This window comes from Primulina huaijiensis, chromosome 14 (genome assembly GCF_012295235.1).
Source record: "Primulina huaijiensis isolate GDHJ02 chromosome 14, ASM1229523v2, whole genome shotgun sequence".
In the NCBI taxonomy this organism is placed as follows: Eukaryota; Viridiplantae; Streptophyta; class Magnoliopsida; order Lamiales; family Gesneriaceae; genus Primulina; species Primulina huaijiensis.
Window position 1 is genome coordinate 5,531,492 of NC_133319.1, and position 70,464 is coordinate 5,601,955.

General features: G+C 36.3%; 8 protein-coding genes, 1 long non-coding RNA gene and 1 pseudogene across 11 annotated transcripts; 3 read left to right on the forward strand and 7 right to left on the reverse strand.

Moving 5' to 3' along the window:
- Positions 1-1,556: 1,556 nt before the first annotated feature.
- LOC140957215 (uncharacterized) lies at positions 1,557-2,375 on the reverse strand. Its single transcript, XM_073414350.1, has one exon. The coding sequence runs from the start codon at positions 2,373-2,375 to the stop codon at positions 1,557-1,559; it is 819 nt and encodes a 272-aa protein (XP_073270451.1).
- A 1,328-nt stretch (positions 2,376-3,703) lies between these two features.
- Positions 3,704-4,255, reverse strand: LOC140957216 (uncharacterized). The gene has a single exon (XM_073414351.1). It carries the CDS (start codon positions 4,253-4,255, stop codon positions 3,704-3,706), a length of 552 nt encoding a protein of 183 aa, XP_073270452.1.
- A 14,178-nt stretch (positions 4,256-18,433) lies between these two features.
- LOC140957703 (dnaJ protein homolog ANJ1-like) lies at positions 18,434-21,454 on the reverse strand. Its single transcript, XM_073415054.1, has 6 exons — positions 21,246-21,454; positions 20,065-20,230; positions 19,826-19,967; positions 19,432-19,708; positions 19,132-19,330; positions 18,434-19,032 (listed from the first exon to the last, which is right to left on the reverse strand). The coding sequence occupies exons 1-6, from the start codon at positions 21,393-21,395 to the stop codon at positions 18,713-18,715; spliced, it is 1,254 nt and encodes a 417-aa protein (XP_073271155.1). The 5' UTR covers positions 21,396-21,454; the 3' UTR covers positions 18,434-18,712.
- Positions 21,455-22,438: 984 nt separating this feature from the next.
- On the reverse strand, positions 22,439-25,016 carry LOC140957583 (dnaJ protein homolog; annotated as a pseudogene).
- A 5,245-nt stretch (positions 25,017-30,261) lies between these two features.
- Positions 30,262-32,770, forward strand: LOC140957721 (glycosyltransferase BC10-like). Its single transcript, XM_073415078.1, has 2 exons — positions 30,262-31,558; positions 32,256-32,770. Exon 1 carries the CDS (start codon positions 30,464-30,466, stop codon positions 31,544-31,546), a length of 1,083 nt encoding a protein of 360 aa, XP_073271179.1. The 5' UTR covers positions 30,262-30,463; the 3' UTR covers positions 31,547-31,558; positions 32,256-32,770.
- Positions 32,771-34,862: 2,092 nt separating this feature from the next.
- LOC140957638 (outer envelope protein 39, chloroplastic-like) lies at positions 34,863-35,978 on the reverse strand. 2 transcript variants are annotated; one of them, XM_073414973.1, is made up of 4 exons: positions 35,791-35,978; positions 35,644-35,710; positions 35,485-35,526; positions 34,863-35,329 (listed from the first exon to the last, which is right to left on the reverse strand). In XM_073414973.1, exons 1-4 carry the CDS (start codon positions 35,822-35,824, stop codon positions 35,062-35,064), a joined length of 411 nt encoding a protein of 136 aa, XP_073271074.1. In that variant the 5' UTR covers positions 35,825-35,978; the 3' UTR covers positions 34,863-35,061. The 2 variants fall into 2 exon arrangements, with proteins under 2 accessions (XP_073271074.1, XP_073271073.1); XM_073414972.1 differs by having other exon boundaries at positions 35,644-35,705; positions 35,791-35,938.
- A 623-nt stretch (positions 35,979-36,601) lies between these two features.
- On the forward strand, positions 36,602-41,749 carry LOC140957251 (GTPase LSG1-2-like). The gene is made up of 7 exons (XM_073414401.1): positions 36,602-37,027; positions 37,999-38,103; positions 38,187-38,273; positions 38,709-38,802; positions 40,013-40,069; positions 40,349-40,428; positions 40,512-41,749. The coding sequence occupies exons 1-7, from the start codon at positions 36,804-36,806 to the stop codon at positions 41,665-41,667; spliced, it is 1,803 nt and encodes a 600-aa protein (XP_073270502.1). The 5' UTR covers positions 36,602-36,803; the 3' UTR covers positions 41,668-41,749.
- Positions 41,562-41,907, reverse strand: LOC140957252 (uncharacterized). The gene is made up of 2 exons (XR_012171601.1): positions 41,746-41,907; positions 41,562-41,692 (listed from the first exon to the last, which is right to left on the reverse strand). It is a non-coding gene; the product is annotated as an uncharacterized lncRNA (long non-coding RNA).
- Positions 41,908-44,875: 2,968 nt separating this feature from the next.
- Positions 44,876-60,151, forward strand: LOC140957776 (serine/threonine-protein phosphatase BSL3). Of its 2 annotated transcripts, XM_073415157.1 has the most exons (22): positions 44,877-45,658; positions 46,379-46,439; positions 46,567-46,645; positions 46,724-46,803; positions 46,927-47,021; positions 47,105-47,204; positions 49,601-49,670; positions 50,743-50,844; positions 51,550-51,631; positions 51,755-51,934; positions 52,570-52,843; positions 52,947-53,184; positions 53,289-53,459; positions 53,864-54,102; positions 55,423-55,507; positions 55,588-55,686; positions 55,766-55,965; positions 56,056-56,131; positions 59,051-59,186; positions 59,306-59,445; positions 59,550-59,613; positions 59,708-60,151. In XM_073415157.1, exons 1-22 carry the CDS (start codon positions 45,250-45,252, stop codon positions 59,719-59,721), a joined length of 2,994 nt encoding a protein of 997 aa, XP_073271258.1. In that variant the 5' UTR covers positions 44,877-45,249; the 3' UTR covers positions 59,722-60,151. The 2 variants fall into 2 exon arrangements, with proteins under 2 accessions (XP_073271257.1, XP_073271258.1); XM_073415156.1 differs by having other exon boundaries at positions 44,876-45,658; positions 59,550-60,151.
- Positions 60,152-60,939: 788 nt separating this feature from the next.
- On the reverse strand, positions 60,940-62,971 carry LOC140957986 (protein FAF-like, chloroplastic). Its single transcript, XM_073415393.1, has 2 exons — positions 62,778-62,971; positions 60,940-62,685 (listed from the first exon to the last, which is right to left on the reverse strand). Exon 2 carries the CDS (start codon positions 62,642-62,644, stop codon positions 61,187-61,189), a length of 1,458 nt encoding a protein of 485 aa, XP_073271494.1. The 5' UTR covers positions 62,645-62,685; positions 62,778-62,971; the 3' UTR covers positions 60,940-61,186.
- Between the last annotated feature and the right edge of the window lie 7,493 nt (positions 62,972-70,464).

Below are 70,464 nucleotides of genomic sequence, written 5' to 3' on the forward strand. Positions count from 1 at the left end.
TTCTTATTTATTTACCGATCGTGGACAATAAAACTTTGGATTGAATTACAAATTGAATCTTTCTGTGTTTAACGACTTAAACACTCAATTTATAATAATACAACAATCCAATGGACATATGCATTGCTCAAAATAAATTTATTTAAACAAATAAATGAATATTATTTTAATTTTAAAATGTCATCAACATATAACAAAAGTACTTGATGGGCATCATACTATCGAACATTATTTCATTATCCTCCCACTTGCCCTAGAGTAAATGAGTCATGTCTCGTACACCCATATTTTGAATATGTTCCTCAAAAGCTCTAGCAGTTAAGCTTTTGGTGAAAGGATCAGCAAGATTTTCAGCAGATGCTATCTTGCACACTGTCACGTCTCCTCGTTGAACAATATCCCTCACTAGGTTATATTTTCATTCAATGTGTTTTCCACGCTGATGGTTTCTTGGTTCTTTTGCATTTGCCACTGCACCACTGTTAACACAATATAAAGTAATGGCATTTGATGCAGCAGGAACAACCTCAAGGCTTAGCAAAAACTTTTTCAGCCAAACGGCTTCTTTTGCTGCTTCACAAGCCGCTACATACTCCGCTTCCATTGTGGAATCAGCAATACATGATTGCTTGATACTTCTCCAAACAACGGCACCACCACCCAATGTGAACACAGATCCTGATGTGGATTTACGAGAATCTCTATCAGCTTGAAAAACAGAATCAGTATAACCCACAGGTGCCAACTCTGAAGCCGAATAAACCAACATATACCTTCTAGTTCTGCGAAGATACTTGAGAATATGCTTTACAGCAATCCAGTGCTCTGGTCCTGGGTTTGACTGATATCTACTAACAATCCCAACAGCATAACAAATATCTGGTCGAGTGCATAGCATAGCATACATAAGACTTCCTACAGCCGAAGCATAAGGAACTCTTTTCATGTATTCCACTTCACTTGGATTCTTGGGATTGTGGTCCTTTGACAAGTGAATTCCATGTCTAAAAGGTATTTGACCTTTCTTGGAATTTTTCATTGCATACCTCACCAATATTTTATCAATATATGAAGATTGAGATAAAGCAATCCGTTTATTCTTCCTATCCCGCAGGATTTGGATACCTAGAACATAACTTGCTTCTCCCAAGTCTTTCATGTCAAACTGTTGAGACAACAAATTTTTGGCAGATGTCATCACCCCTACATTATTCCCAATAAGTAGGATGTCATCTACATATAGCACAAGAAAAATCACCTTGTCATCCAAAATTTTCTTATAGACACAAGGCTCATCAAGATTTTGATCGAAACCATAATCGTTCACAGATTGATCAAATCTGATGTTCCAAGACCTAAACGTCTGCTTAAGTCCATAAATAGACTTTTTCAGTTTGCATACTTTATGCTCTTGACCGTTGTGAATAAAACCGTCTGGTTGTACCATATAAATGGTTTCGTCAAGATTTCCATTAAGAAATGCTGTCTTGACATCCATTGCCACACCTCATAATCAAAATGATCTGCAATGGATAAGAGGATCCGAATAGACTTTATCATAGCCACAGGTGAGAAGGTTTCATCGTAATCGATTCCTTCTCTTTGGCTACCAATCTAGCCTTAAAGGTCTCTATTTTTCCGTTTATTCCTCTCTTTCTCTTGTAGACACAGACGGAGTTAGTGTACATGGATCTCATTTCTGATTCCATGGCACTCCTCCATTGGTCAGCGTCAACATCCTCCATAGCTTCTTTGTACGTGATGGGATCCTCCTCTTGTTCAATGGAAACCGCATCAAACAATTCTCCATAGATCAAGTATCTGGAAGGTGGTCGAATGACCCTCCCACTACGTCTAAGTTGTGGAGGTTCTTGGTTGATTGGTATTGATTGTCGTTGTCTTAAGTTCTGTTCTTGATCATTTCCTTCATTCTGCATTTGGATATGATGGGGTGACCGATCATTGGAACCAATGTCTTCTAACACTTCATTTGTTTGGAAACCAGTGGTTAATGGTGGTAGAAATGTGAATTCAAACTGAGTAGGTTCAGTGCGGATCTCTGGAGTAGATGATTTAGCAATCTCTTCCAAAAGAACCTTACTCTTTGATTCACTTTCTTCTATGTGCTTGTCCTCTAAGAAGGTTGTATTTGTACTTACAAATATTTTCTTGTCTTGAGGACTATAGAAGTAATATCCCCTTGTTCCCTTAGAATATCCAACAAACATGCATAATTCTGATCTAGGTTCCATTTTATCCATCTTTCTCTCTAGCACATAAGCATGACATCCCCATATCCGAATATGTCTTAGATTAGGCACGAACCCATTCCATAATTCAAGAGGTGTCTTAGAGACAGATTTAGAAGGAACCATGTTCAATAAGTATATTGCAGTTTGGATAGCATATCCCCAAAAAGATGTACTGAGCTTAGAGAAACTTAGCATGGACCTAACCATGTCCAACAAAGTCCTATTTCTCCTTTCAGAGACACCATTCTGCTGAGGTGTAGCAGGTGCACTCAATTAGGATATTATCCCATTATCTGATAACTATGTTCTAAAGTCATTGGATATATACTCGCCACCTCTGTCTGATCGAAATGTTTTTATGCTCTTACCTAATTGTTTTTCCACTTCATTTCTGAACTCCTTGAACTTTTCAAAAGATTCAGATTTGTGGGACATTAGGTAAACATAACCGTATCTAGAGTAATCATCAGTGAAGGTGATGAAATACTCAAATCCTCCTCTAGCTTGTACATTAATTGGTCCACATACATCAGTGTGCACTAATTCCAATACTTCATTGGCTCTATGTCCTTTAGATTTAAAAGATCTCTTAGTCCTCTTACCTTCCAAACAGGATTCACATACAGGCAAGGATTCCACCTTTAAATTACTTAAAGGACCATCCTTTACCAACTGTTGAATTCTATTAAGGTTGATATGACCAAGTCTCAAGTGCCACAAATAAGTTTCATTAGTGGGAGACAATTTAATTCGCTTGTTGGATTCAATGTGATGCAAAGAGCTGTCATAATGTTTTAAGACATACAAATCGTTATTCAAATGTCCCTTGCAAATAAGGGCTTTATTCAAGGTAATATCAACCACCATTTGTGAAAAATGGACATAATATCCTTGTCTAAACAATAAAGCAACAGAAATCAAATTTCTAGTAATCTCCGGAACATAATAACAATGTCTTAAAACCAAATGTTTATTATTCGAAAAATAAAGATAAACATTTCCAACAGCTTTTACAGACACCACAGCCCATGTGCCAACTCTTAGATTATGTTCCCCTTCATTGAGGCTTCTGGTTACTTGGAACCCCTGCAAAGTATTGCATATATGGTTAGTGGCTCCAGAATCTACAATCCAAGTATCAGTAGAATCAACCACTAAATAAGACTCAATAAAAGATAATTCACCACTAGCTTGCTTCTTGGAAGCTAGATACTCTTGGCAGTTTCTCTTCCAATGATCCTTTTCTCCACAGTGGAAAAATTTTCCCTTAGGCTTGCCATCTACTTTGACCTTCTTTTCTTTTGTTGTGTCCCTTCTTGTTGGGCTTCTTTCTTTTATTCCCATTTTTACCTTTCTGCTTGGAATAAGACGGCCCAGCAGAAGCAACAACAAATGCATCACCAGTTTTAGTCTTAAGAACACTTTCAGCATTTTGAAGTTCCTTCATCAGCTCAGTCAAGGACATTTAGCTTATTCATGTTATAGCTAACTTTAAACTGTGAGAACATCTCAGGGAGAGTCTCAAGTGCCATGTCAACCTGAGTCTCTGATTTGATTTCAGCCCCTAACACCTCAGCCACGTTAAACTGAGCGATCAATGCAAGCATATGATCTCTCACGGGCGTCTCAGGTTTCATGCGCATGTTCATAATGGTTCTAATGGCTGCTTGTCGTGCCTGACGTCCCTGATGCTCAAACATTTCTTGGAGGCTATCCATGATTTTTGTAGCAGTTTCCATGTTCTGATGTTTCTGTTGTAGCACATTTGAGATGGATCCCAAAATGTAGCAACTGGCCATCTGATCAGAACCGATCCACTTATCATAAGGCTGCCTTTGAGCTGTTGTGGACTCCGTCGTAGGCACCGATGGACAGGGTTCATTGAGCACAAACTTGTGTTTCTCCGCAGTTAAGACAATCAACAAATTACGTTTCCAATCAATGTAATTTTCTCCAACTAGTTGGTTGTTGGTTAATATCATAGACAGTGAATTTTCAGTCATTTTTCTGAAATTAAAATAAATTTAAATGAGCAATGCAATAAATAAAATTATGTGTTATGAATGAAATGCATTTGTAGATCCCAAAAACTACTACAACACTGCAATTTACCTAAAACTCCAAAATATATAATATTTTCTTTAGGAAAAAACATGTTATTTATAGCTAGGCTGGGACCCTCCCACTAAATTCAATATATCTAGCAACTCATGCAATATTAATTTAGTATTGCTTGATTTTGGCCATCAAAAGATATTGTAAAAATATTCTATAGGAAATTCTCACAATATCATTGACTTAAGTGTATACCCTTAAATTAATTATTTATCAAGTACCAAATTAATTATGTCACCTATAGGGTGGTCACAATTAATTTTACTATAAAATAATAGGTCCAATCAAGTAACCAAAACAATGTAGCCCTCCTATAGGGAGACCAATAAAATTGGCACAAGGCATACATATATTCTTACTAATGGACTAATAAGGGAGACCGTGGGCTTATTTAAAATATACCCTCTCACACTTAATATTTAAATTTAATTTTGGGTTTTATCCGATCAATAAAATCATGACTATTTTAACTCTTAAAATAGTTCAATTATTAATCAAAATATTTATTCTCTAAAATAGAATAAATAAAATTTTATGCATGACAATATGGTACCTAAAGCGGTGTTTATGCAATCTATATGGCATGATACATGAATGACAAATATAAGCAAGAACAAATTTATGGCCCAACCTAGACACAAAAAAATTAAAGATCTAATTGAACCCAATTTGGCCCAATACTTCAATTTTTTTTTAAAAAAAAATTTCCAGGCCAAGTAATCAATCCAGCACCCTGGTCCGGCCCATGAATAATTTTCCAGATCCGACCCGAATCCGCGACCCGAACCCGCGACTCGTCTTCTGCAACCCTAAAAAAATTTCCGCCGCTGGAGTCGCCGGAAACGTGCGAAATTGAAGATCTCCACCGCGCCGGTTACTGGGAAATCACCGAGACACCATATCCATTTCGAAACCGAAAATAGATGCCCGATGGCGATTTTCACATCTCAATCGCGCCCGCTCCACCGTGAAGAACGACGCATGAGATGGACCGTAAACCACCTTCGCATACACTCCCCATCCTCGCGGCCACGTGATTCCGATTTTCCCATCCAGATTTGCTTTTTCATGGAAGTTTTCGGAATTTGCAGAACAGGTCCCTGACTATTTGAAGAAGATGCACTCTGGTCCCTGGAATCTTTTGGACGAAATTTCCATGGCACTCCTTGTAGTTTTAATTGAATTGCATCCAGCCCTCCCGTCCTTCAATCAGAAACAGAAAAGCCCAAATCCGAAAAAATACAACAAAATTGCACGAAAAATAACAAGGGGAAACATAGAGTCGTAATCCACCCCCTTGGTTATAGACTCGAAAATACGAAATACAATTTCACCAAAAACTAAGGCCATAAACTGTTCAAAAATTAAATAAATCAATACATTCAAACCACAATCACATAAATCTAACACCGCTTTAAACTAAAACATGCATAAATAATTAATTAATTCGAAATACGCAAAACAATATCAAAACCCCTGCCTCTGATACCATATGTTAGCCAAGATCGAGAAGATCATATCACAAAAATTAATTTCTTGTGATTTCAATCATCTCTTCTTTCACAGGATCGATTGTTCTACGTATTTAACACGAATTAATTAATTACAACACACAAAAATTAGAGATTACCTTTGAAGCGTGTATTCGATCTTTCTCTGCACTAGATCTACGCTCCAAACCTCCAAGCATTCTCCGGTGTTCTCTCAAACTCTAAACGTAGGATTGTGTGTGGTCACTTGTTACAATATCACACACACACACACACACACACACANCCACTAAAAGCATAAGATTGCACTCTCAAATTAATTGATATTACTGAAGCACAAAATCAATAATAATATCCTCTGATTTATCGACCCAACAGGGATGATATCTCGAGACACATTCCACCCAAATATTCAAACCTTAGGTGGAAGGGCGAGACTCCAAAGGAAGGACCACCAACAATGAAGTGCGTGCTCCACTAATTTTCAGGGGGTGAGAATAACCCTCTTTGTAGCCGATACCCATCTCGTACAGAATATTGTCCCTTACTATCAAAGCGCCAAAAACTAGTATCACATGAATGTTGGACATATATAGTTATCTTAAGTATTTATCCGGCCACATAAGGATTGAAATTGTTCAAAACAAGTTCATGGTTCCAGCCATGAGCTCACCTTTGAATCCCTCTGCCATACCCTAGTGGGCTCCCACTCTCGAAAACAATCTAGGTATCCATTTATCCTCAAAAATATGTATGGATTTGCTATTCCCAACTCGCCAAATCAAACCTTTTCCAAGAATGGGTCTGCTCCAAAGGAGTGACCTCTAAATATAAGATGGATTGCTGCACAATCCTGCATTCATGACATTCCCAAATTTAAAGTAACGGCCCTTGAGAACTCGAGTTGCTAATGAATCCGGATATAAGATGATACGTCAAATTTGTTTCGCGAGGAGTGCTCGATTCAATTCGTCCATCTTCCGGAAACCCAAACCCCCTCAATTTAGGCTTCCAAAGGGAATCCCAAGAGTGCCGATGCGTTTCCCGTTTACACTTTAATGAAACTGTCAGCAGTCTTAAATACAGCTCACGACCTTGAATCATTGGGATGGTAACTATTGATTTGAATGTCTCAATTGACAATGGATTTGTGTTTGGGCTAAAAGAGAGGGCTGGTTTTCTCATAATTAATAAGTTGACCGGAAGCACACTCATAGAGATATAAACATTCTTTGACTCACACCCCCTCTTCCATAGTTGTCCTGAAGAAAACCAGGTTACCCTCGAATCAGCCCCTTATTTCATACGAAGTTATTAGTGCAAATAAGTTGTGAGCACAAAGTACAAACAGATAGGATGACAAGTCGTCAAATTCAACTCTTTGATTTTGACCATCTCACGGGAACACAGAATCCAACGCTTGTGTGAGCCTCAATAGTTCAAGGATATAGCTAGTCGTGTGTTCACAACTTCATGTGATTTAAAGCAACATTTGTTCCTATTTGGGCTTACCCTAATTAGTCTCATTCTTTTAATCAAATCTTTGATCAAGAATGTTAGAACTCAAGTCTGATTACATCCTTCGGATCATTGTAAGAGCGTCTAGCAGCATCGTTGTCACGCTCCGAAACCTAGACATGTCATTGGCGTTGTTTAACAATTTAAAATCGTATAACAACAAGCTACGTAGTACATCAAATAGCCAAAAATCGATCTATTATATAAATCAATAATCGTCTTTACAATACGATTGAAACGAAATGCGGAAGCGTAAAACACGATAATACAACTAAAAGGCATAATGACAAGACTGGAATTGAATTGGATTAGCTTAATCACCATCCCCAAAAATATTCTTGTTCTTTATCTTCGATTTGTTCATCGTTCTTCTCTGGGTGGGAATGTAAGGGGTGAGTATTTGGGAAATACTCAGTAAATGGGGGAGGATCGTGCATAACAAATATAAAGGTTATAATTATACAAATACATTATCATAATTTCAATCATAAGCATGTTGAAGCAAATACGAATAAATTACAAACATAGCACTGAAAATCATCTCATTTTCATGGTTTACTTATCAGTCCCATATATATTTCTCCTCTAAGGGGTGAAGCCAGATGAACGGTTATTATATTCCACCACATCCAGGTCAAAACATATAAAATATCGGAATTTCCTTGTCATTTCTAATTCGAATCATTACAGTGCATTTCAAATATTTCAAACATACTTTCAAATATTATAGCTAATAGCCAACAACAAATTGTTCAAGGATATTCATAACAAATAGGAACGAATATAAAATGCCGATCGAATTTCAAGAAATATACATAATGTATTTTTAAGCAAATGTGGACATACTTACGAAGAATAAGTATGTCGATATTATATCGAGTAGTACACTTATGAAATGCAAGTGTACGTAAGAGTATAGCAAAAACCCACTTACTTTTCTATTCTTTGGATTAAAACCTGAGGAACTTGTGGTAGGAATTCCGCTCGAACTCGTACAAGACTTGGTTGCTGCAAATCCGAGGCACGTTGCTGGAATTTCGATTTCAGATAGTGTAGCACTTGAGCAGCAACTTCAGCTCAAAATTTGGGACAAAATGTGGGTAGGACGGAGGTAAACCGACGCTCGAGAATAGCAGCTGGGGAGCTCGAAAATGGACAGCTTTGTGCCTTGTTTTGGTGTGGTTTCCTTCAACTCTTGGGGGTATTTATAGGTTAGAAAAGGAGGGGATTACACACAATTTTCAGCCATGTTTATGGCCTCTTTAATGGCCTTAAATAGTGCATGCAAAAACTTTAAGTTATGGTTAAGGTTCAATATTGTCCTTTCAAATCATATATCACGATCGAATTTGCATCCTTTGGTATATCGAGATTTACAAATGAATTCGACAACGATGTGATGCATCTTTGAGTAATAATAGAGACATGGTATATGAAACTGATAAAACGTCTTTTCAAAATGTACATGTCTTACTCTGACTAGATATTTTTTTGTACTATTCACTCATTAAATCACATAAGATATCTTCATTCGTAAGCAAGTGGTGAATCCCAGACTATAATACATTGTCTCCTATGTATTTCGAAATTACACCCAACTTCATCACCTGATGACCCTCAATCAAGTCAGTAAACAGATCAAATTGCATACTCGTACGTAGAGTCTTCACGTTCTCCTGGGTCAAATGACTAATGTTATACAATCATAACAACGGACTATTAAATTTGATAAGTCTTAACCACTTGGAAAAACCGAGAAATGTTTGTTGAGTGTATCATCAAATGATCACTTATATGTATGAATGGATATCTCTGTGCCCCTACAAATAAAACGTGACGTTTACATCACAGATGTTAGAATCGCGAACAGTTTTTATCCTTATTTTAGAAAGCTGAATCGACTAGGAACCAGTTTAGAATATATAATATGTTTCCTAATAAGTTCCGAAATCTTACTTATATCTGTTGTATATGCAATTACTTTATCTATGCAGCTTGCATGAGTACAGATAAAGTAAATGTTAAAATTAGATAAAATTATAAAATATTATAAAAATAAATATTGTTTTTATATAAGAATCTGAAAGGAATATTTTGTTCTTTATTTATTTTTGCTAAATTGAAAATATCAATTTAAGATTTTGTCTTTCTAGATGATAATATCTTGCTTGATTTATCTCTAGATATTATAAGATTTGTTTTTAATATGATTTTTATCTCTAAGATATTTTATCCTTTTTTAAAAGATTTTTATCCCTAATGAAAATCTTATTTCCAAATTTTCTAGGACTCTTTTAGGAAATTGTTTTTAGGTCAAGCATTGGATATAAATATGGAGGGGCTCACGGCCGCGAAGAGAGAGTTGGAAAGAAGATTTTTCAGAGAGACTGTGAGCTTTTTGTGTGAATCTCTTTGGGAAGGTCGGCAGAGAAGTTCTTGCATAGATAAAAATACGAGAGTCGGGCCTATTTTGATGACAAGCTTTCGTGTGATCGGTTGATCATTTTGCGCAGCTGCTGGAGTTTTTCTGAACATACACAAGTTCAGTATTGAAGATTTTCGTATGAAGGATTTGAGTGATTGATTCGTGTTTATGCTTGTTGTTGATTGGTGTTGAAAACACTTGAAGAACAAGACTGACGCAGAGTGTTGATCGAAGAGTGTTCTTTTATTTGTTTTAAGCAACTTCGGTTTATGCATCTAGTTTTGAGTTTGGTTGATTTTGATGCATTTTAATTACTTGGAGTGTCAAGTAATTTAGTTTTGTTATTTTCACTAGTGTTGTTTTGTGTAAACAAATTACATATTTTTCTATTGAATTTTTTTGACATGAGGCATTTCACAAGTTTTTATAATTGTGCATAATTTAAATCTGGTGTTTATTTATTAAAGTTTAAGTTTGTGTTTAATAATTAATTTCTGATGCATGTTGTGTGCTGGTGTTGACAACATCCGAGCACAACACTAACTTCTAATACACACAATATATTAATTCATGTAACTTTATGATCACCAGTCCTTTCAGAATCAATAAAACCAAAGCACAAGTTAGCTCGTTGAACATGTAAGCTAACAGCTTAATTTGTCGCCACATAGTTGCGCTTAGTGGGTGTTCTTGAAATTTTAAAGTAAATTTAAAGATTTAATAAAAATTATGTCTCATGAATGTGGGAGTGTCTTTTGGCTCTCCACATTCTTGAGTTAATTGAAGAGTTTTGACTCTTCATATTCTTGAGTTAATGAGAAGATTAATTGAGTTAATTAATCGTGCATAACTCTTGGTGTGCATTTTGGGGCTTATAAATAGTGGGGTTCATTTCCTCATTTCACATACATGAAAATTTTATCTTTTTCAAGCACTCTTTTACATTACATATTGTTATATTTTCATTTGGCCTCCGTTCAATATCGGTAATAAAGTAAAGGTACGTTTTCAGTTCGTCGTAGTAGTGCTTCGTGCGAAGTCACTGCTGGTTGTTCCGTTGTAACTTGGGAAACAGACGTCCAAGACGATCTTCAAAGCACATACTGGAGGGGACAAATCTGTTTTAAGGAAACTGTACACGCTACATGCCTCGGTTTGATTTTGTTTTCTTTTGCACAATAATCATACTGTAAACAACATACTTGTTTCGGTTATTGCTTTATCTCTACAAGTTCGTTTCTACGCTATTGTTGTTAGCAATTTTTTTAACAAACTTAAAACAGATTCACTCATTACGTGGTTTGTTTCGATATGGCTACTAAAACCAGCGTGCAAAGGAAAACTGGTCATGTTGTCCCTACTGTGCCGACTCAAGTTTTCCCTCATGTTACCCCACGTGCTGCTACGGTTGCTGTCCCAGCCAGTTACGATGAAAAACCTTAAAAGTTCACCGATGTGGACTTCAAAAGGTGGCAGCAGGAGATGCTGTTCTACTTGACGATGCTGAACCTGGCCAGATTCCTGTCTGAAGATGCTCCTAAACTTAATGAGGGTGAGGGAGATGTTGAATCTGTTAGTGCGGTGGAGGCATGAAATCATTCTGATTTCTTATGCCGAAATTATGTACTAAACAGATTGGCCGATTCTCTCTACAACGTGTTTTGCGAAAAGAAAACGGCTAAAGAGCTATGGGAATCCCTTGACAGAAAGTACAAAACCGAGGATGCAGGGGCCAAGAAGTTTCTTGTTGGTCGCTTTCTGGACTTTAAAATGGTGGATTCAAAGCCGGTTATCAGCCAAGTTCAAGAACTCCAAGTGATTCTTCACGAGATTCACGGAGAGAGGATGACTTTGAGCGAATCATTCCAAGTGGCTGCTATTGTTGAGAAGCTACCACCAGCTTGGAAGGATTTTAAAAATTATTTGAAGCACAAGCGCAAGGAGATGAATGTTGAAGAGCTCATTATTCGACTTCGCATCGAAGAAGACAACAAGAGTTCGGAAAGACGATTGTTTTCTCCTGTTGCTGCTAAAGTAAATGTTGTCGAGCATGGTCAAAACTCGAAAAAGAGAACCTTTTCCACCTCCAACAAAAAGTTGAGCATGGGACTCAAGGGAGGCATTTCGAAGAAAAAATTCTCTGGAAAGTGCTACAACTGTGATGGTATGGGTCACAAGGCCTCTGAATGTAAGAAGCCGAAAAGAAACCGAGAGGCAAATGTGGTAGAGAACATTTCTCAGGAGGTTCCGAACATGAATCTCTATGTTGTAATATCATAAGTTAATCTGGTGGGTTCAAACCCAAGAGAGTGGTGGATTGACACTGGTGCCACTCGCCATGTTTGCTCGGACAAGGAGATATTTGCTACTCTTGAAGAATCTGAGAATGGTGAAAAACTATTCATGGGAAATTCCGCTACTTCTAAAATCAAGGGTCGAGGGAAAGTTGTTCCAAAGATGACATCTGGAAAAAACTGACTCTGAACAATGTGTTGTATGTACCTGACATCCTCAAGAACTTGGTGCCCGGGTCGCTTCTTAACAAGCATGGTTTCCGCATTGTCTTTGAGTCAGATAAGGTTGTTTTGTCGAAAAGTGGAATGTTTGTTGGCAAAGGTTATGTTTGTAATGTGTTATTCAAACTCAATGTAATGGCTATTAAGCCCATGATGAATAAAGTTAATAATTTTGCTTACTTGCTTGAGTCTTCTTGTCTGTGACATGGTAGACTTGGACACGTTAATTATGATACAATTCGTAGACTAATTAACATGAAAAGTATTTCTGCATTCCAAATTGATAAACAACACAAATTTGAAACTTGTGTTGAGGCAAAACTAACGAGATCATCTTTTCAAACAATTGAAAGAAATAGTGAACCATTTAATCTAATTCACAGTGATATATGTGATTTAAAAGGTGTACAAACTCGTGGTGGAAATAAATATTTCATTACTTTTGTTGAGGATAGCACAAAATATTGTTATGTGTATCTTCTTAAAAGTAAGGATGAAGCTATTGACAAATTTGTCCAATATAAGAGTGAAGTTGAAAACCAACTTAGCAAGAAAATTAAGGTACTAAGAAGTGATCGTGGAGGTGCATATGAATCACCATTTGTTGAGTTTTGTGCTCAACACGGTATCAAACATGAAAGAACTGCACTTTATTCTCCTCAGCAAAATGGCATTGCAGAGAGAAAGAATCACACCTTAAAAGAAATGATGAATGCGTTGTTATTAAGTTCTGGTTTACCACAGAACATGTGGGGGGAACCTGTTTTAACAGCAAATTACCTTTTAAATAAGGTGCCCCGGAAGAAACAAGATAAAAGTCCATACGAGTTATGGAAAGGTAGAAGTCCTTCCTACCAATACTTGCGATTGTGGGGGTGTCTTGCCAAGGTAGCAGTACACACTCCAAAGAAAGTAAAATAGGATCAAAAACTGTTGATTGCATTTTCATTGGATATGCTCAAAACAGTAGCGCATATCTTTTTCTTGTACACGAATCTCAAATACCTGATATTCACAAGAGTACGATAATGGAATCAAGAAATGCTTCGTTCTTTGAACACATGTTTCAATACAAATCTAAGGAAGAACCAAGTTCATCCAAAAGATTATATGAGACAATTGATAAAGAACAAGAGCTTGATCAAGATATTGAACCTAGACATAGCAAAAGAGCTAGGACTGAGAAATCCTTTGGTCCGGATTTCATTACTTTCATGATGGAAAGTGAACCTCAAAGCCTCAAGAAAGCAATGAGTTCATCTGAGGGACCTCTATGAAAAGAGGCCATCAATTCCTAAATAGAATCCATTTTACAAAATCATACGTGGGAATTAGTAAATCTTCCTCCAAGAAGCAAACCACTAGACTGTAAATGGGTTTTCAAAAGGAAAATTAAATCAGATGGAACCATAGATAAGTATATAGCCAGATTGGTAATTAAAGGTCACCATCAACGTGAAGGGCTTGATTACTTTGACGCATATTCTCCTGTATCGAGAATAACCTCTTTTCGTGTGATACTTGCGATTGTCGCCTTGCGGAATCTTGAAGTACACCAAATGGACGTAAAGAAAGTTTTTCTAAATGGAGATTTAGAAGATAAAATTTACATGGAACAACCTGATGTATTTTCTGCGACTGGGCAAGAAAACAATGCTTGTAAACTGGTGAAGTCTCTATATGGCTTAAAACAAGCACCAAAGCAATGTCACAAAAAATTTGATAAAGCCATGATGGAAAGTGGATTTAAATTTAGTTAATGTAACAAATGTGTATACATAAAAAAAACCATTGAAAATTGATATGTCATTTTATGTTTTTACGTAGATGACATACTTATCATTGGTAATAATGATAAGATGATCAAATCCACCAAGAAGTTATTGAACTCAAGATTTGACATGAAAGATTTGGGCTTAGCCGATGTAATCCTTGGAATTAAAATTCATAGAACATCAGAAGGGCTAGTTCTAAGTCAGTCACATTATGTTGACAAAATACATGATAAATTCAATAAGGATGACTCTGCATTGGTTAGAACCCCGATAGATACCAGTCAACATCTATCAAAGAATCGAGGTGAGAGTATGTCTCAATTAGAATACTCTCATGTCATTGGAAGTCTGATGTACTTAATGAGTTGTACAAGACCAGACATAGTATATGCAGTAAGCAAATTGAGTAGATTCACGAATAATCCAGGAGTTGAACACTAGAAAGAAATTATCAGATTGTTAAGATACTTAAGATCCACTCGTGATCATGGGCTGTACTATACCAGATACCCTGTTGTTATTAAAGGATACAGTGATGCAAATTGGATATCTGAAATGAAAGACTCAAAATCTACAAGTGGATTTGTATTCACTTTAGGAGGTGCAGTCATTGCGTGGAAATCTTCTAAACAAACTATAATAGCTAGATCAACGATGGAATCTGAGTTTATAGCTCTTGACAAGTGTGCTGAAGAGGCTGAATGGCTGCGTCAATTCTTAGAAGATGTTCCAAGATGGGAAAAACTAGTGCCGGCTATATGTATACATTGTGATAGCAAATCTGCGATTGGAAGGGGACAAAATAATATGTATAATGATAAGTCTAGGCATATACGTCGTAGACATAATATCATTAGATAACTACTCTCAACTGGAGTTATCTCTGTTGACTTTGTAAAGTCAAAGGATAATATAACGGATCCACTGACCAAGGGGTTAAACAGAGAGTTAGTTGCGAAATCGTCAAAGGGGAATGGGGCTCAAGCCTATAGAATAAATTGGTGTGAAAGAAAACCCAACCTACGCTGACTGGAGATCCCAATAACTAGGTTCAATGGGACAACTTAATCGCACTGATTTGGTATATCACCGTGGGGGTTATCCCTAGTCCATTCCTATTATAAAACAGTGAATGTTGAGGATAAGCTTACGGCTTTTAATGATTCTGATGAGAAGCAATATAGAATCACCTATGTGAGAGATAAGTGGGACTGCTTCGAAGGAATTGCAGGGCTCAATTCTAGACCCTCTCGTTGAACCAGGCGTGTGTTCATGGCCAAAATGAACACGATCATGAGAACTGAATATTATCAGGGAGAGTCTTATGTGAAATATATCTTAATTTACATAAACAGTAGAACAGTTCAAGGACAACATGTCTACTGGTCAGCTAGTAAAGCAAATATATTTCATAAGGGAAGGTTCAAAGGGTAACACCTAACTATCCTATGCAGGATTCAACTGTAGAACTTTGTCACTAAGATTTGTATCTCTTTTCATTCATGTGGGGGATTATTGGAAATTTAAAGTAAATTTAAAGATTGAATAAAAATTATATCTTATGAATGTGGGAGTGTCTTTTGGCTCTCCACATTCTTGCGTTATCGAAGAGTTTTGACTCTTCATATTCTTGAGTTATTGAGAAGATTAATTGAGTTAATTAATCTTGCATGACTCTTGGTGTGCATTTTGGAGCTTATAAATAGTGGGGTTCATTTCCTAATTTCACATACATGAAAATTTTATATCTTTCAAGCACTCTCTTGCATTAGTTATTGTTATCTTTTCATTTGGCCTACGTTAAATCTCGGTGATAAAGTAAATGTATGTTTTCAGTTCGCCGTAGTAGTGTCTCTTGCTAAGTCACTGCTGGTTGTTCCGTTGTATCCTGGGAAACAGACGTTCAAGACGATCTTCAAAACACATACTGGAAGGGACGAATCTGTTTTAAGGAAACTGTACACGCTATAGGTCTCGGTTTGGTTTTGTTTTCTTTTGCACAATAATCATACTGTAAACAACATATTTGTTTCGGTTATTGCTTTATCTCTACAAGTTCGTTTCTACACTATTGTTAGCAATTTTTTAAACAGGTGTTCCACCGGTTATAAGAGGTATTAATTTGGCTAAGGTTTATTTCTTAATATTTCTTGAGTTTTGATTTTCTAAATAATGGGATAAGTCATAATCAATTACATCCTTTCTCATAAGAATATTCTGAATCGGGTCTTTGTCTTTGAGCTTTTATCTCCATGTTTAGAACATCTGTAAGTGTCTGAGCTCACTGTTTCAATAGCCACAAAATAAGAGGACACACTCAAACAATAGTGCTGTAATATATGATATTGTATTGATTTAAATAAAATGAAGTATTTCCCCGAGATGAATCTCTGTACAAGCAATGAAATTGGTCCCCTAGCCACTGCTAGTATTCTCAACAAAAGAGATGAAAAATGACAAAATGCATAACTATTCTTTCCCTCATATTTAAATCCCCTCAAGACTCCGTTAAATTGGCGAACAAGGCTGCAGATAACCATTGGTTAGTTCTTAAAGTTTATCCGCCCCTTGTATGTAACCTTCTACTGCAATAATCAACCATACGATTTACACTTGCATTGTTTTCTTCACTTACATTTCAAACGATTGATCTTTGTCTATATAAAGTTGAGGTTAACACTTAGGATCTGATGAACCATATCATGATGTAGGAATATTTGCATTTCTTCTGTGATCCACCAGGTTATCTAGTCTCCTTGAGTTCAAGAACCATTTTTTTGAGGCCCGGGGCCGAAGAGGGGGGGTGATCGCCGGTGCATCAGTTGCACGGACAATGAGCGGCTCCTGGCAGGCTTCTAGGTGGAGGGAACATGAATGAACCGATCCCACACGGGAATGAGAGGGATTCCGAGACTGTTCAATGTAATGGACTGTACAGTTGAAGAGGGCTTAAAAGATTTGATTTGTACTACTCATATCACGAAGGTGCATCTTCTTTTCGGAAGCTCATCACATAAGAACTCCAAAGTTAAGCGTGGTTGACTTGGGGCAATTTTGGGATGGGTGACCTCCTGGGAAGTTTCCCAGGGTGCGTGTGAGTGAGGACATAAGCACGCTGGAAAGACTCGTCTTGGTACAGTGAGGACAGTCGTCGAATCTGGGGCGTTTACAATTTTGTTGGATGAAAACTTGATTCCAAAGATAGTTTTTAAAAGATTCTAAGTGAACGATCGTTATAGAACTGTCCAAAAGAGACAATCAGAATAATTATACGACCCCTTAAATACAGATTTCTGATGTTGGCTTTCTTGGTTCTGCTGGAAATCATGATACGTACACTGCCAACCTCTTCTTGCTGTTCAAAAGATATCACTTTAACTTACCTCATCTTGATGCGAATTTAAGGCTCTACCGGTTTATAATTCGTCTATTGCTAGCGCTATATGATGTACAAAGCAAGAATGTAAACACATTATCTTTCAACTAGGGTTGGTCATTCTTGAGCTGATTACTGGTCAATCCTCAGAGGCGGGTGGCGTTGATTTAGTCCAATGGATTCAAGAAACCAATTTTCCCAGATCGATGCATAAGATGGCAGATCCGATCTTGGTAACAATTATGATCCAGGAGAACTTATTGTTCTTCTAAAAGTTTCGATCGGTGGATAAAGCTAGGATCCATACAGCTCAGATACTATGGTATTTGCAGAAGAAGGTTGGAATTGTCAAAAAAAACTTGTGAAACTGCATGGTTTTCTGCAACACTCCAGGACTTACATGATACATTACCGTGCTCGGAGATGGACTCGATCGGCATCTTGTATCTCATATCGAAGAGCGAAGGTCCCAATACCCAATTATACTCGGAACAGTTGCAAAGCATAATGAGCAGTAGAAGTATATTCTACACGGGCTGAGTGACATTTAGTTTTGCAAATTTTGAAAAACGGACATTTATGATCTTGATCATTTGTGTGGTTGTATTCTTCAGAGATTTAACCAGGATGTGATCATGCTCTTCGTTTTGTTAAATATTTGTTTATTTTATTAGTTCAATTTTGCCATTAATTAGATCCATTGAATTTTATCAAATTTCTAATTTCTTTACAAGGGGTCAACTAAATACTAATTCGATCATTTCCTAAAATGGCGCTCTCCCTCTCGCAAGTTAACAGTCCTTTAACCTACAATGATGTGGCATTCATCCTTCTGCCACTAAATGTTTTGGAACACGCAACCATTTAACATGTTGGTAGACAAAGAGCCGCAGTTTCTACGCATGTTTTTACGCCTGATGTCTTAAATCCATATTAAAGTTGAGTTCAAATGATAAAACATTGGAGTACCCGAGCAAACCACTCAAGAAATTTACGTAACGATGTCAGTCCCAGTAAACATGGTTCTCCATACTCGCCAAACAAATCCACAGAAGGGGCAACGTGCCATATTGTACACTGCGAAAAGCCAAAACTAGAACACCAGGCACTCATAGAGAAAATGATAGAATTATGTAGTCATAAAAGGTCACAATCCTCAGGGTCGGACATAGTTTCAAGAAGCAAAAACTTCTGCGATAACATTCTTCTAATTCAGAAGATCATCTCTGTATCCCCACTGAATCATTACTGCTGAGCACATTGCACTCTTTGGGCTCCTCCATGCGTATCATCATCTTCATCATGAGCTTCCTGCTGCTGAACCTGCTTCCTTCTCATTTCTTCCTCAATGTTGACATCATGCAGAGTTGTCTCCTCGCATTCATCGATTTCCATGTCTGTCAGCTGTGAAAGAGGTTTGGGAGGAAGAATTTTCTCCAAGGCCTGAACTTGATCTGGAATTAGTGTATCTGGGAACTCAACGTCGAAATGAATATACAGTTTACCCTTCATGAATGGCCTTTGATACATTGGCATTCCTTCATCATTGATGGCCTTGTAAGAACCTGCAAGAATATCATGCACAAAGAGAAGCGTGTGAGTAGTGCTATTAAACTAGTACGCTGATTGTTCGTGAACCAGAGCTTATAATAAAATATGTTTACCTGGCTTCGTGACCTCCCCAGGTTGTGATTTAATAAGTAGCTGTCTACTGTCCAAGTGAGTTAATACAAATTGGAATCCACACAATGCCTCAGTCAGGGAAAGCGTATGATCCACAAAAAGGTCATCACTCTTTCTCTTGAATTTAGGATGCTCTTTCTGTTGGAGTACAAACACTATGTCTCCAGTGACCGTGTCAGGCTGCAAAGAAATCACAAATTTGAGAACATGTTAATTCTGCAAAATTCAGCAAGCATATTAACTCATACTACTAAAGAACACAGAAGGATATGCCAACGTACCGCCTCATCAGCTTCTCCTGGGAATGTCACTTTCTGTCCGTTCTGCATGCCCTTTTCAACATGGACTTCCAAGACCTTCTTCTCCTGAACAACCTTCTCACCTTTGCACTGTGGGCAACGATCTCTATCATTAATAGACTCTCCAGTGCCTTTGCATTCATTGCAAGGATGCTGCATTTGCTGAATCATTCCAGGCCCAAGCTGCCTAATTGTGACCTTCATACCAGATCCTTGACACCCTGTGCACTTCATTGAAGCTCCTGATTTTGATCCTTTCCTGCAGAATTTGAAAATTAACAGGTAAGTTTAAAAACAAGATAGAAAGAAGTAAATTATGCAACCAACAAAATTCCACAGCAACACACTCAGCACAAAAAAGAGGGTGAATCCATACCCATTACATTTCGAGCATAGTACATTACGGGATAGTGAAAGCTTCTTAGTTGTTCCAGCATACAGCTCCTCAAGAGACACCTTCAACGGATGTACTACATCCTCACCCCTCCTTTGCCTTCGACCTCTGGTGCTACCACCCCCTGGTACCAACACCACAAGCATTTAGAAAAAAGATAAGCAACCAAATAAAGCAAAAACGCAAGTGTGAAATCAATGTGTACTGAAAATGTACCAGACCTCCAAACGGGCTCCCACCAAAGAAGGATGAGAAGATATCAAATGGGTCATGCATGCCACCACCGCCTCCCATTCCTTCTTTAAGCGCATCCTCACCATACTGATCGTATATATCACGTTTTTCAGGATCACTGAGCACCTCATAAGCATGGGCAAGCTCCTTGAACTGCATCGTAAAACCCATTTCAGTAGGATTCAATTCTGAGCGAATAATAACGATAATAAAAAACAGCTCCCAAACAAAATTATAACTACAATACAACATGCCAACCAAGAGAAAGCTCTATCACAATATTTCCCACAATAACAAGCTAAATACCGATCAGCTAATAGATATAATACACAGCCTGTCAATGCAAAGGCAAAAACTCAAAAAGAAAAACACTTTTAGGCCAACAATCACATTCGCTAGTCCTGATGTGAAGATGCATTGTGTGTTACAGTTGCGATAACTGCAAACAAACTGTTCGTACTTAATAGCCAATTCAATTGGAAAGATTTCGATATATAAATCTCACGACAACCCCAGGTATTCAAGTAGGACTTCAGCATTAATAGAGGTATGAATGAAATTCATTGATTTTGTGTCATTTTCGTTCAAATATTGTTCTTGGATAAGATTTTATATAATCCAAAACACACCATGTTGTAGTTTAAAAACATTCAATTAATGCTTCTATACACGTACAATAATCTGATGAAATGTATTTCTTGAAATTCAACTTCACCCAATTTGAATATTTTTTAGTCGTGCGCAGTCGTCCAAGGGTCCCAAAACCGATATTGAGATTAATGGGATGTTGAAAGTGCCTTTATATGCTAATAAATTTGTATGTACTTCGATGGTTACGAATGTCAGATATTGAATTCGAAAAAGAAAAATTGTCAAACAAATCGCTCAATATCTACCATTCTTCACAAACAATCTTAAGTTTGAATAGGCATTAAATAACAACTTCCAAATCTGTAAACTACAATATTTAAGATCCAAAGCCCATCAACGCCAAAAAAAAAAAAACATTCATCGCTCAGAGATCAGTCTGCCCATTAAGAATCGGCACTAATCAATAAAGTACAACAATCGCGTACATATTGAAATCATACATGAATCCAACGTGTAAAGTTTTAACAAAATTTACCAGAAAAAATCTAGATCAACGAAAGGAATTCAGTGTAATTACCTTCTCGGGATCACCTCCCTTATCAGGATGATTTTTAATAGCTGCTTTTTTATACGCCTTCTTCAAATCATCAGGCGACGCGGTTTTGGGCACCCCGAGAATCTCATAATACCTCGAATTGTCACTTTTCTTCGGCGCCCTCCCAAACATCCTTGATCAATTCAGTTAGCAGCCTCTTTGTTTCCGAAGAACTGATTTCTGAATAGGGTAAGTGTATGTGGCTTTATGAATATATATAGTGCTTTCCCACGGTGGAGATTGAGAAACAAACGGATCCTGGCCGTTAAACTTTAAACTGGCGGGTTGCTTTCGTAGAAGGATCTAGAATTCTCCATCTCTTTCTTTCCGCTTTCCCTTTTAATTAATTTTATTTTTTTTAGTACAATTTACAAGTACCGAGTGGGGTGGTGAGATCTAGTTTCGAATCATGTGTGATTAGAACTTACGTCTCTGTATTGTAAGTGAGATGTTTTGCCACGTAATCTATATTACGCTTGGATGGAAATATTTAAAATTTACAAATTTCGATTATATTTGATGATTAACAATAAACTAATAGGTCTCATATATTACATATTAGTTATATAAATTATAATAAATTTCAAATGATACTATGGTCGACTGTGAAATCTATCTTATGAAGAGCTTTGCTGTGAATAATTGCGTGCATTTAAGGAAGTAATTCTCATTTACTGATCGATTTCGTGCTCGATTTGCTATTATTACATGGATTGTTTCTACTCGGACTGGTATTTCGAACCATTTGAATGTGAATGGTAATTGACAGAGAGTGTGGAAGATTTGAACACGTGTGTCTGAAAATTGGCCCCAAAAGCAACCCATGTGGAACGTTCACTATTCTTGTAAATAACTTTTATTTAGAAAATTAAGGCGTGAAAATAATATAAATAGATTTAACCTTTAAAGCTACTTGACAAATAAAAATTAAATCATTCATTCACCCATCAAAATTTCTATGTCAAATTTAGTTAAAATGTGTATTATCATTTGCAAGATTAACATTAATAATAATAATAAAAACACAATTGAATTAGAAGATATAAGAGTAAAATATCAACATAATATACATCCATCTGATTTTTGTCATATTTTTTAATAGTAAAATTTAGCCAACAAAAAAAAATCCCCCCCTTGGTAACACGAGGCTTAGTGGAAGTAATATGTCAATCACATTAAATATGGTTCTCCGTACATGCAAAACAAATCCACAGTACGGGATTATTATGTAGACAATGACAGAATTATGCAGTCATAAAGATCACAATCCTAGGGGCCAGACATAGTTTCAAGAAATAAAAACTACTCCGATAACATTTGTAACACCTCTAATTCAGACGATCATCTCTCTGCCTCCTCTGAATCATTACTGCTGAGCACATTGCACTCTTTGGGCTCCTCCATGCATATCATCATCTTCATCGTAAGCTTCTTGCTGCTGAGCCTGTTTCCTTCTCATTTCTTCCTCAATGTTGACATCAAGCAGAGTAGTCTCCTCACACTCATCGATTTCCATGTCTGTCAGCTGTGAAACAGGCTTGGGAGGAAGAATTTTCTCCAAGGCCTGAACTTGATCTGGAATTAGTGTATCTGGGAACTCGACGTTGAAAAGAATATACAGTTTACCCTTCATGAATGGTCTTTGATACATTGGCATTCCTTCATCATTAATGGCCTTGTAAGAACCTGCAAGAAGATTATGCACAAAGAGAAACATGTGAGTAATGCGTATAAACTAGTACATTGATTGTTCGTGATCCAGAGCTTAAAACTAAACGTGTTACCTGGCTTCAAGACCTCCCCAGGTTGTGATTTGATAAGAAGCTGTCTACTGTCTAAGTGAGTTAATACAAACTGGAATCCACACAATGCCTCAGTCAGGGAAAGTGTATGATCCACAAAAAGGTCGTCACTCTTCCTCTTGAATTTAGGATGTTCTTTCTGCTGAAGTACAAATACTATGTCTCCAGTGACTCTGTCAGGCTGCAATAGAATCACAAATTTGAGAACATGTTAATTCTGCAAAATTCAGCAAGCATATTAATTAATCTTACTAAAGAACACAGAAGGATAAGCCAACATACCGCCTCATCAGCTTCTCCTGGGAATGTCACTTTCTGTCCGTTCTGCATGCCCTTTTCAACATGGACTTCCAAGACCTTCTTCTCCTGAACAACCTTCTCACCTTTGCACTGTGGGCAACGATCTCTATCATTAATAGACTCTCCAGTGCCTTTGCATTCATTGCAAGGATGCTGCATTTGCTGAATCATTCCAGGCCCAAGCTGCCTAATTGTGACCTTCATACCAGATCCTTGACACCCTGTGCACTTCATTGAAGCTCCTGATTTTGATCCTTTCCTGCAGAATTTGAAGATTAACAGGTAAGTTTAAAAACAAGATAGAAAGAAGTAAAGTGTGCAACCAACAAAATTCCACAGCAACACACTCAGCACAAAAAAGAGGGTGAATCCATACCCATTACATTTCGAGCATAGTACATTACGGGATAGTGAAAGCTTTTTAGTTGTTCCAGCATACAGCTCCTCGAGAGACACCTTCAACGGATGCACTACATCCTCACCCCTCCTTTGTCTTCGACCTCTGCTGCTACCACCCCCTGGTACCACCAACACAAGCATTTAAAAAAGATTAGCAACCAAATAAAGTAAAAACGCAAGTGTGAAATCAATGTGTACTGAAAATGTCCCAGACCTCCAAACGGGCTCCCACCAAAGAAGGATGAGAAGATATCAAATGGGTCATGCATGCCACCACCGCCTCCCATTCCTTCTTTAAGCGCATCCTCACCATACTGATCGTATATATCACGTTTTTCAGGATCACTGAGCACCTCATAAGCATGGGCAAGCTCCTTGAACTGCATCATAAATCCCATTTCGTTAGGATTCAATTATGAGTGAATAATAACAATAATAAAAAACAGCTCGCAGACAAAGTTACGAGTCTTACGACAGAAACACACAGCATATTAACCAAGATAAAGCTCTATCACAAAAATTTCTCACAATCACAAGCTAAATACCACACAGCTAATAGATCCATTACACTACCTGTCAATGCAAAGGCAAAAACCCAAAAAGAAAAACACTTATTGGTCGACAATCACATTAACTAGTCCTGATGTGAAGATGCATTGTGCATCACAGTTGCGATATAACAAATCGCTCAATATCAATCATTATTCACAAATCTTAAGTTATACTAGGCATTAAACAACTGCCAAACTTGTAAACTACTATGTTTGAGATCCAAAGCCCATCAACGCCAAATATAAAAAATAAAAAACTTTCATCACTCAGAGATCACGTCTGCCCACTAAGAATCAGCAAATAATCAATAAAGTACAACAATCGCGAACATATTGAAATCATATATCAATCCACCGTGTCAATTTTTAACCCAATTTACCAGCAAAAATCTAAATCAACGAAAGGAATTCAGTGTAATTACCTTCTCGGGATCACCTCCCTTATCAGGATGATTTTTAATAGCTGCTTTTTTATACGCCTTCTTCAAATCATCAGGCGACGCGGTTTTGGGCACCCCGAGAATCTCATAATACCTCGAATTGTCACTTTTCTTCGGCGCCCTCCCAAACATCCTTGATCCCGATCAAACAAACCTAGTATCGAATCAATTAACCTAATAAGCAACCAAAACGAGAAACAGAATTGATTTCTTCGAGGTAGGAAAGAAAGAGGCTGCCAACTGAATTTTTCGAAGTAGGGCAGATGCTTATGGCTTTATATATAGTTCTTTTTCCACGGTGGATATTGAGAAACAAACAGATCCTAACCGTTGAATTTAGACTGGCGGGTTGCTCATATAGTCATATTGTATTTGGTCTCTCTTTTTGCGCTCTCTCATTTAAATTAAAAATTTAATTTTTGTTTAGTGTGAAAGTAGGATGTCGGTCGATTAAAATCAACGGTGTAGATGTTTCAACGGATGATTTTTTGATAAATTTATCGAAGTGACCACGTTTTTAACGACTTTTATTATTTCTAGAAAACGTGTGGCATGTACACACGACACTAGGTTGCTTCTAAAGTTGAAATCAAAGTTATCTGAGGTCATCTGGTCTACATGTAAGCAACAGTATAATGTAATTTAAACTTTGTATGTGTTACTTTTAAATTGTTCCAGTGTGATCACATGTACATGAATTCTTAAAAAACATATTTGATTTATTTGAGTAGTGTTGTTTGTTAGTATCTACAAGTTTTATATGTTAAAAATTAAAAGTTATCGCAAATTTCATTGTAAAATACACTTGATCATTTTCTTAAAAAAATAGTTGATCTGATTGTTTGAAGATCATGGAACAATATATGCAACCTCGTTCCCTCAGGTAAATTTAGTTCATTTGCTATTGCCCCAATTTTCTATAACACCTGAAAGTGTCCCAAAAAAAGCTATGCTAGCCACTCTCAACAATAGCAAAAACTTGTGTGAGACGGTCTCACGGATCGTATTTTGTGAGACGGATATCTTATTTGGGTGATCCATGAAAAAGTATTACTTTTTATGTTAAGAGTATTACTTTTTATTGTGAATATCGGTAGGGTTGACCCGTCTCACATATAAAGATTCGTGAGACCGTATCACAAGAGACTTCCTCCTCAACAAAATACAATACACCCCAAATTTATTCCTCTGTTGTCCGATGATGTATTCCATTTGCCCATGCATAACAGATTGTCCGACTCTTCCATAATAATAGACTTTGTAACTTGTTGGGCTTCTCTCCTTGGCCTTTGTTGTTGGATCCATAACTCCTTGATTTAGGCTTTAAGTTGGATCAGCAATTCACTGTTTGGGCTAGAAATGTAACTCTCTAATGGATTGGACTTGGGAATGTAATAATCTGCACTCTAATATTTTTTATTTGCAAGATAAAGGCATACTTAGAATAACTTTGACTAGAATTTTGGCTATAAAACATGTTTAGAATTCACTTTAAAATATTTTGAAGGGGCATTATGTTTTTAATACCATTATTTAAGCTGTGATGGAGTTTCCTCTATGATCGTGTGATGCGAAAATGAAGATAAGTGCATAAGACATATGATGACAACATATAATTATGCATGGTAGCTACTGCTAGTCCCAGTTTGGTGGTATGTGATGTAATTGTGTTTTCATGTTGTCTAATGCATCGTGTCATATGAAACAATGATGTGGTTCTCATTATAACCATTAGGTTAGGTCTATCCTTAAAGACAATACTTTAAGGATAGGGTCGAGTCGAAGATACAGATGATGCAGTCAAAAGGACTCATTGATCCTGAAATGAGAAAAAAAATATGAATCATTCGTGTCAAACCTTCAAAATCATGGTTACCTTTTTGAGCCGTTCGTTGTTCCTCTCTCTTTGTCCCTTCCGATCTCTCTTCTTCCCTTATTCTTTTCCCTAAGTATCGTGGTTCGATGACATCTTCAATGCGTATATGTTTTTCTGCTCTTTCTAACAATTCCTCCAGAGTGTTTGGGGGCTTTCCAGCTATAGATTCCTTGAATTTTCGATGGCGGAGGTTTTGCTGCATTATTCCGGCTAACAGGTCATGGTTAACATGGGAAATTTCATGTACAGCTTGTGTGAACCGTTGTACATATTCTCTCAGGCTTTCCCTTTCTTTATGAATTATAGTAAATAAATAAGTCGTTGTTTTTGGGTATTTCTTGTTGATAGAGAACTGATGGAGAAAACACTGAGTTAGTTGCTCCAAGCTACCTATTGTTCCTGGAGGGAGCTTGTTGAACCAAGTAAGCGCACGACCAGATAGCGTAGTTTGGAAGATTTTGCAGTAAGCGGCCTCACTAATATCATAAAAATCTGCCTTCGCATACAATTTGTCGAGATGATCTTGCGGGTCGCCCATTCCCTCATATTCTGGCAAGTTGGGTATTTTCACTCCCACTGGTACCGACTCAACTAAGATGGAAGTGGTAAAAGGGCTACGCCGTGCAGGTAAAATGGCCAACTGACTGTCTTGTTCATTAAAAGTGCGAGATCCTTGTGCGTAAATATGGAGCGAGATACTTTCTCTCCGCGGAAGGGGGCGATGTGTACGGCCATCTGATTCATCTTCCTTGCATGTTTCATCATTGCGCCTTGTCGTATTGCTGGGGTTATGGGAAGTCGAACGGTCGTTGGTAGTTGTTTCACTAGCATCAGTGCGTGGATGATGTGCGAGTATCCGTGCCATTGCTTCAGCTGCTGCGCGAGTGGCTGTCTCTTCCATCATGGCTTTCAGCGCTTCTTGGGTGATGAGCATCTCTGACTGCGAATGATTAATAGACGGGTGTCCTTCACCCCGAATGTGGCGAGAGGTGTGCAAACGAGTGTGAATCCTCGAGTGACAAAGTGATTGTTTTCCCACAGACGGCGCCAAGCTGATGCAGCTAAAATTAATGAGTTGTGTAGACTACGGACGCGAGATCCGATTGGTTAGTAAACTGGTCCACTTGGCCGGTACATGAGCTCACTTGGCTAGTAAACGGATCCACGTAGGCAATAAAAAGTTAATTTACGGGGTGTCACCTGCGTCACGAACACTCATTAAGTGGGCGCCGGGAGCTGAGAGTTCTCGGCGTAGACTGTCTGATGCTCAAGTTAGTAAATAATTCAAAGAAAACTCAGAGAACTATAAAACTTATATAAAAATGATAGCATACCTTGATTTGTCCGGAAATTCATCTATTTATAGATTTTTAAGAGCGTCTGATGGGCTTGGGCTTCTGCAAGCATAATCAATATTTTGGACGTCAATAGTACTATAAACCCACTTGATTTTATTAACTCGACAAATAATTGGTCTTATATCCATCAGTAATCATAGAATTAAATATTTTGGTGTCCTCTAAGGTAGTCATTCTAATGGTCTCATACTTAATAATATAGTATAAATAGTATCGATATTAACAAAGTGCTAAAATTTTAAATATAAAGTTATTAGAAAAATCATAAAATTTAATGATAAAAGAGTTTAAATTGTATGATGTAAATTATTAAAAATCCGTTGGATTTGGAGTTAGTTTCTTCTACATGGGCTAGCTAAAGTGAATGATTCAGGTAATGAACTTTGGGGCAAGTCATTTTATTTGAATGAGGAGATGACAAATAAGTCCATTGATCTGTAGTGCGGGCCTTGGCCCAAGCATGAACTCTCAATACCTTATCATTCCGTATTCGTTTCTCTCTCGGTTTCTTCGTGTATGTTTTAAAAACATTATATTTTATGACTTTTTTTTTTTTTTTTATCATTTTCGATTTACGTATATTTTCGTTGTATGATCATTGCTTCTTTCTTACTAACCTGCTTGGATCCTACCAGACACATATGAGGTCTCATGACATGATTAACATTAATTTTGTAATTATGAGTCATAGCTCAACTCATAATACAATCATAATTACAACTGAAATTTTAAAATTAGGAAAACATGGAATTTTGAGGGATACATGGTATGGACCCATGTACAAAGTAATCAAATATATTTAAAAATAAAATAAAATAAAATAAAACACTCATAGACAACAAAATAAAAAAAATGTTGTCGAATATGGTGTTGTTAAAGACACGTTTTACGACAACGGATTTTAACATCAAACATGATGATTTTACAACGATGTGAAACTTGTTGTATTTTATAGTCAAATACAACGGTTTTTAACTGTTGTGAAATAATACTAAAAATGTTGTATCTAGTCACACAAAAAAAAAAAAACCCTACAAATTAGACATATATCCTCATGTTAAGCTGCCATAATCTGTCTCTTCCTGCATTATGCCAAAAGGCGCAACATCAGAAGTTTGTGTGTGCGTAAGCGAAAGGCAAGGAACTAAAAATCCCACATGAACTCAGATTAGATAACCGTGCTCCAACAAAGAAACTTTACTCATATGGATCTCAACTTTAAACCAAAATTTGTTAATTAAATACTACTCCAGAAAAGAAACATATGGAGTCAATAATCTGCCAAAGATATTCATAATCCAAAAGCAGAACAAAAATAATCTTATTCTAATTAATTTTGAAAAAAACCAGAAATAATAAGAAATATTTCAAAACATGCATATTTAAGCACCAGATTATGCAGAAAAATTATAAAATGACAATTATGTAATTAAAAGGGAAAAGTTAGTTATATTCATCCATTTAAATCCTCGTGTAGTTGAATTCATGTTGTATTGTAAATTTAAGGATAAAAATGATGGCGGTTACCCGAGCACGTTTCAAAGATTTGAGTTGTTCGTGTGTTTATTTGGTTTCGGTAATGTGTAACATGTTTCATGTTGTGATTTGTTTCGACAAGATTTTATATCGGATTATTCTCGATACTAATCATAGTTGTCATATTTTGGGTGATTGTAAAAGAAAATTTTTAACTCGTGTTTCTAATGTGATTAAATAACTCTAATTAAATTACATGTTAATTATGACTAGGATTTATGTGTCCCACAATGCAAAATATTTATCCATTTTTATTTATTTATCTTAATTTACTGTACTAAATTAATTTGTCATTCTTTCTCAATTTACGTTCCCACAATGTATATATTTCATATAAAAAAAATATTTTTCAAATAATTTTTAATTTTCATGTATTTTTTAGGATTTTATTCTAAAAACTTTTACCCATGAAAATGTTAACTTATATGCGCTTATAGCTGATGCAAATAAATTGGTGAAGTGTATAAATATTTATTTAATAATTATGAGTTCGATTTCTTCTATTAATATTTCAGACGAATATATACACATTACTTATTCAGTGTATTTTATCTAAAAAATATAGTTTGCACTAATCTAAAAGTTTTATATGTAATAATTGCTTACATTTTATATTTTTATTATCATCTTCTTTTTTTATGATAACATTTTATATTATTAGATTGTAATAATTTGGAGTGGAGTGACACGCGGACTATATTTATCAATATGATATTAAACAAAATAAAGCGACGCCATTAACGCCGTCAACTCCAACATCCAATTCTCCCTCGTATATCTGAACTTCTGCGCTCACTTCTCTTTCCCACAAATTTTCGCCTCTTCCCTTCTTCACCTCTACTGCAACAATCCGCCAATCTACCACCGCCGCTTCAGATCTCGTCTGCTTCTTCCCCAAAACCCGCAAAGGTTTGTACCCAGTTCAATCAAGAAAAACCATGGTTTCCGCTACATCTTCCTCTTCCCCGGTAATTCCAACCCTTGTACTCCTGCTCTCTTTACCCGTTCTGTTCTTCTTAGCCCCTCATTTCCTCCTCACTCGACAAACTGTCTCCCTTCCTCGTGATGAGATGGAAGACTTGTTTCTCTTTAAGAAATCTGTAGCCATGGACACTGCAAACTACTTCCGTGGTCTCACCCGCCTCCCGGCTGCCAAATACCGCCTTTCCTCCACTATTCGTCGCCCCAAAATTGCCTTTCTCTTCCTTACTAACTCTGATCTCCAGTTTGCTCCCCTTTGGGAGCGCTTCTTCTCCAATGCCAGCGTCAATCAGTACAATATTTACATCCACGCAGACCCTTTTGTCAAAATCAGTCCTTTGGAGGGAGTGTTCAAGGACAGAATAATCCCTTCCAAGAGAACTGAAAGATCGTCGCCTAGTCTCATCTCGGCGGCTCGTCGACTCCTCGCCACCGCGATGCTGGACGACCCCGCTAACACGTACTTCGCGGTAATCTCGCAGCACTGCATCCCACTTCACTCATTCAGTTATTTTTACAGCTTTCTTTTCGACCTTGGGAGATTGTCGAGGAATTTGAGGTTTTCTAGTTACATTGAGATTCTTGACAAGGAGCCTACTTTATGGGATAGGTATAATGCCAGGGGAGAGAATGCGATGCTCCCTGAAGTGAATTTCGAAGAGTTCCGAGTGGGTTCGCAGTTTTTCGTGCTTACGCGAAAGCACGCTCTGATGGTGATAAAGGATAGGAAGTTATGGAGGAAGTTCAAGTTGCCCTGTTTGAATGTACATTCTTGTTATCCGGAAGAGCATTATTTCCCTACCATGTTGTCTATGCAAGATCCGAGTGGTTGTACGCATTACACATTGACGAGGGTGAACTGGACTAGTAGTGTGGATGGACATCCGCATACATACTACCCTCCTGAAGTGTCCCCTGAACTGATTCACACGCTTAGGAAATCGAGTTCGAGTTACTCTTACATGTTTGCACGTAAATTCTCCCCTGATTGCTTGAACCCTTTGATGGAAATTGCAGAATCCGTCATCTTCAAGGACTAATCTTTGTCTCTGGTGAGTAAAGATAGTTTTGTTTTGTGCCTCGTGTTTTTACATAGAACATAGTTTGTGAAGTGAGTTGATTCAGTATCGTTTTAGACGAGTTATCAGTAAAATCAGTGACTTGTGGTTGATGTTTGGTAAGTAATCTGATGGTTAACATATTGATCTGGTGATGATTTTTATTTTGGTTTATTAGTTTTAGATAGCTGGACTAGCTTGCCAATTTTAAAGTTTTATGAGATTTGGAAAATCTGTGGTGGTGAAAAGGAGTTGAAAATTTTGTCACTTTTTGTTCTTTGATGATTGCTTCTGGTCGAGTGGCAAGAATCCAAGGGCGAGACCATTTGGATCAAATTTGGCAGAAGTGGTCATACCTCAAGTATGTGCAGGATGCTCTTGGGATTTGGTTTTTGAAAGGGTTAAGAGTTTCAAAGCTTTATTATTTTTCAAAGTTCTAGAGGATGCTTTATAAAGAATATCTCTTTTAAGATGTTGATTGTATTTCTTTCAATCAATATGCTCCTTATAGCTGGTGCATTGATTTTATTTGTTCTTTTGGCTTGAGGTTAGCTTTAGATAGTCACAAGTTTTATTCATAATATGCAAAAGTTGTCATATAATGTGTTTGTTAGTCTCTAAGGATTGGCTTAGAATAAAAATGTAATTAGTTGTGATCTAAATTTGGTTTCTACCCTATATTTTGTTGCAGAAATGGGAAAGGCAAAGACAAAAGAGTAGTTTGAGGCTTTTGAATTCAAGAAAGTTGGTGTGCCCGTATGGGATTAGGCTTTTGAGTGGCTGTTAACGATATAATTCCCTCAACCTAAGGTAACCCGAAGGTATCCGGCTTCAGCAACGAATTCAGTGGTCAAACACCCACTCAAAATAATGGTTGTTTAGTAATGATGGGGACTTTTGGTCCCATTTTGTTGCTATCTGTATATGTGTGAATTGAATGGATGTGATAACGATGGTCACTAGTTCATACATTTTGATCGAACCATAATTTATCCATTCAATACACGTATCATACATAGATTGAACAAGACATTGTACATGTGAATGACATTAATATAACCATGTTTGAGAATGAACAGTTATGGGCTTAGTATGTGGGGGAATCAAGAAATGGGAACCCTACTGCCCTGATTTCTGAGGTAAAAATATATGTGTGCTAGCTTCATTTTGTATTTTAAATTCAAAGCTGTGAATGCCTTTTTTGACCACTTGGTGCTACTACTTTATTAAAAAGCGTCTGACAATCGCTTGCTTTGTCTTGCTTTTGGGTTATTGCTTATTCCATGTCCTAATCCATCAATTCTTTTATTTATTTATTTAATCATCATGTTTTAAAATGTACATGCGTCATATAGAAAAATATATATTTAAAATTGGATTTGGAAAGAGTGAAACGAATATTGATTAAGAGCATCACTTCTCTAAATGAAATAATAACTTTTAGTTCATTTTCTCTCGGGAAGAAGTAATGTTCTAAATCTTAATCCAAGAGTCACATGTTAAATATGTTTATTTTTTTCATTTAATGAGGATCAATGTGAAAGTTACGAAACGTAATTAATTTTTTTTAGAAAAAAGTATATAAAAGGAAATTATGAAATTATTTAATCAAACTACAAAAATAAAAACATAACTTGAAAAATGGAAGTTTAGGGATTTTAATGAGGGAAAAAACTATATTACGGTTTGTAAGAGTAAGTAGAAAAATTGGACAATTTTACTATTTTATCATCTGAATATGTGATGATTTTAGGGATATTTATGTATAATTATATTGGTGTATCTAGATTTGATTTAAAAAAAATTAGTAAAAGATCATTTTGCTTTATATAATAATATGATATTATTATTGTTATTATTATTATTATTAAAAATAGAAAAACGAGGTGTCATCTTTTATAATAACTCTACTTTCTTTATTCCTTCTTCTGATGTTCTACAAATTTTTTTTAAAAAAAAAAAGCTAAAAAATGGAATAAAGTGAATTGACAAAATCCATAATAAAAAAAGCTAAAAAAATGGGAATAAAGTGAATTGACAAAATCCGTAATTAATTTGCATTCTGTATCGATGCGGAAAATATTTTGTGATCTCTTGTCACAATCTCAATTATGANAATAACGATAATACAGATGATGATGTAGCGACTGGTGAATTGTCCTTGTTAGTGTTACGTGTGAGCCTATATATTCTTCTTGAAGTGTTCAATGAATTGATGATAATAATAATAATTCATTAAAGTTGCCACTTCTTTTTTCTACTAATAAACTCATCCAATCATTTTTAAATTGGCAATAAGTTCTAGAAATAATCTATCAAATACTACAATTCATAAGCTCCCAAAAGGAATAAAGTTTATATATTATCATTATAACAAAGTCTCATCTAATAAATAAAACTTGGATCCACACCAAGGGTTTTTAAAAATTATTATATTATTTACGCATACATATAAAAATTGAAATCTTGATATTATATCTTTAATTTTAGTAATTTATGTTATCAAATTTCAATTTTAATGTGTTATTTTTTTTTTGGTAAAACGTGCATGAGAGAAATTAGTTTTGAGATGGATGATCTTTTGAAAAGTTCTCGTGTGTCAAGCTGCTTAATTTGCGCAGTTTGATCTGTTTGTTAGGGTATGTCGTAAAAAATATCGTCAGATCTTATTGAGTAATATTGTCTCTGCTGGAGATATAACTGATGGTAGGAAAATGATAAAACTGGTCTATAAATAATATGAGACATCGCCAACAGATTGACACGCACATCCTCAGATTCATGAGCCTAATATTCATATCAATTAGCACTCAAGTAGGTGCACTCTGCGTTGCCACAATTATAAAGAAATTAAATTACGTATTGGCTAACAACTATAGTTTTTAACATAATGATAAGAGTTTGATCCTAACAATTGATATCAGAGCGAGGTCATTAGTTCAAGTCTCTTAAAAAGTATATTTCTATACTTCTTGAGGAGAAATGTTGGGTTAAGCGTACATAAGTGAAAATAGTTATGAGATATGTGCCTCCCGGGAATTTCTTGTGTGTAAAGCTGACGTTGTGGCGCTTGCTCTGGTTGGGTAGGTAAGTCATAAAAGAACGACATTCAGATCTTAACAGATAATATTGTCTCTGTTGGGGACTTGGCCGACAGTAAGAAAATGATAAGACTAATCTATAAAAGATATGAGACAACAATAGATAGCTACACATCTTCTCAGACTCATTGGCTTAGTAGCCCGATCCATTAACACCCAAGTAGGTGTGTTGTCATAAATATAATATATTTGTTATGTTGGACACCCATCGTCACCTCCGTGCCCATCAACGAAGTGTCAATCAATTTGATGTGATTAAGCATACACAAATTGTACATCTGATAAATGAGCAACGCTTCATTAGAAAACTTGAAGGTGTGTACGGTGGGTGGACAATATATCAAAATTATATATATATATAACCTTGAATTATTTAATATAAATATAAACTATCATTTAATACATATATAAACTAAAGTATGAAACTTTGTATAATGTGGTTTCGAATATCAGGCGTCCACCAACCTGTCTCGTTATCATTAGCGGAAAAGTGTATAAACAACTCATAAAAGAAGAAACCTGAAGGACCAATGCGTGTTGTGGAAGCCATTCTGGTCTTGGCTTCCTGTAAGTAACCAAGATATTGGAATCACAGAGGCCTTTATCCCACAAGACATCAAGCTTCTCACTCTTTCCAAACAAATTTGGGTGCTTCACGCAGAGGCTGCAAACGGATGCAAATACAACAACAAAAACAAATACATTTCAATAAATAAATAACAACAGTACAAACCCATCCCGTCTTCACCCCACCTCAATAGTCCAAAAACACAGAAAAATCTACATGCATTCAGAAAAACAGAAAAAGGGCGGGGTGACATTCCAATAACAAGTGAAAGAGGACTCCCCACACCAGCATCCCTGTTGACATTAATCAAACGAGGGGCGTTTCAACATACAGAAAAGGCAAAGAAAATGGAACCTGGCCCAATGTACACACTTCCCTTGAATCTTGATATACGTCTAAAAATAAATCACCTCAAAGGATGGAACATCAAGGCGGCGCATAGTTTGTGGGTGAAATCTACATTGAAGTCTATCTTCGCTACAAACATATTTAAAAAAGAAACGATAAGCAAACAATTCGCAAGAAAAATCTTGAAATTTTCTAAATTTGGTCCCAACCATTGCCAGCGTGAATGCTTGTCTGGGCTCCCATCCCATTACAAATTCACGAACCATTCCACCATTTGACGTAATCCCAATTCCCTTTATTTCACCTTTGGAAACCAAATTTAAGGAATATTGAGCTGGGATTTGCCTAAATATTCCCTCTCGGACACACACTGCGCAGAATCTTTGCCAATTGTCAAGTTCTCTCTTTTTCCGTACATGCGAACCTTTGGGCTTTTTACATTTTTTTTCATCAATTGGGCCGGCCTTCATTTCTCCATGGGTTGGGTCGATGAGATTGATCACCAATTGTGTCTGATTATCTTCTCTAATGTAATTAGAAAAAGAAATTAGTTCTTTGGTTTTTAAAATTGAAGTAAATATCATAATTTTGATCTTATCTCCATTGACAACTATACCCTCTTTAATTTTTAATAATCTATCATTTATGTCAAATTTAAGTAATATCTTTAACAAATTTCAGTCATTTTTCAACTTAACACACATGTAGCATCGATGCGGATGTGATGTTTCATTTATATAATACTGATATGCACGATGCCGCATCACACTCCCAAAGAAAAAAGTTACCAAAATAAAAATGAAAAATACAATATTAAAATTAAAATTTGATAATATAAGACTAAAATCGTAAAATCAATTTTTTCAAAACCAACTGGTTCAAAATAAAAACTGTCTTCCTCGAGAAATAAAAAATAATAACTTTGTGGGCCGTGTGACCGGTTATATAACGTACAATGGGCCTTGCATTGATATGAACAGAAAATTGGGCTTCAATCAGGCCTAACCAAATCGTAAAATAGCCCACTCCCATCCTCGCGATTACTGCTGCAGCTCCGCTCCCGGAACACCGCCCTTCCCTTGCTCGTCCACACACATATATATAAGCAAATCCAGCAGGAGTTTCCGGCGAGGGTTTTCATTTCTGCGTTCATCTTTAGCTGATTGAATTGCAGAGAAAGGGTAGAAGAAAGGAAAAGGCGGGTGGAGGGAGTATTTTCGTGATGGTGAAGGGAGAAAAGACCGGGCTGGGGCGCCTTCTGGTGAAGCACCATAATCAGATGATACAGCAGTCGAAGGAGAAGGGGAATTATTACAGGAGCCAGCAGAAGAAAGTGTTGGAATCGGTGACGGAGGTTAATGATATCGATGCAGTTATTGAGCAGGCCGACGAGGCACACCAACTCTTTTCCTCTATCAACAGCCCCGCCAACCTCGCTATCAACCTGTAAGCTTTGTGCTTTATCCAATTACTTGTTTTCATTATTTCGCTACTGTCTTTATTTTCAGTTACTATTACCATTGGGGCCTGAAATTCAGTAGTTGTTACTCTTTGAAATCCTAACCCCCCCCCCCCCCCCGGGTCCGGGGTGGAGGCCTGGGTGGATCCACGAATTTGGCGGGGTATATTTGGAGCTTGTGTGCTCAAATTAAGAGTGATGGTTATCTAAGTTGTTGCCTGATTGAATTTAAGAGAAAAATAATAGGCAATCCCAAGGATGCCTGCAGCCCCTGATAACTGGAAAAGAAACAGAGCAGACGACCAAAATTTTCATATCTGTTTCCTTCTATAGTTCCATATACTAGTGGGCTATGTAACCACTAACCACTATATAACTTAGTTACATACATGCTAACAATAATACTTGTAATATGCTGCCAAGTGTCTCTGCAAGAGTTGTTTGAAATTCCTTTCCCAAGCAGGTGGATTTCTTTGCCTCTTCGGACATCTGTATCGTGTATTCATCTTAGCACCTGCATCAATTTCCTTTCCCCATTGAAATAAGGCCGTCCTCAAGGTCAATTCTAGGAAAATCTTAGAGATCCAAGTTGAATCTTTTAGGTGATAAATGCTTCAACTGTAGTTTGTATAGCAGCTGTGTGTCAAATATAGCAAGTTGCTATATTTATCCACTTGAATGATGCTGCCAGGTTCTCTCTGTATGAGTCGTTATAAATACCTTTCTGCAAGCAGGTTGATTTCTTTACCTCTTTGGATTCCCTTATGTTGTATTCACGATAGTACCATATCAAAGAATCAATTTATAACAATCGATTTTTTGTTTGGCCTTCAGCTAAAGATTGTAACAACCACATTAGTCTTTATTATCTCTACATTATATCAATAAACTATGGACGTTATATAATTTCTTTGGTTCTCTTTTGCACTAACCCTCAATTGTTTTGTTGATGGCTCAGGGACTTAGCTTCTAGCGCCGGCAGTGAGATGACGCCGGAGGAAAGAAGGGAGCAGCAAAAGAAAGAGGAAGCTTCGCATGCTAGTAGCCTAAGAATTCCACGCAGGCATAATTATTTTTCTTATCTAGATATGCAGTGGATCATCTGCTGTTACATGTTGAGTCTAATGATTATATTTGTGTTTCTAGGCCGCGGTGGAATGCAAAAATGTCTGTAGAAGAGCTTGATGCTAATGAAAAGCGAGTTTTTCTAGAGTGGCGTCGCAGTCTTGCAAGGTCAGTTGTGCTAGACATAATAAAAGGAGGTTTGATTACATTAGTGATTAATCTATGCCTTTTGTGCCTTGAATATATTTGTGTAGCTGAGTGTGTTTGTGGTTTCCCCTTACCTTTATATATTTTAAGATACTCGTATTTTTGTTGCCATTGTCTTGTTTTATGATATATGGACTTTTCCAGGTTAAGTGATGTTTGTTTTCAATTTTCATCTTTATAGATTTGTCATTACTTGTTATTGGATTAGCAGAATTATGTGCATATTCTTTGGATATCAGTGCCTTGTGCTTCTACAGAAATTGATTTTAAAATTTTGTGGCCATGTGCATGGATCCCAGGATTTTGGGAAATCTAAAAATCATGTTTGTTTTGTGTTTGTGTGTTAATTTTTTCCCCCTTCATTTACTAAGAATGCATTGTCTACTGCCCCTTCAGGCTTGAAGAAAATGAGAAGCTAGTTTTGACTCCATTTGAGAAGAACCTTGATATCTGGAGGCAACTTTGGAGGGTGCTTGAACGTAGTGATTTGGTGAGTGCACTACTCCAAAAAAAAAAAATTTGTGACACTTTTAGAAGCTTGGTTTACATATTTTTGTATATTGACATGGTGTGAAGTCTAAACTTACTGGTTTGTTGTTGATTTAGTCATGCATTTTAGTTGTGAAGTGAATTGCAAAATTATTAAGATTCTAGCGTTGAAGGTTAAGAGCCTCTTTTCCGGTTGGTTCTTCAACATATATGGTCTCATATTACTGCTTGTCTACTGCCATTTGTTGGGTCAAGTTTAACCGTTTTATGGGATTAGATTTTAGAGATTTCTTTTATCTTTGGCATGTTTGTTTGTCCGGATGCTAATGGTCATCATCTTATTAGTGGCCTATATTAGTATTGAAATGTAGATGTTTTTGTACTTATCTTTTTTCTTTTTGTCTTTTTTTTGGGAGTAAGGAATAAAAAGAACTAGTTTTTTATGGATTTTTTTAATTGATGGTATAATATCAATGGCAAGATTAATTTTTTTCTCTTTCGTGGTTGGTAACCTTTGGTGCCAATATAAGTTAGTTTTAATTTGCTATTCATAATTTTTGTTCCATTTATTCTTTGTTTGAAGATCTTATTTTTAGTTATTCTCGTTTTTTGAACTAATGGCCCTGGCCATGTTTGATCATTTTCACTTTTATGTGTTGTGCCTTCTAACATGCCAACTCCTTCGAGCTCAAGAGGAATGTGTGATATTCGTTTTAGGCTGCCCTCCTATTCCCTTACATATCCGTTAACTTTTCCTCTGTCACCCGTGAAAATCAAACTCTGCCTTGAGTAAAAGTTGCCAAAGTATGACTGACCTCTGGATTTGAATTTTGAAATCACTGCTATAAATAATCAGTATTGGCTATAATTCACAAGAACATTCTTCTTAGTAAGAGAGGAGGAAGGGTTAAGTTTTGCCAATGCACTTTACATGAGTTGAATTCCTCTAGAAGCGAGTGGCCTGAATGTGTTTTATAATCTTTCTTGCCTAAAACTAATGTTTATACAAGTTTCAGGAGTGGCCCTTGTTGGCGATCAGAGTCTGCAGCCTCAATGAAAGTGTCCTTTGTACTCTGTATACTTCGTTTTTTGAGCAGCATAATTATTTTTCTTTTTCCCTTTGTTCTTTCGACAATCTGGTCTGCATTGTTTTTCTGTGACATTTGGTTTAAGTAAATACTGATCTGTATTTACATCTCCTCTTCTTGAAGATGGTAATGGTTGTTGATGCCAGGGACCCGCTCTTTTACCGCTGCCCTGACCTTGAGGTGATACTGAGAATTGAATATTTCTTTTGGTAATTTTATTATAACAGTAATATGAAGAAATATGGAAAATGATTTAATAGCTCAGTATTGAATAATAGCTGTGCATCATGTTTTCACTAATGCAGAGTCCATTTCAGGTTTAGTGCATGATCGGAATGGAATGACCAAAAAATTATGTTCAAAGAAGAAAAAATATCTACCGCGATGCCGAAAATAGTTAATTGCCTAAATTGTATTGGCTAGGCCTACTGGTAGAATGAGAATTTTACAAATTTGCAGGCATATGCACGAGAAATAGATGAACACAAAAGGACATTGCTTCTCATCAACAAGGCAGATCTTCTACCATTTTCAGTTAGGTTAGCATTTTTTAACACTCTAATGCTGTTCCTTGACTTGTTTCCTCATTTGATACTTATATACCTAATCTGAATCATGACAGAGAAAAATGGGCTAGATACTTTCATGAGAATGGGATTCTCTTTCTTTTTTGGTCAGCTAAGGCTGCTTCTGCAGCTTTAGAGGGAAAAATGCTGAGTCTCTCATCTGGTATGCAAAATACTCAGCAAGAGTTGGCCTGTGCGGATGTTATAGTATATGGCAGGAACGAGCTACTTTCTCGTCTGCAATCTGAAGCCGAGGATATAGTGTCGATGCGGAACAGAACAAGGTTGAATTCTACAGGCCCATCTCAAATTCGTGTAGACAATGAGAATTTTATTGGAGGTGTGTCCCCTGGCGGAGTAGTTGTAGGATTTGTTGGGTATCCTAATGTAGGAAAGAGTTCCACAATCAACGCTTTGGTTGGAGAGAAGAAGACAGGTGTAACCTCGACTCCTGGAAAGACGAAGCATTTCCAAACATTGATGATATCCGAAAAACTTACTCTCTGTGATTGTCCTGGATTGGTGTTTCCTTCCTTTACCAGTTCAAGATATCATATGATTGCATCTGGGGTCTTGCCTATTGATCGCATGACTGAGAACCGAGAAGCCGTGCAGGTCGTGGCTAATCAAGTGCCCAGATCTGTTATTGAAGACGTGTACCAAATTTCTTTACCAAAACCCAAGGCTCATGAATCACAATCTCGGCCTCCTTTGGCTGCAGAATTTTTGAGATCATACTGCGCATCCCGTGGATATGTTGCCTCGAGTGGACTACCGGATGAAACTAGAGCTGCCCGACAGATATTGAAGGACTATATTAATGGAAAGCTTCCTCACTTTGAGAAGCCACCTGGGATGTCAGACCACATAGACGACTCTGAGGGTGCTGCAATGACAGCCATCTCATCAGAGACAGACGAATCAGCCTCATCCGATGATGAAGATGACCCTTCCGAGACTGAAAACGAACCTGCCCAACCGGAATCTAGTCTAAAGCATGCGTTGGACGATTTGAACTCTTTTGACATGGCCAATGAATTATATCCCAGGAAGGAAATCGCAAAAAAGTTCTCGAGAGCGCCTCACAAACAGCACAAGAAGCCTCAGAAAAAGAAAGATCGAACGTGGAGAGTAAGAGATGATGGAGGTGATGGAATGCCACTAGTTAGGGTTTTTCAGAAACCAGCGAATGCAGGTCCTTTGAATGCATGAGGGGCTCTTTTTCTTGAAAGATGGCCTTTTTTCCAGCTTGGTTAATCATATTTCTCTTTGGAGGGAACGTGCTGCTACCTCTTGAATCTTGATTGGGTGTTCCTGTTCTTAGTTTAGACTCAGTATGGGAAACTAGTTAATATGGTTTTGCATAGTGTTGAAAATCTCATGGGGGAAATCGTGATTAAAAATCTTTTGATTAAATATTTTAATGTTTCATGAAAGTTTATTCAAACTATTTTTTCCTAATATTTTTTTTTTTGAAGGAACGTTTGAATTAAATGATGTGGATATTCCCCATTAAAGCTTTAAACTTTGTCTTAAAAAAAAAAAAAAATCCTAGGCCCAACTTTATGACCAGCAAACTTTAGTTATATGCCTTTTAAATCGAGTGCAAGTACGATCGTAGGGTCCATTGCATAACCCTAACATCCACAATGGGAATCCCACTTTGAAATTAATGAGCAATCATCTATCATCGACGTGAAGGTATTTATCAATTCCACCCGATCTCTATTATCCACGTACACACGGTTCAAATTTTTTACTTAAAAAAACTATTTTACAAATAATTTAGCAGACTCAAGTTGACCAATTTTTCAAAGATACCGTCTATTGCGTGAGGATATAATATATATTTATTTGTGAGACGAATCAATTTTGCTCATATTTACAATAAAAAAAAAATTTTGGTATAAAAAATAATATTTTTTCATAAAATGATAATTCGAATAATATATTTGTCTCACAAAAACATAAATTTTTTTGTTTCTCGAAATGATTGTAATCCAGAATAAGCTAATTGACTCTTTTCAACTTATTATTGGAGACATCCATTATGAGTACATCTCCCGTTATACAATCTCACATATTTATATACATGAGAATAGTCGATTTGATTTATATTTGGAGTACAAAATAATATTTTTGATATAAAAAATAATTTTTATGAATCATATAAGATAAAAAAAAATTATCTTATAAAATTAAGTACTGAGATAATCTTATAAATATTTTTTTTATTATTATTATAGTGTACACAAATTTAATCAGTATTTTAATCATAACACAAATATTATAATTACAGTAATGAAAAATATACAGCCTTGCCAGCACCTTGTCACACTGAGTCAAACATTATTCTTCCACGCTACACATCGGCGCGTCCCTTGACACGCTAAACAAGCATTTTAGGAAATCCAACTTCTCCGTTGTAATAATTTTTACTGTTAGCTTTTACCGTTTTGTTCTTTAAAACTTTACCTTTCACCAATTTTGCTGACGAAACCTCATTTGCAACAATATATGTAACAATACATGTAATGTATATATGCATTTGTTATTTATATACGTATATTTTTATTCAAAACAAATAATGCTAATTTTACATATGCCTTTATAAAAAAATTCGGAGAAATTGGGAAAATATACGAGATCAAACTTATTTTATTAAAAATCGATTACCTCAAGTATATTTAAAATAGTTATTTTTTAAAAAAAAATAGTTGACTGAGATTATATTAAAAAATTACCTCTTATAATTCGAGTGAAATTTCTTTTATTATTTACTATTAGACATATCTACATTTATGAAGTTTTTACCACCTTAATTCATTATTATTTAATATTTACTAATAGTTCTTCTTCATATATTAACTTTTAATTTTTCTTGATTTGAATTTTACATTGATGTTTCCTTTGTTATATTTTCCTAGAATAGTGCAAGAAAAGGTAATTTGAAGAATTTTTTTTTTTTTTTTTTTTTTTATGTTTGAGATACTAAATTGCATAATATAAAATAAGTTATTTTTTATGCTTGTTCTAGGCTTTACCCATCATTTTGCTCAATGCATCGTGCTAAATTAGCATTCATTATTTCCATATTGTTTTGGCTACTTACACTATACGATAAGGGTATAATGATGCAAAAAGATTCATGTAACAGATCAAACTTAGTGAGATAAAATATTATTTTGCACAAAAATTTTGTAAAACGGCTTCACAAATCAATTTTGTATGATACATATCTTATTTGAGTCATTCGTGAAAAATTATTATTTTTATATCAAATAAATTATTTATTAATGTAAATATAGATAACATTGACCGGTCTTATGGATAAATAAAATCTCGTTCTAAAATTTAGATTTTGATATTGGATCCAATAATTTTAATCGTGTAGAAATTTCGTAAAATAATAAATATGAAGATGGATATTTCCATTCCCTAAGGAATTTCCTATATTTCGGTGGTACTAGGGGTGGACGTCAGTCGGTTTGGTCCGATTTTTATATATAACGGTTCGGTTTTGAATATATCTGGTCCAAAACCAAACTATTTTATTACGGTTCGATCCGTTTTTTTGTAATACAGTTCGGTTTATATGGTCGGTTATATACGGTTTTATAATATTTTGTTAAGAAATAAAATTATACATCACTTGATGTTTGATCGATGCAATAAATATAAAAGAAACAATGACAGTAGATGAGTAGAACATGTATGATTACAATACACTTATAACTTAATAATCTAAGCTTCAATAACAATTTGAAATACAATTTCAAACAGTAGCTCTTCAATAAAAGGATACACCGTCATTAAATTCCAATTCTAAGACTCCAAAATGCACATAGATTTTGCATCTCAAATCTAAATACATTTAACAATATGAGATTCAATAACAATTTGAATTTCCAATTGTCGAACTCCAAAATCATGTTTTGCAAAATTAGAAACAAAAATGACGTTAAATTCATCACAATGGTGATTATGAATCACAATCTTGAAGCATAACTTAAATATATATAAACTTACTGAAACTAACAAAAATCTTCCTCATTTATTAGCCCATTATACAAAAAGTCCTATAGTTAAATATAATATGACCGGTTCGGTTATTTCGGTTTTCTGGAGATCAAAACCGTAAACCGAACCGAAAAGCCAAATTTTTTTTATTTTGAAACCGTAACCGGCCGAAAACCGATAAAACCGAACCATTTAAACCGAATTTTTATGTTCGATCAATTATTTCGGTTTTAATCAAACTATGCTCATCCCTATGTGGCGCAGTAATTAATTTTTCAACGTACAATATACTGATGTACAGGTAGAACCCATTGTTTGAACTTTCTTCTTTGGTAATTGTAACATAGTTTAAATTTGCTATTCGAAATATAGTTAAATGCCGCCGCCGGTCGTGTTAAGTCTACGGTAGTCAATAAAATAACAGCGGAAAAATATCGAAAGGAATTTCTTTCTCTCCGTCGCTCTTTCTGAAGAGAGAGAGAGAGAGATACACAATAGATATATATATACACACACACATATGCAGAGAGAGAAAGTATAGTGTTTGGATTGAGAGTGGACGTGTGTACTCCGAATTGGATTGGCCGTGTCTCGTCTGTATTCCTCGTCGCCGATTCAAAGGAAAGCTTTTTATAAGGGAATTTCATTTATTCGGTGGAATTTGGAGGGTCCGAGATAGGGCTTTTCATTAGTGGTTTTCTATAATGCAAATTTTTGAGAATTCAAGCTCCGATCTTGTAGCAAGGCTTTGAAGTTTAGGGTTTTTAGTAAGAAATGGACGTGGATTCTGCTGTGGCTGCTGACAACGATCACGATCCGTCGGAGCAGGCAATCACTGCTAATGGTGAGGACCAGCATACGGAGTCCCAGTCCTCGTTACATGTGCAGCAGCAGCAAAGTGATGCTAACAACAGTGTTAGTAATAGTAGTAGTGGTGGTGGTGGAGCGTTGCTGGCGGGGCCTCGCTGCGCCCCTAATTACAGCGTGGTTAATGCCGTAATTGAGAAGAAGGAGGACGGTCCAGGGCCTCGGTGTGGCCACACCCTGACAGCTGTTCCAGCTGTCGGGGAGGAGGGGAGTCCAGGGTATCTTGGCCCTAGATTGATTCTGTTCGGCGGGGCTACGGCTCTTGAAGGGAATTCCGCATCTGGAACTCCATCCTCTGCCGGAAGTGCGGGAATTCGTATGCTTTTTCAACCTAGAAATTATAGATGATTTTTTTTTTTTTTTTGGATTAATTTCCTGTTTCCCTTGTTTGAACTATAGGAAGATGATGTTTTTCACCGAATACTGGTTTTATGTTTAGCTTGATTGTATTTGAATAGCATTTAACTATTTAATTTTTTGGGAAGTTTTAGAGTTTTAACCTTTTCTTTAGTCTCTTGGATTATTGTTGTAAGGTGCCTCAGTGATTTTTTACTTGCGTCAAATATAGTGTGGTAAATTAGGAAATGAAAAGTCAATTGACTCTTCTAGCTGAGACAGTGGAGATCAAGGGGGAGTTTATTTGCTGCAATTTTCTAGAATAGTCTTCTTCTTGCTTGTGTTAAGTGTACCTGCTTGCTTTGAGATTTGTCGATTGTGATGATGAGGTGAAGAACATCTGTTTTATCTTCAATTACTTTGCAGGGTTATAGATTTTGACACACATTTAAATTATAGTTGCTCCGCAGAATGTTATCAACTCTATTTTCTATTGAGCCAAGAGTGAACTTCCTCTTTGTGTTTGCTGAAAATTGTTTCAGTTCATAGGCAAACATTTTTCCCTGGCATATAAATTTATAAATCTTCATTGGTGAACAATATCTATGATTTATGATGTTATGCTAATCTTAATAGTTAAAATGAGTTATTACCTTGTTATAGGGATGCTAATGATATTTAAGCGTGCATTTATTTACAGGATTAGCAGGGGCTACTGCTGATGTTCATTCTTACGATGTGTTGGCAAATAAATGGCTTCGGTGAGATGCATCGATTATTCATCTATTTGGAACCTTTATGTTTCATTGATTGCTTTTTCCTGGCTTGCTTGCTGTTTCTCTTAGTTTGAACTTTCATAATTGTGACATGGGGCTCTACTACAAGCAGAGTCACACCAATTGGAGAACCACCAACACCTAGGGCAGCTCACGTGGCAACTGCTGTGGGTACAATGGTTGTTATTCAGGTATGTTGATGCATAATGATGTTTAAATACTGACGTGTGATTTGGATATATATCATGCTTCAATGTTCGTCTTCATAGGGTGGAATTGGTCCAGCTGGTTTGTCGGCAGAAGATCTTCATGTTCTCGACCTTACGCAACAACGGCCAAGATGGCATAGGTTAGTCCTTTTTCTCATGAAAAGTGAATTTATGCATGTTTGGCACATTAGCTTGTGAGTAATTGTTGCACTCATTCTGACAATTTCATCTGTTAAATAATTGTGGGCTGAAATTTCTGTTAGGGTTGTGGTTCAAGGCCCTGGACCAGGACCTCGATATGGTCATGTAATGGCTTTGGTGGGGCAACGATATCTCATGGCGATTGGCGGAAATGATGGTTGGTATCATGCTGTGTTTGGTCATTTCCCCCTTTCTGCTTTGTACTATCTGTTGTTCAATATATCTGTGCATGCTTATTAGGAAAGAGGCCTTTAGCTGATGTATGGGCTCTGGACACTGCTGCTAAGCCATATGAATGGCGTAAACTGGAACCTGAGGGCGAAGGTCCACCTCCGTGCATGTGAGCTCCAGATACTTTCTCGTAGACTTGAGTAAATGTTTAGATTTTTTATTACCTTTTATATTCACTCTTGCTTTAGCATTGTTTCACTTGAGTACTTTATATTCTAGTGCTTCATCTTACATTTGGATATGATTTTTGTATTAAATTAAGTTTTCATATGATTATGTTATTTGGATAGGCAGGAATATTATTTGATGTGATACTATCTTTGTTCACACTTTTATTTTGTTTCTAGAAATTTTAACGCAGCATGTTTCATTATAATTGTTAATATGTAGTGTCTTTGTGAGTCTCTATAAATGTTTATTGCAATTGATGGTTGAAATAGTTTATGTATGTCGATGGAAGCATGCTAAGTTTCTGCCCCTTTTGAACGAAAACTTTTGAGGTGTTTGAGGCTCTATATTCAAAAGGTTTAACACAACAAAATCCGGTCTTAATTAAATAGACAAGCCACTATTCCTGAAAACTTGCGGCCTTGTTCTTGCTTGATGACCTTTTCTCCGGTCTTGTATGCATATTGTTTACTTCTTTTAGTTCATGCACTTTCCTTTTGTTTTGCTATTATCCTTATGTGTACTAGACCATTGAAAGGAACTTAAAAGAAATTGGAAAACATTTATTATTCCTCTAAGTGATGAGCAAACAACCATACATATGACTTCCAAGGCCAGTTAACATAATTTGTGCAAAAACACCATAGGCTTTGTGCATATCATTCTTTCCATTAAACCAACCTCTCAACAACCGTATATAGTCATCCACCGAGCCATGCATCGAAATCTCATTACGGATCTAAAAGATTTTTACTTCTCCCCCAGGAAAAAAACTTGATTTATTTATCTGATCCACAAGGTATCTTTCGTTCTGTGTTTTTTTCACAATGTCTTGGCAAGTAGAGCATTATTCCACGACCTCAAATCCCATAATCCCATTCCACTGTTTTCTTTTGATACACAAAAAGTTGACCAGACAATCAGTGGATGGTTACTTGTCCACATGAATTTCTTACACAACGAGTAAATTTTGTCAATGATACCTAAAGAGTAGAATCTGAAGCAAGAAGCATTCTATCTCTTGGATGACAGCCCTTATGAACTCAAGTTTGCATGCGTAAGACAAGATGTTTCTTGGCCGTGCTCTAATACTCTTTGACATACTGTATATCGGAACACTATAATTGGCGACAAAAAACTTTTCAGTTGCTAACCCCTACCAGAAAGCCCATAATCTGCAATATTTCTTCACTTACCAAAACATCCGCACCTGCTGAATAAATGTTTGATTTGAGTGCGCTGGCTCTCCACCCACCTGTTCGCCCAAACTCATCCAGACACACTGTAATTTTCTGAACACTATCCACATATCTCCTTGAAAAAAGTAGCAGAACATCAACATAGGTCAAATGTGTGATATTCAAAAGAGCACATTTGCGACGATGATTGAAACTCGGCTCTCTTCCTAGAGAGTTAAGCTTCCTTTTCAATCCCTCTAAGCAAATAACAAACGGAAAAGGGGATTGAGAGGGCACCCTGTCGGAGGCCTCTTGCCCCTAGGAAGAAACCATGAAGCTGCCCGTTAATGGATATCGAGAAACAGGTGGTGGTGACACATTCCATAACCCAATCAATAAATTTCCCTGGAAAGTGTAACCAAGTCATTGTCTTTCTAATATAATCCCAATGTATGGTATCATAGGCTTTTTGTAAATCCACTTTCAAAGTTCATTTTGGAGAGATGTGTTTCTTAGCATAATGAAGAAGTAAATCTCGGGCCAAATGTATGCTATCCACAATGGACCTATCTTGAATGAACACAACTTGAGAACTATCAATAAGTTGCTCCATGACAGTGCTAAGCTGATTAGTGAGAATTTTCGAAATGATCTTGTAAAAGATAGAGCAACGCGATGTTGCTCGAAAATCATGGACTTTGGAGGCATTCTTTGATTTAGGGATTAGAGCAATCAAATTATATTTCCTGTTTTCGTTTTGTCTTAGAATATTTTTTAATGTAACTTGCACAGTTGTTTTTGGTTCTGGTCTTTGCTAGTTGAAAAGTTCTATGGCAACTGGAAGTGCCGTCATTCTTGGCTTCTTGGTATATACTTTTTTTTTAATTTCTCATTGATCTTGTCTTACTAACAAGTTGTGGTTTTCTATTTGTTCGTTTTCTCTCTAGCTAATAATATTTTGTGCTTGCATATGTAATGTGCTATTCGCCTGTGTCTGCTCTATTTGGTGTACTCAGTCTTAATGCTAATGTGGAATTTATTTTTCATGAAAAGCAGCTTCTTTCTGTTTTTAAGTGGAGGATTGTGGTATGAATGTGGTTCAGTTGCATTATTTTTCTGTTCACTCATTGATCATTCACCTTGCTCATGTGTTGACTAGGTATGCAACTGCGAGCGCACGTTCTGATGGTCTTCTTTTACTCTGTGGTGGGAGGGATGCAAATAGTGTGGTTAGTGTGATTTCCGGCAATAATTGTTTCATCATGTTTTAAGGGGTTGGCTTATTCTTGCTTTATTTAGTTTGTTGTCACATGGATTTGTTTTTTACCTCTATAAACTATTTTGTTTGCTTTATTTCCTTGTTCTATCATAATATTTTCTTAAAAGCATGTGGATCTTAGATATGGTTTTCTTAGACTAAGGGAATATAGTCTCTAATACTTTGCTCGCATGCTCTTGTTTCCCATATAAAACAATGCCCTGGGTAAGTGTTGTGGAATATATTCTAGTAAAAAATAACTTGTACCTTTTCCACAAGAAGTTTACTTAAGATCAAAAAATTGGGAAATCTCAATGGTTGTATCTGCAACTTTAATGGCGCTGTATTTCTGCTGTTTGGTTCTGTCTTTTGTACTCTATCCCAAGAAGGATGATTAATATCTTTTTTAAATACCCGAAGCAATTGTCTTATGTAAAAGAAAAAATAACAGATGCTTACATGGCTGAAGATTTTGTAATGTCTGTTATAGGATGTAATTTTTGTTTATATTAACTGGTAGATTTAGCACCTTGATCATTGTTTCTTTATTTTATAGATTCTTTACGAATCATCAAAGCAATTAATGTAGTTCTATTTCTGATTGTTCCGAGTAAGGGCTAATATTACATTTTTGCTAAAGGTAGACAATAACTTTATCCTTTTAGGTTTTGTTTCTTGTGCAGAACTAGAATCTGATTATTTACATATCCGGTAATATCCAATATGGTTGCATAAAAATAGTACAACTCAAAATCTGGGGTCTGCAAGATTGCACTCGTATTAATTGATAGTGGAGCACTCCTATTTTGCCTGATCTCTAAGCCACAATTAAACAATTCCTTAGAAAACAGTATGCTTTTACTATTGTACCCTTTTCTAATCAGATTCTTATTAAAATCCTTCCGAAAAAATGAAAAAAAAAACAGGAGAAGGGCGTAACAATCCTTTTGTTCTTCAATCACAACCTAATAATCTCCTTAACAGTAATTTTTGATGTTTCTTGTCTTTTTGTTTACTGCTCTTCTCTAAATGATATCACGCAGCCACTGGCTAGTGCATATGGCCTGGCCAAACACAGAGATGGTCGTTGGGAATGGGCCATTGCGCCTGGGGTGTCACCATCTCCCAGATATCAACACGCAGCAGTAAGCTCTTTATTTAATTAGTCAAGAAAAAGAGAGTTTTAGTTAGTTAGTTAGTTAGTTAGTTAGTTAGTTTGTTTGTTTTTTTTTTATCAAAGTTCTAAAATTCGCTAGGCTTCAGTCGGACGCTAGACTAGCACCTAGAGCCTAGGCCTGCCTAGGCGCCGGTAAGCGGATTCCACGGTATCAAGAGACTTGTAATGGTTCTTAGAATAACTTTCAGACCAAACTTTGTTAAAATCCAATTGACACCTGGTTTATTCCTCCCGCTTCTTCTGCTTAAGGCAGTTAGGATAACAGGCAATGCAAGAAAAAAGAAAATAAAGTAAAAATTTAACTTTAGGGCTGGTTCGATTTTCTTATGGGCGCAGAAGTAAGCAGACAAAGAAGATGACAGTGATGTGTTAGGGCAAGTGCAAACCAACAGGTTTTAATGGGCATTCAATCCCAAAAAATTAAAAACAGAAACCTATAATTCTTTGTATCATGTTCTGGTTTAATTGGACTTTCAAAAATTAAATCCCAAAAAAAATTCTCAAAAAAACTCTAAACGCCTAGGCACCCTTGCTACCTAGGCTGGCGGCTTAGCACCTTTTCGGTGCGCCGCCTAGCCTGAGTTTTAGAACACTGATTTTTATCATTGAGAAACAAGGGTTATTGGTCCTGTTATTCTGTGGTGAAAACTTACTGTTTATATCGTCTTTTTAGGTTTTTGTTAATGCGCGCCTTCATGTATCTGGAGGGGCACTTGGCGGCGGACGCATGGTAGAGGACTCATCAAGCGTTGCTGGTATTTTTCAATACATGTTTTATATGTTAATTTCTATCACCTACCAAAAGTTACTTTATCTCAAAATAAATCTCAAGTTCATTTGTGTTGAAATGATCTTTCGATATTTTATCCCTTTTGCAGTATTGGATACTGCAGCAGGAGTTTGGTGTGACACAAACTCTGTTGTTACAAGTCCCAGAACTGGCAGATATAGTGCCGATGCTGCTGGTGGGGATGCAGCAGTTGAATTGACGAGGCGGTGTAGACATGCGTCTGCTGCTGTTGGTGACTTGATCTTCATATATGGGGGACTACGTGGTGGTGAGACATTGTATCGCTAAGTAATTAATTTTTTTCATTATTTTTGCGGGAGTTCACACCAGGGATTATTGGTTGGTTATTTTGCTCAAGCTCTTAAGAATAATGGATCACGTGAAACACTGTGGCTAGGCTTGCATTTGTTTCCGGTGTTTCTGTGTACTTTATTTGAAACAAATGTGAATGAAGTAATTGGTTTTGTTTGTTGATTTATTCACGGTAAATGATCGCCTTGCGTTCATCTTTCCATGTGTTCAAAATAAGTTAAATTTTTGTAGTGTGTGATGATAAAAAACTGAAACAACGAAGAACTGCTGCAGTCTTGTTAGCTAAGTTGCTTTCTACTAGTGGCTTGCTGAGAAGTTTGTTGAAACGCAATTTTCTATTACTATGTTCCATCTCAGAACATTTCTCGTGTTAAAGCAATATTGATGGCCTTTAAAAATCTCATCATCTGCTACTTGTAACTTGGAATCAAATGCTAGATTTTGTTGCAAATTATTTTTGTGTTTCTGGTTTTTCAATCCCTGATCCAGAACTTTATAGCGGATATTGCTCCTGACACAATTTTGCTAGTTTAGTATGCAGTTGGATGTGGTGTTAACTTTTATTAACAATTGGAATGGTTATTGCTTTAGGGGTTTTGCTTGATGATTTGCTTGTTGCTGAAGACTTGGCTGCTGCTGAAACGACAAGTGCAGCTTCACATGCAGCTGCAGCAGCTGCCTCATCCAATATGCAACAAGCAAGGCTACAAGGAAGATATGGATTCAATGATGATCGAACCAGGGCATCAGTGCCTGATGAAGATACTGATAGTTCAGTTGTGGTAGGAAGTCCTGTTGCTACCCCTGTAAATGGTGATATGTATACAGATATAAGTACAGAAAATGCAATGCTCCAAGGTTCCCGGTAAAACTATATTTGTATTTTATCCATTGTGTATATTTTGCTCATAAATTCGACTATGCTGGTTGCTTCAAGTGCTTTATAATAAATAGAGTATCTCACACAGGAGACTAAGCAGAGGTGTTGAATACTTAGTTGAGGCAGCGGCAGCAGAAGCAGAGGCTATTAGTGCTACGTTAGCAGCTGCTAAAGCTCGACAAATTAACGGGGAAGTTGAACTGCTAGATAGAGATCGTGGGGCAGAGGCAACCCCTAGTGGAAAACAGATATCTTCCTTGATCAAACCTGATTCAGCTGATTCAAATATTTCTGTCCCAGCTGGAGTTAGGCTTCATCATCGTGCCGTCAGTAACTATGATACTTAAAATATATTGCTTATGTCCATTTTATATATCACCTCTGTTTTAGTTGCCTATAATTTATTCCATTTTTGTCATTACATTTGCAGGTTGTTGTAGCTGCAGAAACTGGCGGTGCTTTAGGTGGTATGGTTAGGCAGCTGCCAATTGATCAATTTGAAAATGAAGGCAGGCGGGTTAGTTATGGTACTCCAGAAAGTGCAACAGCAGCTAGGAAACTATTGGACCGCCAAATGTCCATTAACAGTGTACCGAAGAAGGTAGTCTGGCATCCTCACGACTCTATGTGCGGATGTTGGTGACGAGTTCTGAATTAAATTATTGATCAATGATATTGCTTCCTTCATCCGCTTTAGATTCCGTAGCTATAATGTTGGATGCCATGTTTGATCAATCGGATAATTTATGATGCAGTCAAAGTGCATTTGACGGCATAAGAGGGAGTTTATTTTCTTTAAAATGTGAATGTACTAAAAGTCAATCGCATGGTTACATTTTTCATGTCTGGGTTGGTTCGTAAATTTGTTTTAAATAATTTATGTAGCTTTTTTATTATAGGTTTTTGGTTGCTAAATTAGGATAATGAACTTTGTGCCGTAGATACTTTGTTTGGTATTAAAAGGTTATGAAGAAGCCTCATGGTCTAGCTCTGCTTCTTCCTCAGGTGATTGCTCACCTTTTGAAACCTCGCGGTTGGAAGCCTCCAGTTCGGCGGCAATTTTTCTTGGATTGCAATGAGATTGCTGATCTCTGTGATAGTGCTGAGAGGATATTTGCCAGCGAGCCTAGTGTATTGCAGCTGAAGGCTCCTATTAAAATATTTGGGGATTTGCATGGGCAGTTTGGGGATCTCATGCGTCTTTTTGATGAGTATGGATCCCCTTCAACTGCTGGTGATATTGCGTAAGTTTTGCTCTCACATCTTAATCCTTGCTCTAGAATACCGACCCAATTAATTTATTAGAAAGTTGTTTTGTTTGTTGTCTAAATTGCTTGCTGATAGACATCTTTATTGATGTCTCTTTTGTGACTATTTTTACGATGAAATTTGTATAGGCTGTCAAAATTTATGTGACCTCTTATGTTATCGCATGTACTTTCGGATTGGTAGTCATGTTTAAAATTTAGTTTATGTAACTCACCTTGGTTTTCTCAGTGATGTATTCATTTCTGTAATCTAATATAAACACTGCCTACTATTAGAATTAGGGCTTGTAACTTCCTAAACCATAAGCAACATTTCCCATTTTCTCATCTCATACCTGATGTTTTTGCTTCACAGGTATTTTCCTTTTAATGATGCTATGGAAACATCTGAAATATGATTTTTATTTCATCAATAATTTATTAAGCAACTTTGATGGTACCTGTTGTCAGGTTCTGTTCACATGGGTACATAACTAAGTGTTGGAATTGTTATTACTATCATCCCTCCTTAATGAGTACCTTTGTGATGGACTGCATCTGCGATTTTATGTTTATTTCCTTTCCAAAAGGACCTCCTGAATTCTTGTTCTGATGTCGAGCCTCAGTATTCCCATTTTAATTGCTTGCTTTACCATTAGCCTGATCGGGGCCTTTGGTTGTTGCATGATAGTGAAATTCTGTTAAAGAATCTGCATTTGTCCACGTTGAATCTGCTTCAGCATATATGGGTTCAAGGATATTTTGTTGCAGACCGTGGAATGGAAAAGTAGTATCAATGTTGATTAACTTCCTTCGCTTGATCTTACCTTTTCAATCTATGGTAAACATTATAAATATTTTAAATATAGTTGGCTATAGTGGAATGTGAATAACTGAAAGGATATTTGGTAGAAGATATGAAAATAGATTAACCACGCACTACAGGTAATGGGAATGTTTTCTTTGTTTCTTTGTGGAATCTGATATCCGTACTAATCCATTGATGTGTTCATGCTATTTGCCTTCTGTTCTCGATAATTTTGTGAAAACGGTTTACCTGCTTTAGAATGCAGCTCAGTGGTTTTGTCAAAAAGGTTAAAAGTGTTTCACAAATTTGTCAGCATTGTTTTGCGATAATGGTGCTTTTGATGAGTTAAATCTAATGGAACACATTGTGTGATGTTTCATACGGTGCTAAGTATATAATTGACATCTGGCAAGCCCGTAAATAATTTTAATGATATTGCCGCTCTCTGTCTAATTGACTCTCGAGGAGTTTGTTTCCATTGGATTCTGACTGTTATGGGCGCCCATCAGATACATTGATTATCTCTTCTTGGGAGATTATGTTGATCGTGGTCAACACAGCTTGGAGACCATAACCCTTCTCCTGGCTTTAAAGGTGCCTGAATTACTTTCAAGTGCTGCATCGACCCCTACCCTCAATGCCCTGCTTTAATGTGAACTGTTAATCTATTTTAGGTTGAGCATCTCCATCAAATACATTTGATTCGTGGCAATCATGAAGCTGCAGATATCAATGCGCTTTTTGGCTTTCGAATTGAGTGTATAGAACGCATGGTGAAATGTCGTTAACTCTTTTTGGTTTTGCATTGTTATTTGGAACAAAATGTGAACCTTATGGTTGTATCACGGGCAGGGTGAGAGAGATGGAATATGGACCTGGCATCGTATAAACCGACTGTTTAATTGGCTTCCTCTGGCTGCATTGATTGAGAAAAAAATTATTTGCATGCATGGTGGTATTGGGAGATCAATAAACCATATGGAACAGATCGAGAATATTCAGCGGCCAATCACAATGGAAGCAGGTTCCATTGTTCTAATGGACTTGTTGTGGTTAGTTCATGTCTGTTCTTGTATTTTTAATTCGTGTCCTCGTTCCAAAATTCTGTATGAGGCGGTGTTAATATGAATCTATCATTGTAGGTCCGATCCCACTGAAAACGACAGTGTGGAAGGACTGCGGCCGAATGCAAGAGGTCCTGGTTTGGTTACCTTTGGGGTAGGTGCCTCTCTCGACAGTTTCCCACATTGTTCAGTCATAACTTGTAGTGAACAGGGTTGCTTCTAATACCCTGGCGTACCTAAAGAATTTTCCACTTTTGGAACTTCTTCCTCCCACTGTTCATGCTATGCTTTTGTGTTTGCATGCAAATATGCCAATTTATTTGTTCTAGCATTTTTTTGCTTGTTCCCTTTTTGTCATTTTATAGTTGCAGAATTCTTCTTTGGCCAAGCTCATCCCATACTACATTTTAGCTTTTAGAGTCAGGCAAATTGGATGGGTCCTTGTGTTGTGAATATTGTGCATATTATTTTTGTCAAATAATGATATAAACCATAGGTTTGATAATCCTCTAGTTTCAGGTTCGAATTTAATGGTGTCTTTCTTGCAAGCCAGGAAAACTCGTGTTTTGGAAACATTAGTTGAAAGAGACTTTCAATTTACAACAATAAAAATTCCAAGCACATTAAAATATATTTATTAGCAGTACCCATCTGAGAAATTTCGGAAAACCCTAGTTAATTTCTGTCGATAAACTTCTAATTTTTTCTGCTTTCAAACAAGGATAATTCACTATAATTTAGGAATAAATTAGGTAGGAGATTAAGGAGTCTTCATTCTAGGAAATCTTCCTTTATTATTGAATTAAATTAGGGGTCTTAAGTTCAAGGAGAACTTTCCATTAGTGTTGGTCAGAACTTTTGTATAAATGCATGCCAGTTATGATGAATAAAAAATAACAAGAAATTTCCTTCTAAAGAGTATTACGAGATACGAGATCGAAGGGTTAAGCCATTGACAAGCCCTCACCACATTCATCGCAATAGGGAAAAAGGGATGCAAAACCTCTAAAGCGATCACCGATCTGTATGATAAGCCTGTCAATTGTGCCATAACCCGATAAATATCCCTGCGCCATACCAAACTGGTGTCAGAGCCAACAACCATGGGCGATTACAGCCCACTCCTACAACAGTTTGAAGTGTTTCTCAAGGCATATCAAGAGGACCAAGTTACAGATGAATAGCGACAGCAAGCATTCACCGTTCAACTTGTGGCATTATCTAGAAACTTGTCACATATGAAGGTGGAGCTCTCTACAAAGGAGGGGAGAAGCAAGGTCCATGAATCCTTCCAGCAGCTCACACATGGACCACCAGGGAGAGGAGATCCATTCACCAGTCTCGCATTATCGAAGTTGGATTTCCTAAAATATGACGGCCTATCCAATTCCCTAGGATGGCTCGGGTTGGCTTCTTTCCATTTAGATGGAGACAGCCAGCTCTGGTTCTTGAAAATAGAGCGTGACCGCCAAAATTTACGTGGTGAAGAATTTAAAACTCAATGTAATGGTAGATGATTACCGACACCTGGGGGAATTGTCCAAATTGCACCAAGATGGAATGGTAGATGATTGCCAACACAGCTTTGAGCAATTAGCCGCTCGAGCCAGTTCTTTGACCAATGAACAAGAGGTCAGATATTTATTAGAGGGATCCAGGAACAAATCACCATAATAGTTGAGCTGCAACATCCTCCTGATCTTACTGGTGCAATGAGCCTTGCGAGACTCTATGAAAGAGAATCATAATTTTTAACAAAGCACCAAAGCAGCCAGCAGCTGATTCTTCGAAACCCCCATTTGTCAAGAGGCTAAGCAGAAATGAAATGGAGGAAAGGAGGGTCTCTGTTTCAACTCTGATGAAATATATAATCGAGACCATTAATGTAAAAAAATATTTTGGCTTGAAGGAATCGAAGATGTTAACTGCTTGGAAGACGACCCTGGAAACTGTGACATTTGAAGCCGTTTGGTTCCCGGCTCTCGTGTTTGTGGGCTAACACGTTTTCCAGGAGGGAAGTGATGTAATGGTTCTAGTGGTCCAACCAAGAGTCCAAACACATTAAAAGATATTTATCAGCAGTGCACTAGGAGCTAATTCTTCGAAACCTCCATTTGTGAAGAGACTAATCAGAATTGAAATGGAGGAAAGGAGGGCCAATGGTCTCAGTTTCAACTCTAATGAAATATGTAATGGCGGGCATCAGTGTAAAAAATTATTTTGGCTTGACTCAAGATGTTAACTGCTTGGAAGACGACCCTGGAAACAGTGATGTTTGCAGCCGTTTGGTTCCCCGCGCTCGTGTTTGTGCGCAGACACGTATTCCAGGAGGGAATTGATGTAATGGTTCTAGCAGCCCAACCAAGAGCCCGAGCACATTAGAAGATATTTATCAGCAGTACACGTGGGAGAAATTTAGGAAAACCCATCCCTCGATAAACTTTTATTTAATTTTCTGCTTTCAAGCAAGGATAATTCAGTATAGTTTGGGAAAATTTTAGATAGGAGATTAAGTAATGTTCATTTTAGGAAATCCTCTATTATTGTTAATTAAATCAGGGGTCTTAAGTTTAGGAGAACTTTCCGTCATTGTTGGTCAGAACTTTTGTATAAATGCAAGCAAATTATAATTATAAAAATATCAAGAAATTTCCTTCTAAAGAGCATTACAAGATAGAAGGGGTCTCTCATTAATGAGCCTTCACTACATTCACCACAATAGGGAAAAAGGGACGCAAAACCTATAAAGGGATCACCGATCTATACGATAAACCTGTTAATTGTCCCATAACCAGATCAATATCCCTGGGCCGTAACAGGTTGAACAAGGTTGGTCATGCAGTGCTGTTTCTTTCAAATTTCTTTCTTATTTTTTACCCCTTTTAACAACAAAAATTGTCTGCGATGACACCCTGAATTCAGTGACTCTTTCTGGTCCGTTTGGATGTTATAAGATAATGTTCTTGTTTATTCTTAATAGCACGGTGTGAAAGGCGCTCCCATCATCATATGTTTAACAGCAACTGCAATGTTGCTGATGCTTTTTCGTTCATTCCTGTTCTTTTTGTCGCAGCCTGATCGTGTTATGGAATTTTGCAATAACAACGATCTTCAGTTAATTGTTCGAGCACATGAATGCGTGATGGATGGATTTGAACGATTTGCACAAGGGCATTTAATTACTCTCTTCTCAGCGACGAACTACTGTGGTATGTCCTAATTCACTAGATATTAACTAGATTTACATGATGATAGGATGTATATTCGCTCGTACATCGACTTTATCCTCTAAAGTTTGACTTGTTTATTTCTTGGTTTGTTTTTTCAGGTACTGCAAATAATGCTGGTGCTATCTTGGTATTGGGCAGAGATTTAGTTGTTGTTCCAAAACTAACTCACCCACTATCCCCTGCAATTTCATCTCCAGAGACTTCTCCCGAACACCATATAGAAGACACGTGGATGCAGGTGCTTCAGTTATCTCATACTTCTCTTTTCTGAATCTCGTCTTTTGTTTGACTAAACAAGCTGTTATATGCCGATATTGATATGGTGTCTGTTTGTGGACATAGGAACTCAATGCTAACAGACCACCTACACCCACTAGAGGCCGTCCTCAAGTTGCTAATGACCGAGGTTCTCTTGCTTGGATTTAGATTATGCTTCCAGATTTCTTTCCTATACTTGCCTATACTTCTTCCAGGCTTGTGTTAATACCTGGAATTTCCAGTGATTTGTACATAGCGTGATGCTATATGGAGAGTTCCTGGTGGATCTACATTCCTCAGATGAAGGCTTTTTGCTTCTGATATGCACTCTTGAGTGGCCTTCGGAAGAAGAGACTTGGTTGATTGAATTCCACAAGTCACCCTTGATTGAGGCGCTGAAAGAGTTATGGTCTCCAAATGACATCCTCTGTACATGATACTCGGACGGGTAGAATCGATGTTTGTTATTTTCTTCATTGGATAGGTATTTCTTGGTAGTTTTATATATATTTTTTGTCCTCCATGTAGGTGTATGATTTTGTATTTTGTATACGTAATCGGTGAGATATATCAGGTCCATATTTTCTTGGTCGTTTATGAATTATAGACGTGTTGGCTTGTGTAATTCGTGTTTGTACTCCGTGTAATGTAAAAGTTGTGTGGTGATATCTCGCCATTGGCATTAACTGGGTGCCTGATTTGAGCTACGTGTTTGAGCATCGAATGACTACAAATCTTGGTGTTCCGGGTAAATATAATGTTTTTGAACTTGTTTGCCTTTGGGCTTCATTTGAAGTTCTAGAATTATAGTGTGTCGTGTTATTAAATATTGGTTTCCATATATATTTCTTTGGTATTAATTTTGTTGTTCGATAGAAATTCTTCTATTGCGGAAATAATTGAAATGTGTTGATGGTTAAAACATACATTGTGAAGTGATTTGATGCGATGGTATTTATAAGGTGCCTTCAGTTATTGAAATGCATGTTAAACTGTTTGACGTTTTTAGCTAAACGTGTGAGAAACTATTTAATTATAGCAAGTTATATAAATTTTCCATTTGTAATTCGCTTTGCTAAGTTTGGGGGATGTTTGTCCAATTTTTTGTCCACACATTATCTTATCTGAGGAAAATTTTTTTTTTTTTATTCAATGCACTAATGCTCTCGGGGTGATCAGAGTTGAAACCCTTGAAATGAGGAGAATTTCTTTAAATTTTGTAATATGGAAGGAAATTTGATATCATGGGCATATCTTCCATGGCTGTGAAATTTGTATTTTTTCTAGGGCAAAAATACATCTGTGGTTTATAAGTGTCTCTCATTCGCTTGTTCGTTTCCAAATAGCAAAGAATTTATCACTTGTGATCCTCAACCCGAAGGGGAACCTCAGGCAATCAAGAATGGTGGATATGGTGTTGCCCGGAAGATTATTCTCGTCGTGAGAGTAGAAAATTCATAAAAAAAAGGAAGTATATAGGAAAGGGTGATGGAAAGTTCCAATATCATGAGGAATCAATACAGGTGAAAAACCAAACAAAAACAGACATCCGACTCAAATTATAAAGAAAATTAGGTGATTTTGTTTTTTAAATCTCTCTTAAATTCATGTTTATTCGGATACACAGCTCCTCAGACATGATTATACAAGACGGGTGGATAAATATTTTAAGGGATTAATCAATATTTTATGTATTTCAGCATATAGTGATTTTTTGGAAATTAAGAGGTTGCAATGCCGTATGGCTCACATATTACTAGAGATCTTCTTGGCTCCTTGTTGCAACCCCTCAGATAAGGAACAAAACACCGTATTTTGTTTCCTTTCTTGAATGCCATTTCTTGATTTGCACCATTTATCATGTAGTTTTTGAGGACCGTGGCTTGCGCGGTATTGGTCTCGATCTGCCAGAAATACTCGTACTTGTTGAGAGTTGTGGCGGCAGGTATTGGCTGCGGTGATGGAGATGGGATGAGACGAGCCGCTGATGGCGGCCGTGGTGGGAGTGATTGTGGGATAGTGAGTTTTTCCTCTATCAACTTGGCCGACTTGTCGAACTCGTGGCAGCAATTTGGGTTCTTGTTGCCTAATCCCATGAATTTTTTCATCAGCAGAGCTGATTTTTGCACACTTTCGTTTTGATTCGTTGAAAATTCAAAAATTTCAGCCAACACCTCCGCGGCTTCTTCCTCCTCATCCACATCTTCGTTCTCCTCATAGCCGCTGCCATCATACTCCCTCTCAGTACTTCCACCATCTTCCTCCATATCATCAAACACCTTTTCAAATTCTCGCCCCCTATTTTCTGCTTCATTTTCTTGAGAATGGAGAGGATCAATCATAGTTAAAACAAGACGTCCGTCTTTACGTTCAACATGGAAACTTTTTCTTGGTGGAACAGAAACAGCTTCAAGAACCAACCTACCATTTTTCCTGTATGCATGCATGTAGAGTGAAGGAGCTCCGTGATCTCCAACAGAAATGGAAGACAGCGGCGGTGGAATTGGCCGTGTCGGAGAATTCCTGTACTTAACAATATGAAGATCCTCGAAGGGATCCACCGCTTTGATTCTAGCAGCTTCTTGTACAGCCCTTTCCCTCTCTTCCTTATCGTCGTCCCCATTGCTCACAGTTTCTGAAGAACAAAACTCATCGGACCCAGTCTCGGATCCAAGACTCTCAGTGCAAATTTTAAGACTCCTTTCACTCATAGTGCTCGCTGATCTTTTCACCAGCGGATGAATATAAGGTGGTGGCAGAAGATTTCTAGCAGCTGAACTTTCACTCTTTTGAGTAAGAATTGTACCCCAAACATTTGCTTCTTCTTGTTTATGCACATTTTTCTGAGATTGAATAGACCTCCAAACATTGTCTTGTCTCGGATCCTTTTCAAATTCTTCTTCACTCTCAGATGAAGAAGAATCATGATCCGGAACAACCACCACCTGTTCAGAAGAATAGACCTTTTTCACAGGTAAGAAAAACCCATTCTGAGAAAGCCATTTCTTGGAAGACATATCAGCTGAGAGTGTTCTTCTTAAGGAGCATCCTTTGTAATTCCTCTCAGAATCCGAGCCAAGAATGGTGACTATACCTTGTTTCATCGGTTCCTTCTCCTCAACTTGTTGTACATATATTAACGAAGCAGAAAGGTGACGCAGGCTCTTGCTCACAGACATGATCTTCACTTAAAAACAGTGAGCAAAAACACTTGTTTTATCTGCACAAATTAAAGTTGTTCAATTATCAGCACAGAAACACCAGACAACAATGCATACAACAACAACTAAGCCTATGTTACTGACAATTCACCTTAAAATATTCAAGAAACAGCATCCAAAATCAAAGGATGGTGTCTCCGGAGGGAGTACTGAACAAAAATGGTGTGTTTGGCTTTGACGCAATACAAGGAGTGTGTCTCGGGTATTTGTAGGAGACCAATGCATACCCCAGCCCACACCACCCCCCGGGGGGGTGGGGTGTCGCTTTCCCGATTTCTAGCTGCTTTTTATTAGATCAATTTGAGGTTACCTTTGCTCGATCGTTTGTAAAACAAGATTACGATTCAAAAACAAGTTTAACCAAGGAAATTGACGTTGGATCAATTTTCGATTTACAAGGATACTTAATTTCATGTGAAAATTAATTATACTAATTATTAAATTAACATTGTCGAGTTCGAGCTAGCCGCTAACCACGATTTATTGACAAGTTGGTTAATAATTAGACTAAAAATTCACAATTATTCCAAAACATTGACATCTTTTATGTGACAAACCATGTTCATTCAATCACTCTAAGAATCATACTAATTTCATACAACTTGGTAAGACCAAAGGTTCGAAAACATCGATTTTAATTCATTTATTTACGTACTTATTATTTATCGATAAAGTTATTATTTAAATATATAAACACTTGGAATAAGTATTAATCGTGACAGACAAAACTAAAGAAAAATATCAAGATAAGGTTAACGTACGTCAGTAGAATATTTTCCTGGAGCAATTATTTAAAATAAGGTATAAAGCATAAAAGGGTTGATGATTGGATGAAAATGGCTTAAGAAGGAAGCGATTAAATTTAATTTTAGAGATAAACAAATTATTGCCTTAAAAATAACCATTTATATTTTTAAAGAATCAAGATTCACGTCTAATGAATAAAAAAATTATAATTTGGAAAGTAATTTATATTTGTACATATGCATGCACAAACGAACAAAGATTAAAGCTCAACATATTCATCAATATATATATTAAATGGCATACGTAATAATACGACAAACCACAATTAAAAGGTTATTTTCCAAAGGCTTTTCCCCGCATACGTATGAAAATATATTCTCTTGTCACGAAGAGTATTTTTTTTCTCGAGAAGAAGAAGAATCAAGACTCACTCAATAGATGAAACCCGCAATTGTTATATTTCGATATGAACTGGATAGACTTACAGACTATTGCAATAATCTGCAAATCACGTTGGTCAAAAAACTACATTAGACAAATAATGTGTGACAAACTTTCGTTCTGAGAAGTGTCGACAAGAAGCAACAAAAACTTCGTAGCAGTAGTTACTTGATATCATATTTTTCATAACCATATGTATACCAAATTCTTTAATAAAAAATTAAAAAAAAAAAAGAAGAGAGGAAAAGCTTAGATCTTGAGATGACAGTAAATTTCGTAGAATGGATGTGAATAGGACGCATGATTTAACGGGTATAGATATTATGTCGGCCCGAAATCCAAATTATATGCTTTGCCACAAACTTCGACGATCGATACTTGTCCCCCGATCTATAGCTTCCAAAAAAAAAAAACATTTATATGCCAAATTTTCCAAAACAAAAGTAATGGAATAGAAAAAAAATTATAGTGATTTTTTTCAATATTTTGAGATTATAAACTTTATTTTCTTAAAATTTAGAATATTTTATTACGTTGCTTCTACTCATAAGTCATATAACCCGTAGAGGAGAGGAGGGTCTGGTCTCGGCGCAAAAGAAACAAATATTAAAAAATGAATAGAATTCCATTATGTTACTTTAATTAAAAACTTGTACCACACTTATCTTCGGAAAATGTCGAAATTTATGGGAAAAAGATGAATTTATTCCGAGTTGACCAAATTATGTTCATCAATGAAAGGCAATCTAGGCTAGCAATTAAATAAATCATAAAAATTCAGTCAATTTTTTGATACATATCTTTTATTTGAGTCACACATAAAAAACTATTACTTTTATGTGAAATTTTTTTTTAATTATAAATATGAGTAAAGTTGACCAATATCATGAATAAAGATCCGTAACAATATAAATTGATTCCACACTAAAAATGCAATTAATGCTTAATTAGCTAATTAAAGCCTAGCTATGTATTAGAAGAGAATAATATATATAATGAATTTAATGGTTGTGGCTACTTATTGCTTTGACTATTGATATATTTTTATGTATAGTGCTGTTAAAATAATCCTAATTAAGTCAACATTTTATGGATTAATTATTATGAAAGCTCGAGATTTTTATAATTAATCATATCGTCAGAGGTTCGTTTGCGACAACATGCATGGTTGATTGATGGATGCGTACTTAATTCTTTGCATGAATTAGTCCATTGCCCCGCCGTTTGATAATAAATATATTTTATTGTTTTCTCAAAATATAACATTTTTAATATGCGTGTGTTATATTCTTTATATATANTTGGTTGTGATGTTTTGTCAAATAAATTACTATGATAAGAACAAAATAAGAAAACATAATATGTATTATTTTTACAAAAAGAGTCCAACTCAAGCAAACATCTGTTAGAAAGATTTATGCAATTATTAAAATTCTAAAAAAATACTGTTAAATTCAAAAGCATGAAAGTTTTGAAAATAATTATATCGCGCATCGCATTAGAATTTTGAAAATTAAAAATTAAATGAATCATAATTTGGAGTATAAATTATAAGTTAATAATACTCCACTAAATATATTTCATGTGAAGTCTTGGATTAGATAGAGGTTATGCATTAATTACAATTAGTTTATATTTAATATAATTATATTATTTAAAATATAAAAGCGTGGGGAATGTATAGCATTTTCATTATGAATCGCCAGTCTTTCATTATATATATTTCACAAAAACACTGAAAAATTGACCTCGNTAAGATAGGGGGAAAATAAGAAAATATAGTGTTTGTTTGGAAAAAATGAGAGACGTCTGAAAAGATTTGTTAAAATAATGATATATGTTTGAATAGTTGTATAGTGTGATGTCTGGGGCCAAAGAGGACGAAGAGTGATTGTCAGTGCCAAGAAGTTGCATGAACAAAGAGCGACTTGTGGCAGATTTCTAGGCGAAAGAGAACATGAATGAACCGATCCACATCAGAATGAAAGATATTCTAAGATGTGCAAGTATGAGACTGTATAATTGAGGATGACCTAAATGGGTTGATATGTAATACTTATATCAACAAGGTGCACCTTCTTTTCGGGAGCTCATCACTTAAAAATCCAAAGTTAATCGTGTTTGGCTTGAGACAATTTTGATATGCGTGACGCCTAAGAAGTTTCTCAAATACGTATGAGTGAAAAAATAAGCATGCTGGAAATATATGTGTTGAGACATTAGAGACATTCTTTGAATCCGAGACGTTACATATATAGATTTTAGAATTTTCATTTTGAAAAACTATAATCGGAGATATGATAGATATTTTGAATGCGTCAACATATTCAAGTAGTTTATCAAGAATAAAAAAACTGTATTTTTTAAGATATATCATAATCTGATAGTTATGTTTGATATAATTATCTCAACAATATGGAATATGAAAATGTTATTTAAATATTAAGATCCAGATTATGAAACAAAACATTTATGATAAACTTGGAGAGTCGAGTTTTAAATTGAATATATTATGTTATAATATATATATATATATATAAAAATGATATTGGACATTATTATTGCGATGGAGATTACCATAATATATATTATAAAAAATATTTAGCTTTTTATTCATTCTTTGAGTAAATGAAGGCGTGATGACTCGATCAACCCACTGCCCCCACTCTTTCAAGAGATGAGTTATAGTGGCAAGCATGAGAAATTCATAGGGCAAATCATGTAGTAGTTTATGGAGATAATGGGAGGTAACCACCATCCTTCACTTCTATGAATACTCATCATGTTCATATGTAAATCAAATCTAAAAAAACTCAATCAAATTCCAATGTAAAATCCTTGAGGCTGCGAAAATATGAATTTTCAAAGTGATATAATGTTCTTGACGTTTTCATATATTTAAGAGACCAAGTACCAGCAAATGTAAGTAAGCTTTTGCATTAAAATCTACATCTCTTATTAAAACCGATCAGTTTGTGAAATCTTGTTATAAGTTTATTGTTTTAGCACTGAATAATTTTGAACCAAGTGGTAGGAATATGTATTCTGGTTACTGACCAACAACTACTCCTGATTCTCGACTTTTTGATTATTGGTCTTACTCTTTAGAAGACTAACATATAGGAAACTGATATCAGTTTAGCCGTAAGGAGCATAATTTCATACAATGCATAATTTTTATATGAAATCATGTTCAAATACATGTTATTATATTTGATTCCTATTATACTTGCGATATTTATTGTCACGTCCCGAGACCGGGGTTAGTCGACACCGTCGTTGCTTAACAATCATACAATCGTCAAACAACAAGCCTCGTAGTACATTATATACCAAAACAAGTTTATTTCTCATAATCAACAAAAGAATCGTCTCTACAACTTAAATACCAAAATAAATTGATTAAAATGTTTTAATAGTGCGGAAGCGATAAACATAAACTAAGCTTTAAAATTTCTGGAATAACTCGAGATCTTCTACCATCCACAAAATTGCTCTTGCTCATCTTCATCCATTTGCTCTTCATTCTTATCTGGGTGGGGAGGAAGTAATGGGTGAGTATTTTGGAAAATACTCAGTAAATGGGGGCCGATCGTGCATAACAAATATCAAGGATATACATATGAATAACTTATCGAAATCTCAATATTAAGCATGTTGAATCAAATACTAACACAAATACGAATATAGCAATGAAAATCATCTCATTTTTTATGGTTTTACTGATCAGTCTCCTATATGTTACTCCTCTAAGGGGCGAGGCCAAAGGAACGGTTATTATAACCCACCGCATCAGGGCCTAAACAAAGCATATCAAAGTTCTGAATTTCCTTTATCATTTCTAAATCAAATTATTACAGTGCATTTCAAATAATTCAACATGCTTTTAACTATTATAACTGATATCGAACAACAAATAATTCAGGGGATTTCATACCAAATGGAAACGAATATATCATGCCGATCGAATGTTCAAATTCATATTTAATTTATTTTCGAAATATATCATGCTCACTTAAAAAGAAAATAAGTGTGCCAAATCTTTTATATAATAATATATATATTCAAAAGTCTACTTTAAAAATAATTAAATAAGTGAACCATATTTATTGAAAGAATATACATATCAAGAGCCAGTTAAAATAAACATAAGTGTGCAATTTTATATAATAATATCAAAAGCCCACTTACTTGATTTCGTTTAGATTAAAGTGTTAAAAGGACGTGCTAAAAGAACTCCGCTCGAACAAGGTTACGGCAAAGCTTCGAATTAGGCTACTGTAAGGCTTCGATCTTGATCGAAAAAGGCTGCTGTCACCTTCGAAAATGGACAGAATTGTGGCCTGGAAAATGGGCAGCAATTTGTTTCGAATCGTTGCGGAATCCTCGGGATTTTGGAGGAGCTATTTCTGGACCAACTTCGGGCAGCAATTGAGCTCGAAAGAATGAGCAGGAACTCGGTTGATGCAGGACATTAACAATGACAGCAACTGGACTTCAAAACGTTACTACAGTGCTTCGAATTTGGCCTGTTTTCCAACAGCTGTATTTCAAATTTCTGTAGCTACGAGGAGGAATTTTGCAGTATGTGAGGTGAGATTACTACCACCTAGGTTCTTCTTATATAGGCTTGGATAGTCAGCTACAAGGTAAGCTTTTATCACTCCCTTAATGTCGTTAATGGCTTAGTCAAAGGAATGATTACACTCTTCTCTCCCAAATGAACGTGGCCTCTTCTTGATTCGAGATACACATCCGAGATTCATGCTATAATGGTGAGTGATTTTGGCTTCCTTAAGTGCAAATGGAGAGTGATTTTGGGCTGCATGAATCTCCTCCAAGATTGGTGCACTTCCTTATTGCACAGCCTTCACATTCTCCCCTCCTTATTGTGAGTTTCGTCCTCGAAACTTGGGTTAACTCAATGTAGATATGAAATGATTGATAAATTCGAAATTTAAATCCATGGTTCAAGTTCAATTGATTCAAGAAAAAATTTAAACTTGACTCCTATAATACGAATACGGTAGATTTCAAAACACAAGTAGTGAGATGTAAAAACCAAAAAAAAAAAAAATTGGACGAGGATATCCTTATTTCAAAAGAAACATGAGAGCTTAATCTAATCAGTAATGTTTCCGTCTCCTAACTCCTTGTTAGCCTCTTCTCCTTGTGCATTTTGTAGTTGTTGCATATGCTCGAGTGCAATTTGTTGGTTGGCGATTTCTGAACTCAAGTTTTGGTTGTTGAACTCAAGTTGTTGCACATAATTTCCCATTTCATGACGATATGCATTGAACTCTTGTTGAAGTTGGTCACAAAACCATTTCGTGGTGTGATAGTTGTTGCACCAAGCTTCGGAGGTGGCAAACGTTTGTTGACCATACTTTTGTGACTATTCCAACTCTTCTGTGTAATCTTTGAGTTTCTTTTCCGCAAATTTCTTGTCGAAAGTGAGTTGTCTCACTTCTACTTGAAGGTGATCCCTAGCATCCTTCAACTCTTCTTTGTCATGAAGTAAACTCGTAATGGTACCCTTGAGTTGCTTTATTTCGAGCTCGAGTTCCCTAAAGGTCTTTGCTTGCGTCGTCATTTGCGAACACGAAATTGAGAATCTTTTGGTTTGCTTAAGACTTGTTTGAAGGGGGCACGAAAATAAGAGAGGATTGTGATTTTTTTTTTTGTGTGTGTGACTTTCTTCATCTATGAGAAGATATTTGTATGTATACTTTGGAGAAGATGTATGGTATCATTTTAAAGGCCATTAATTCATTTTAATTGTTACAATTAGTACTTAATTGAGTGCTAAATTTTGGGTCAATGAATAGAATGACTTTAGAATAATGTATGACTTAAGCTTGTTGTTTTCGAATATTTATTCGAGAATAACACTGATGTTGTGGGGGCCCGTACTTCTGATTAATATTTAATGACCAAACAACTAGGATTTATTAATGTAAACAGCGAAAGCAATTAAAATTTTCCATTTTGGGCCTATAGAAATTTCGGCATCACCTATTCGTAAATAGAACATCCCAAAAAAACAAAACATCACAAATAATATTTATATACTCGAAATAAAGTCATAACATCAATTCACAACCTATAGCCGCACTGGCCAGGACTAAACACATGAAGAGCCGGCAAGGCTCGATCACACAACTATCAATTCAAAACATCGTAAAAATAACAGCTACACGGGGTATCTCTCTGGTAAATATATGACTCCATAATATAGTATATTTATATGATAACTCTCAACCATGACTCGACGACTGGGCACCACTACCTGACGCTCCATCAGATGCGTCAAATCCTCCTGGATAACCTGTTATGGCATCAAAAACAACCAAATCATATAAAGAAACGAGGGGTCGGGCCCCAGTACGACGAATCGGTAATATTATGATAAATATAACTGACATAAAATAAAATCAAGTAAAATGCGATGCAATGCAATGTAATGCAATGCGTGAAATGTAACAACCGATAACGGATACCAAACGGAGTCCAAATGAATCGCATCAACAACAGTAACAGTGGTCACCCGTGCCAGGAACGTAGCAACGCAACATCAAGTCGTCACTCAT

What these genes read in the sequence shown, in the direction of transcription:
- LOC140957216 (XM_073414351.1), bottom strand. Translation starts at nt 4,255, where the DNA reads ATGACTGAAAATTCACTGTCTATGATATTAACCAACAACCAACTAGTT.
- LOC140957251 (XM_073414401.1), top strand. Translation starts at nt 36,804, where the DNA reads ATGGTGAAGGGAGAAAAGACCGGGCTGGGGCGCCTTCTGGTGAAGCAC. An exon ending in AGCCTAAGAATTCCACGCAG is followed by an intron (nt 38,104 to 38,186) that starts GCATAATTATTT and finishes TTGTGTTTCTAG; the next exon opens with GCCGCGGTGGAATGCAAAAA. An exon ending in TGGCGTCGCAGTCTTGCAAG is followed by an intron (nt 38,274 to 38,708) that starts GTCAGTTGTGCT and finishes CTGCCCCTTCAG; the next exon opens with GCTTGAAGAAAATGAGAAGC.
- LOC140957215 (XM_073414350.1), bottom strand. Translation starts at nt 2,375, where the DNA reads ATGGTTCCTTCTAAATCTGTCTCTAAGACACCTCTTGAATTATGGAAT.
- LOC140957986 (XM_073415393.1), bottom strand. Translation starts at nt 62,644, where the DNA reads ATGTCTGTGAGCAAGAGCCTGCGTCACCTTTCTGCTTCGTTAATATAT.
- LOC140957721 (XM_073415078.1), top strand. Translation starts at nt 30,464, where the DNA reads ATGGTTTCCGCTACATCTTCCTCTTCCCCGGTAATTCCAACCCTTGTA.
- LOC140957776 (XM_073415156.1), top strand. Translation starts at nt 45,250, where the DNA reads ATGGACGTGGATTCTGCTGTGGCTGCTGACAACGATCACGATCCGTCG. An exon ending in GAAGGTCCACCTCCGTGCAT is followed by an intron (nt 47,205 to 49,600) that starts GTGAGCTCCAGA and finishes TGTGTTGACTAG; the next exon opens with GTATGCAACTGCGAGCGCAC. An exon ending in TAGAAGACACGTGGATGCAG is followed by an intron (nt 59,446 to 59,549) that starts GTGCTTCAGTTA and finishes TTGTGGACATAG; the next exon opens with GAACTCAATGCTAACAGACC.
- LOC140957703 (XM_073415054.1), bottom strand. Translation starts at nt 21,395, where the DNA reads ATGTTTGGGAGGGCGCCGAAGAAAAGTGACAATTCGAGGTATTATGAG. An exon ending in CAGGAGAAGCTGATGAGGCG is followed by an intron (nt 19,331 to 19,431) that starts GTACGTTGGCAT and finishes ATTTCTTTGCAG; the next exon opens with CCTGACACGGTCACTGGAGA. An exon ending in TGGGGAGGTCACGAAGCCAG is followed by an intron (nt 19,033 to 19,131) that starts GTAAACATATTT and finishes ATATTCTTGCAG; the next exon opens with GTTCTTACAAGGCCATCAAT.
- LOC140957638 (XM_073414972.1), bottom strand. Translation starts at nt 35,847, where the DNA reads ATGGTTCGTGAATTTGTAATGGGATGGGAGCCCAGACAAGCATTCACG. An exon ending in TTGATGTTCCATCCTTTGAG is followed by an intron (nt 35,527 to 35,643) that starts GTGATTTATTTT and finishes TAATGTCAACAG; the next exon opens with GGATGCTGGTGTGGGGAGTC. An exon ending in CTTTCACTTGTTATTGGAAT is followed by an intron (nt 35,330 to 35,484) that starts GTCACCCCGCCC and finishes ATCCGTTTGCAG; the next exon opens with CCTCTGCGTGAAGCACCCAA.